General features: G+C 38.1%; 1 long non-coding RNA gene across 1 annotated transcript; it reads right to left on the bottom strand.

The window, feature by feature from the left end:
• Window positions 1-22,061: 22,061 nt before the first annotated feature.
• On the bottom strand, window positions 22,062-60,355 carry LOC118256290 (uncharacterized). The gene is made up of 5 exons (XR_004781185.2): window positions 60,255-60,355; window positions 37,924-38,005; window positions 37,116-37,196; window positions 23,280-23,326; window positions 22,062-22,259 (listed from the first exon to the last, which is right to left on the bottom strand). It is a non-coding gene; the product is annotated as an uncharacterized LOC118256290 (long non-coding RNA).
• Between the last annotated feature and the right edge of the window lie 11,734 nt (window positions 60,356-72,089).

Here is a 72,089-nt window from a genome sequence, read left to right as displayed (position 1 = left end):
TGCTACAAAGCACTGTTTGACATAGTTAGAATCAGAAGTAGACAGAACTGTACTAAAGAGTAACCCAAGTGGATTGTCACAAGTAGCAACAGAGGAGGCATCAGGGACTAATCAGTTCTAACCCGAACAATGATGAGGATATTCAGGGAACATACTACTGGAAGGATGTAGTTTGGCTGACTTAAGTAGGCCTATAAAGATTGTGATATATTGCCATTATGTAAAATGTGTGTTCTTCTTTCTCCTGCTCACTTTTATATACAGTTATCTAACCAGATTAAAGAGATTATTTTTTCTACTTTAGAGTAGAGGGATAAAGTAATACAAAGAATAAGCAGTAATCACACAGGTAGTAATCAGTCTCATGGTTATCCCTGTGTGACTAGTCACCAACTGAGTCTTACAGCCTTGAGGGTTGATGGACCAACACAGTTTTCCTTCCTGCATCAGGAATAAAACAAGGAATAAATTTCAAATAGATCACTTTGTGCTATCTATCACTTGTGCTGCTTGATGCAGGTGGTGGAACTAAGGATGATACAGCAAAGCAAGAAGCTTTTTGTGGCAAGCATAAAGCCATGAGCACCACACATCAGAGCCAGAGACCTTATTCTACACTGCAGCCAAGGTACAGAAATGATCACAGGTATCCTTAGCTGGTGATTGGAAGGGAAATTTTTTGATACCTTGCTTGGAAATGACATTGGAATGTGACTAAGTCTTTCCCACTTTTCTTACAAGAAAAAGGGTTGGAGTGACAGTTCTCTGCACTACAGTGCAAATGAAAAAATGTAAAACATTCAAAACGTAAACAGGATTGTTGTATAAAAAACAAAACAAAACAAAAAAAACAACAAAACAAACACAACAGAACACCACACTGCTCCCACCTAACTTCCCTACCTTCCAGCAACTGTAATACTGTAAACTCAGATTTCTTCCTGTCTCTAAGTGGTCAGAGGAATCTGACAGGAGCTATAAGTTGCCTGAAGCCCAGTTGTGTGCTCAAGGAAGTTAATTTGGCTTCTGTGTGGAGTAAATGCAGAGATTAGAGCTGCTGTGGCCTTAGGGCGTGACGAAGAACAGGATAATAAGGTGGGCTGGAGCACCATCAGATGAAGGGAGATGAATCTTGATAGGCTGTAACAGCCCATAAGATGGAAAGTGGAAATTATGTGAATGTAATTAAATGTAAAAGAATGCCAAAGAAGTTAAAAGTATCTCAGCTTGATCTATCTTCTGGGGTTACCCTACCCCTGGTAAAAGCTATGATATCATCAGAGCTGCTTGGCTTCATGCTTTGTTCCTTGTGATTCCTTTACAAGGAAACTCTGATTGTGGCCATTATGTGCTGCTGTGCCACATGTTGGTTGTCAGGCTGATGGGGTCTCTCTCAGTTCTACCCTAACTGTGAAAGCCTACTGTGTAAGGGAAAATTGAAAATTGTGACGGAAAACTTCCATATGCCTTGAGGCCTAGTTCTCTTGCCAGTTAAGAAGGTTTAATAGTAAGTGAGGAATTTAGGCTTTCATATACATTCTTAATCCTTCTTTTGGGGGTTGAGATTGCATCAATATAAGACACTGTAGGTGAATTTAACAATGTGCTGCTTACACCAGCTGACATACTCTTTCTGAATTTGGCCCCACATGTGATGCCTGTTTTATACTTAATCTCCATGTTATTTACTTCATTCTGGGAAATGATTTGCTGCAGGAGGAGCTCCATTTTGTGGTGCCAGATTACATGGCAACATGCTTGGTTAATTAAATTAAACAACCTAAATAAATATTGGAAAAGTTTCATTTTGCTCCTAACAAAATGATGTTAAAATCCAAATAAACTTGTAAACATAGATAATATTATAGGATTCCTGCTTTGGATGCTTTCCATGGTCTTCTTATGAAACAACAGTTTTTTGTTGTTGTTGACTAATACAAGAGAGTATGTGAGAAACAAGAACTGGAGAAAAGGTATGAGTAAGATTCATGAAATAACTATAGCTCTAGGTTGTAATGATATTCTTGTCTCCATGACTTGAAAGGAAACTTCCATTTACAGTTTTGGCTTGGTCACTGTGTAATTAAGTTGCTTTATATGATGGGCTTGATACCTGAATTATTCTTTCATCTTTTAAATTTAAGGTATCTGTCAGCAAAAATTTCTCCCTGTATCTACCCCAGAAATATTTATCTTCATGAATTCTTCTAAACACCCAAACACTTCATGAGCTCTTCTAAATATCATAACATAAAATTATATTACAAGCATTGTTTACTAAGTAGATTTGTAACTGCTAATACTATTAAGTAAAATGAAATGAAAAACTCTCTGAAAATGATCTGTAAATATTAGTTAAAAAGAATATTACTCTGCTCAGAAGACAAAGTAAATATATTTATTTCCATTTCTCTATAATTGAATAATTTATTTTTGCACACAATGCAAATATTATGTGCTTCTCAGTAATATAGCTATTTACTTACCCCTTTCTTCCAGTACGAACCCATGTACTCTTTGAAGATTTTTCAATGGATCTTTGTGCTTTTTGTTGTTGTTTGTTTGTTTAGTGAGAACAACGGAACAATTTAGTCTGAGAAGTGTCATGCCATGATGCATTTCTGTGAATGAAGAACAATTGTATAACTTAGAGAAAAGACATTGGATGTAATAATTAAATGACTGTAGTCTGAAGTATGATTTTTAATGTAAAACAGTTTTTAAAATAGATGTCAGTTTTGAGTATTTTATTTCCAAATGAATTCAGAGATCTTGTGTGCTGTCTGAATTGTACTGATCAGATTTTTTTTAACCTTATAATTAAAGCCAATAATATGTTTTGTTTAATAAAACAAAACACTGAAGGTAAACATCCAATAACTGCATTGCATATTCACATTCAACATGCTAAGGACAAAATGAATGAAAACTGCAATGTATGAAGTTTACTGAAGTATGAAGAGCTTTTAATAAATCTGTTAAATGACCAGTGTTTGAAATTAAGTTCTCAAAATCCTTCTCCATTTAGGCATATCATAGCAGGTTAAACTTTTGTATTATGTTGTAAGACATTTATTTCTTTACTGATTCTTCTGGCAAATCTGACATGATGAAGACAAGCTATGTGCATTCTGATTTTGCTGAAATCAAGTTACAAAAAGCCCACATCTAAGTAGATACAGATATTTTAATATCTAAGATCTACTAAATAATGGTATTCTTCAACCAATTATGCACACTAGAAATACTTTTCCTGCTCTGCTATCTGGTAAAACGGAGAGCTGAATGACATTTCCCTGTCTGTACTGGAATAAGATAAGGGAATAAATAATCATAAACTGAGATTTAAGTCATTTGCAGATATACCTTCCAAAGCAGTCTCTGTGCTCTCCAGTAACATCTATAGCCCACTGAATATTGGATCAGTATTCTTGTCACGCTCCTTGACAAAAGCAATCTCTAACTGTGATGCTGACATCCAAATAGCAGATCATGTCATATTCATGCATCCCAGTCATATTCATGTGTACTGGAGAAAGGAGCCCTTTGTACATTTCATAATTTATCTCTATAGAAGATTTTGTGTCTAATGTCTCTCTCACATATCTGTAATGTGACTCAAGCTATGGCAATCCCTGCCTTCTTTCCTCGTGTCAAGAACGCTGAAATACATATATTTTGTACCATTTGGGTTATCCAAATGCTCTGAGTGGCAATAAGAAAGGCCTACTAGCCATGCTTGGCTTATTCAGTGTTATTTACCTCCACTAAATCCTCTGCACTGATCACTTCTGAATTGAATTCCTAAGTAGAAAATAGAGAAGAGTTTCCTGGCAATATCGCATATAACAGTAAAGAATGGCTGGAATAGCTCTGTTCCTTAGGTCTGGACTGGTTTTGATTCATAGGTCAGAAGTTCATAGCATGTCTTACATTTTAGATGCTTAGACGCATGTTTTAGTGGCTCAGAGAATCTGCATTTTGGGGCATTTCAGAGCCGTGTGTTCTTGCCCTGTGTGCGTTAGGTGAAATTCAGGTCCCATTTAAGTGACTAAAAGCACATGCAGAAGTAAATAAACTCATAAGAAATTCTAGTTATACTAAACAGAATAAAAATATACTTAAGTTAAATACTTTCTACCTGGACTTCTGGAAGTCTGATACTATGTCCTGAATCAGTAGAATTCTGTGCAGATACTCTTGGTTCCTTAGAATATACAGCAGTAGTTTAAAAGAAAATTTGTCAGCTCATAATGTTTTTAGATCTTAGTATTTTCCTGTTCCTGTAATGCATATTTATCTCTGTACAGTAACAGATCACAACTCACTCGTATATGGTAAATGCTTTAAGTAAAAAAAAAAAAAAAAAAAAAAAAAATTAAAAATTGTACAAAAAAAAACATAAAAATTGTTTTAACAATCACTTTTCATGTTTGACCTTCTAAAATACTTAATCAGATTTAATATATATAATTTGTTCTTAGTGATCCCAAATTGCATTTTACAATCCAATAATAGAAGCCAGCCAAACTTGTCTACATAAATCCTAATGATCTTTTGTCTATTTTCATACTACATACTAAGGAAAAAAGATAAGGCATATTCATCTTTCCACTAGAGTGTGCAGGCAAACCAAGTCAGCTTTTAACTTGTTGAAAGAACAAGTTTTTCATAAATACAGAAAATAGCAGAATCAGTAAAGAGCGGGTTGCTGGAGCTGGTGAGAGGTTGTCAAAAAATTCATGTCCCCATGTTTTTATACTGAATAACTTAGAGTTTTTTGTATCAGAGCTTTCTATTTATTTACTTATTTATTTTATTTTATTTTTTCCTAAGGAATGTAGTGTAGACCACAGGAAATTAAAAAAAATAAAATGTTTATTAAGCTGTCTCCAACAGCAACTAGATGCTTCCAATGAAGATAAAAATTTATGGGGGGAGGAGAAGAAAGGTAATACTTTTCTGTCCTCAGGCAAAGTACAATAACAATGAGAGGAGTCCCTCTTAAGCTATTCCTGATGCAGTGAAGCGATGCAGTACTACCTAGCTAAATTTCACATGCAACCAAGCACATTGGTGAAGAGACACTCATTCAAGCGCAAATGTCAGGGACACACTATGCATCTGGACACAACCCGTGCCCAGTTTCCTCTGTGATAGGCTAGGCTATTTCTTGGTTCAAGTAGGATCTCCACTTCTTTCTATTACATGATGGTCTCCTGTCCATTTGAAGGCCAAGCAGGACACTGTGAAATACTTCAGACAGCTTTTCTACCTAGAAAGAATGTGTTAGAGCTACAATGAATGGCAAAGCCACACAGACAGACTGGGAATCAACAATCTGCATGTAATCGCTGAACTGAACGTTACAGCTTGTAGACCTACAGATTTCCAGTCTGGGTATATGGAAAGAGGAGACAGAGAAGTTGACAGAGGGTAGCCACATTTAGAAGGTGCTACTTTAAGCATGCCATTGCTTGATAAGAAGTTGCTGGGGAGAGACAAAGGAAGAGAAACTTTGCCCAGCCTGAAATGCTCGTTTAGGAAAGACAGAGATTAGGTCAAGCAAGGCTTTGCCTCAGGGCTTGTATGTTTTTCCAAGAGCCCTCTGACTCATTTCTTCTTTTTTCATAGCAAAGTGACTATGGTTAAGAAGATATTTGGCTAAGGTTATATTTGTTACTTTCTTGCCAAATTATGCTTGAAGATGTGAAGCCAGAAGCCAGAGTTTCTAAAACTGGATGGAAATCAGATGAAAATGTCTGAGGCACTACAGGACCTGAGAAACCTAAGGCCCAGGTCTGAGCCCTCTAGAGTCCTGTGTCTCATGGAAAAGACTAAACAATACTGGTCTGTATACACCTTGCACACCTTACTCCATTGGAGTATTAGATGAAGCAATTGGGTATACTTAGAGAACACTGACATCTCTACTCAAAAAAAGTAGTAGGATTGCTACTAAAAGAATGTGGTAGGCTACTATACTTCCTTTTTTACTGAAAGAAAGAGGTATTCTTTGTCTTGGCTGAAGAAATACTTAGCCTTACTACAACCTCTTCTCCAAACATTACAAGAAAGGAAGTGTTATAGCTCTGTGCTACACCCTGTTTCAGTTATTTTCCATCTTCCTACAATGCTTTAGGAGGCCCGGGAAGCACAAACACAAGACAACTTTGTCTTTGGAAACATGTCTTTTGCAGCTACATCTGTACATATGATTTGAGGGGAATCATTCCCCTTTCTGGAGGTCTAGTTGAAAGGCATCATGTAGTTTGTGTTTCCTTCTACAGCAGTTCTGAACTGCAGTACCCTGTTCTTTGACAAAAGCAGACTTGATAGTTCTGAGCTTTGAAAAGGCTCAGACCCTTTTAGCCCCACCTGGAATGAGCAGAGCAGCATCATTCAAAAGCAGCATACAGCCTGCCAGGGACCTTGCCACCTCTGTCTCTTCACCACAAGAAGTGGTATTTACTTGGGTCCAAGTCAAACTCAGGTCCTGAAACCTGCTATGTGTACTGATTCATCACAATATCTCAATTGGTAACCATTCCACACCAGTAATCCCACAATATGTTCTTCCAGCCATTGGCCTACACGACTTTGTCATTTGTAATTGCTGAATTCCTCACATAAATATTAATAAGCTGGCTTGTTGCAAGACATCAAAGTGATATGTGATTCGCTAAATCATTTTCCTATGAAGCACTCTATAAATGATGCATTAATTCTGTCAGGATGCAGGCCTTTAGCATGGCTCATTAAGTCTGACAGTTCCTTACTTTTTTGATATTCTGCATAGGGAAGGGAAATAAAAGCCATTTTTATCTCCTCAAGAGCATCCCCTACCACCTGCCCTGGAAAAGAACAAACAACATTTTCCATTTGAAGGGGACTTTTTTCCCTATCACCTGAAAAGTTCTCACATTGGAGAGTTTAAATAAAGTATGTTCAAAAATTTACAGGCTTTGGCATTGCTTTTTCTCTAAAATAAATTGCGCTCTTGGCTATATCAACACTCTGTGGGCCTGATCAACACTTAAAATAATCCCAAACAGGTAGCTGTGATTTCTTCCAAAAGAGAACCTTGTGGTTAATGTATCACTCTCCAGCCTGATATATCTTTCAGAGCAGATGAGGACCCAAACCATCCGATTAGAACTGCATTTTGCACTCTTGACAGGAAGAGCAAACACTGGTAAGAGGATATGAATGAGTACACTTATTCACAATAGATCAGACGTAAACATTGTTGTACAGCAACTATTGAAAGGTCATTTGCGTTGTACTTTAAATTACTTTCACTTTAAATTTGGTCAGATGCATTTTCCACATAGAACATGTTATGTCTCTAGCTACAGTGCTGATATTTTTCAGCACTGCACTCTGATAAGAGCTTAGCAGTGCTCCAAGTGGTAGCAGCCAAAAGCTGCGCTTTTAGTTACATCTGGTCAGGCTGAGGCCAGTCAAGTGAAGTGCTCCTGCACTGCTGATGGAGCAGGTGCAGGTGTCAGGAGGGCATCAACATCTCAGAACACTTCCCCAGTGAGCTGGTTGGATTTCTTATGATTGTCTCCACATTGTCTCGTCAACCCAACTTTGCAGTGACAGACCATACAACGAGGCTGGAAAATGACTGCAAGTTTTATAAGCATCTCTCTCTTATATGGGTGTAATGCTGCATGGCAGGTTGAGAATCACTCTGAAGGTTCCTCTTTCAATTGCACAGACCTCAGTGTTGGTATGCTTGGCTCTGGTGAATGAGGGCTAGGTAGACTGCATACTACAATGCCATAACTAGCACCTCAAGGATGATGTAGGGAGATAGGTCAAATGTCACGTTATAGACCACAAAAAAAATGTAAAAGGAAGATTGTGACACAATGTGAGCTTCAAAAAAGCCACAGAAAAGGAAAATTCTTGAAAGTAGCTTGCAAATGACCAGGTAATGAACATAAACAATTATGCTTACAGTAATCTAAATAGAGTCAATATTGGATCTGAATTCTCAAAATGTTATATACACTAATCATAGTATACTATTTTTGTAGTATGATAATTGTAAATAATATATTAAGGAGGTATAAAAAGAGCAATATTATTGATAAACACATCAGTCTAAACTACATCGGTTTCATACTAAACAGTATGTTTTTAGTACTAGTGATACTGTTCTAAAATTTTCATGAGATTCTTGTACTAATTTTGGCCATTATATTTAAACTTTTATTATGTATTTAATTATTTTGCATTACTTCTAACATAAAATATATCAATTTCCATAGATAAAGAAGAAAGTTGTAGATTAATCTAAATGAAGAGCTGACTGTAAAACTCAACTAAGAATGCATCCAAATGTTCCTAGAAGTGACAAACTCGCTGAAGAACTTTAAAAATTGGGAATATACAATTTTAGTTATAGTACAAATTATTCTTCTGCTGGACAATTTACAGCAGAATAGTGTTGACTCTGACTCAAAATTCATTACAGAATATGTGATTAGCTACAAGTGCTGAGTTTCAGACACAGGCAGCTGTGGATTATGGACAATGAATAATTAAGACATAATTATCTAATTAAGATGTCAGCAAAAAGTATGCTTAGCTAATTCAATGAGTTATTTAAAAATGTGGTCCTGAGCAGTTGTTTTTTAACAAATATTAGAAGGACATATTTTTAATATTGATCAATCCTAACTCCTACTTTTTGTGCCACATGCCAACAATGGTGCATAGTGAGGTTTTGAGCTGGCTGTTTATTTTATTACTACTAGTTATTGGTTCCACCACCGCACAAGTATAGAAAATTACGATCATTGTATTTGTCTGAAAAAAAATATATTGTGTGTGCAGTTTCTTTGTTCCTGTTTTCTGTTTTTTTCTTTTTTTTTTTTTTAGAATTTTAGATCTCACACCAGCTCTATTTTAGGATGTTTTTAACAGATGTTGTCTATCCTACACTGTGATGAAAAGAGGAGAACATTTTCTAGTCATTATGTGATAAATAACCACACCTAAGAAGCAACACCTATGCTACATATATGCAACTGTGGTACCCAAATATACCTCCAGCACAGTTATCCCCAGTGTTTGATACATTCACACTGGAATGTACTCTCATACTTCATCCACTATTCACACCCCAAGTATTTTCCATCACAGACAACTACAGCTGTTCTTTCATAGGTGAAATGAGATATTGTGTAGCTGTCACTGAAATGCTTTCTTTTTGCAGTATACCAGCACAGGCAATAACCCTGAACTATACTTTAATTTTCCCATTGCATAATAGATAAAAACATTTATTAATACAAGTCATCAGGTAGACTCTGCCATCACTGAATTTTTATAAAATGTATACAACACTGTATTAACTATGGAAAAGCTGTATGTCATTTATAGAATACTACCTTGGGAGAAACTTATAGCTGCATGCTGAAACACACTAACATTTTGCAAAATAACAACTAACTGGGATTAGAACAATATCTCAATGTAGTTGAATGCTTCTATGTTTCTTTTTTTTTTTTTTTTCTTCATTTTGCCAGGGTGAAGAAAAAACACTTTTGCTTGTCGTGAAAAGGACAGATCATGATCAGTCTGTCACATATAACTTGACAATTTGCAATGCTTGAACAACAGGAGGCCAAGGCACATATTTCAAACACTGCTATTGATAGAAGAATTTTACAGTAGCTCCCAATTTCTGTGCTGGATAAATGTCCTGATTAAAGACAGTGGTATAAGAGATAGCCATGAAAGCTTGGCACACTGGAACTGAAAGAGTTGCCTAATTAGTTTTGGTCTTCAAGTTGATAATTTTTTAAACAAGCATGGGAAATCAACTTCTGTGCTCCAAGGATCAAGCAAACAAACAGGTGTACTTCTTGGCAACAGCAAATGATATGACAAAAAAAGGAGAACCTGTCTACACAAATTGCCAGCTATGATTTTAAGTAAAGAGATGGCAATCTGTGTCTGATATTTGAACACTGAAATAAGGATGTTAAGCTTGCATCTTCTTTTGAAATTTCTCAAAAGAACTTTAAAAAGTGTTCTGCCTCCAGTTCTTGGAGATAATGGACATCTTCAAAGTAAAAAATGTCAAATACTGTTGAAACTACATTTATTGGACCTATTGGAAGACGTGTCATAAATAAATATCTTTCCACTGAGTCACCATTTTATACTGCTTCATATACAGAGAAGATGAAAAGAAAAAGAAGATAAAGAAGATCAAAACTATTCATGGTTATGTAATGAAAACCCCTCCCCCCAACAAAGACCCAAAACCCCAACCTCAGTGCATCATAAATCACTCATATACCTCAGAAATGGGGAGGGGGGGGGAAGTAAAATTGTTGCTATTAGAGAGGACAAAGTAAAGTGAGCTTTCTTCTAATTAATTTAAATTGCAGTTTTGTTCTGAAAACCATGGCATGGGATTTCACACTGATTATCTCCCCATAGTTTCCACATAGACTATGCTCAGCGTACCAGTAAACAGTTCATTTTTCTCTCATCCTACAAAGCCTTGGAAGCACAGCTTGCCCTCTGAAATGCAAGCCAAGTCTTCTGTTTCTTGTGAGTAATCACCAGTTAGAGGCTGAACCTGTTCTGTCACACATATACACCAGCATTGCATGTGAGTGGCTGACTGAAACAATTTTATTTGCAATGAAAAAGGAGGATGAATCAAATCTCCTTCATTCTCTTCCAAGTAGATGCAGTGCCGCTCCCTCCTAACTCGGTTTTGTAGGGCTTAAGGGACAGAAAAAGCAAGAATTAGAATTGATTCTGCAGGGAAGGAAGCAGCTGTGACAGTACACTGGTGAACAGATTTGTAAAGGTTTCAGCTTTTATGTAGAATGGCAGCATACTGGAGATCAGAGGAAACCTTGGCTCCAGACCCTGTTGAACTGCAGTGTGATATTCTCTAGACTGATTTCTCAATTTATCAAAATGATTTTGAAAAGAGACTGTATTGCTGGTGTTGTGCTTAATCTTCAGGCAGCTTCAGCTGTTTGTCTGTGACACAGTTAGAAAGGAAATAATCCCTGGTTTTCTTGATGCGTAGTTTGGATTCTGAAGCAGGATTTCGTTGTTCCTTGTGGTCTCTTCCAGTTCTCTGTTTCTAAAAGTTACAATCTTGTCCGTTGGTGAACACAGTGGGCCTCCCAGTTTGATGTCATTTACATAACTAATAAGCACACTTTTTACTCTATCATCCAGGCCAAAAATAAAGATATTAAATGGTATTGGACTCAAGGCTGAGGAATTGCTCTTACTCCACAACATAGGTTGACACTGAACCATTGATAACTATGCTGCGATTAAGATTTCACTTAAGCACCAATTTCATTAAGATAAATGATTTGCCATTTCACTTCCTGCTTCTATGACTTGTAACCTACATAGAGAGGGAAATTTTTCCACTTTCACATATGTCAGTCATACTAAAGTCATGTTATGTTATCGTAGTCACAGTGTGGTGAGGTTACTAGTTCACCTCTTTGCTCAACTATGGCAGGTTTGCTGTAAAGATACTGCAACCTTTGTAAAAGACCTAGGGTAACAGCAGCACGCAAACTTGCTGTGAATCAGACAGGAGTATGTTTCCCCTCCAAGTTCCAAAACTGAACTACCTTTTCTAGCTTTTACCAGAGTTAATACAAGAACAGAAAAAATATCAGGTAAAAACAAAACTCCACCTCACCCTGCTGATGCTGGCAGTATTGAAGACTGGAAAAGTGTAAGATCAGGTCAAGCTTTAATGATGGTTCTCCAGGATACTTGGCTCATCTCTAGCAGCAGACAGCTCAGAGATTTTCTGAGCCAGGCCTGGCAGAGTCCTCAGGCAAAAAGTTACACAGCTTGGCTGCATGCTACTGGTTAACTGCTAGCTTCCTATGTTTGTGTGGAACCTGATACATTCTAGCTTCATTTATTTATTTATTTTTTCTTTTTACTGGAAGAAGCAGTGAACAATTGATCCATACTCACCGTCTCTATACTTGAGATATCCTTCCTCAATCATGTCTTGCCATAATGAATTTTCCTATCCTAATTAATTGTACCTTGCATGGATGCTTTTCCAAATTCCTGAGCATCCTTCCCCAGACATTTACTTGTTACTACATTGTCTTCTTGACAACAGGGACAGTGAGAGAGGATAGCACACAAGTATTCAAAATGTATGCACATCAGGAATTTCTAGAATGGCATAACAAAAGCTCTCTGTTAGTTGTCTATTCTGTGTCATCACAAGGTTTCAGGGGAGAACTGTCTGACTGAAGCCTCTTGTCTTTTCTTAAAGTGTAGAATTGAACAGCTTTTGGGGTGTTATTATAAGCCAGATTTATGATTCTTGGGCCTGTTGCTAGAGTACAGTTATTATTTGTGAAATTAGAATTTTATTAGAAAGGAGGGCTGCAGCCCACAAACTTTGGAAGAAACATCTGAGAAAGAAGTCTAGAAAGCAAAAAGAAGAGTAAAAGGCATTACTTTTTTTAAGTTAAAGAGCTTATCATTTAACCAGTTTCTGAGGAAATACAGTAGTGAGGGACAAATACTGGTTTCCAGCTTCCAGGCAACGCATGCAGACATAATGCATACATAATCACATATTAATCTCCTTAATATATTTACCAAGTTCTATCCTGAAACCACAGAGGTGTTTTTAACAGCCTTTAATAACAGAAGACTGAGCTAGAAATTTTCTGATGATTAAGAAATATATATGTATACGGCTCTGCCCTTTACATGGGCAGATAGTGATAGGACTAGGGAGGCCCTACAGAGGGACCTGGACAGGATGGGTTGATGGGCAGAGGCCAATGGGATGCAATGGGATGATGTTCAACATGGCTAAGTGCTGGGCCCTGCACTTTGGTCACAACAACCCCATGCAGTGCTATAGGCTTGTGGGAGCGTGGTTGGAAAGCTGTGCAGAGGAAAAGGATCGGGAGGTGCTGATTGATGCTCGCCTGAACATGAGCCGGCAGTGTGCCCAGGTGGCCAAGAAGGCCAACGGCATCCTGGCTTGTATCAGGAATTGTGTAGTCAGCAGGACCAGGGAGGTGATTGTTCCCCTATACCATTCCCCTCACCATTCCCCTCTGGTGAGGTGGCACCCCGAGTACTGTGTTCAGATTTGGGCTACTCACCACAAGAAGGACATAGAGGCCCTGGAATGTGTCCAGAGAAGGGCTACGAAGCTGGTGAAGGGCCTGGAACATAAGTCACAGACACAGACACAGATTTCTAGGTTGGAAGAGACCTCAAGATCATCGAGTCCAACCTCTGACCTAACACTAAGTACTCCACTAAACCATATCGCTAAGCTCTACATCTAAACGTCTTTTAAAGACCTCCAGGGATGGTGACTCCACCACCTCCCTGGGCAGCCCGTTCCAATGCTTAATAACCCTTTCGGTAAAGAAGTACTTCCTAACATCCAACCTAAAACTCCCCTGTCGCAACTTTCGCCCATTCCCCCTCGTCCTGTCACCAGGCACGTGGGAGAACAGACCAACCCCCACCTCACTACAGCCTCCTTTAAGGTAACTGTAGAGAGCGATAAGGTCGCCCCTGAGCCTCCTCTTCTCCAGGCTGAACAACCCCAGCTCCCTCAGCCGCTCCTCCTAGCGGCTATGATCAAGTCCTATGAGGAGCGGCTGAAGGAACTGGGGTTGTTTAGTCTGGGGAAAGAGGAGGCTCTGGGGAGACCTTACTGCTCTCTACAGCTACCTGAAAGGAAGGTGTGGGGAGCTGGGGGTCAGCCTCTTCTCACAGTAACTAGTGATAGGACTAGAGGGAATGGCCTCAAGTTGCACCAGGGGAGGTTTAGTTTAGAAATTAGGAGACATTTCTTCTCGGAAAGAGCAGTCAGGCATTGGAACTGGTTGCCCAGGGGGGTGGTGGAGTCACCGTCCTTGGGGGTGTTCAAGGAAAGGTTGGACATGGTTCTTAGGGACATGGTTGAGTGGTAGTACATACATTGGTAGTAGGGTGATGGTTGGACCAGATGATCTTGAAGGTCTTTTCCAGCCTTAATGATTCTATGATTCTATGACAAGGGGGAATGGTTTTAAGCTAAAAGAGAGGAGATTTAGATTAGGAGGAAATTCTTTACTCTGAGGCAGTGGAACAGAGAAGCTGTGGATGCCCTGTCCCTGGAAGTGTTCAAGGCCAGGTTGGATGGGGCTTTGAGCAACCTGGTGTGGTGGGAGGTGTTTCCACCTTGGTGGTGGGAGGTGTCCACCACTTGCCGAGGCGACCGGCTCCGGGGCAGACGCGTGCTGCAGCGGAGCACGGGATCGGGACAGGCAGGGCTATTTTTCGGGCATCGAGCCTACGTGAGGGAGCCGCCAGGCACCGGCAGCCCTCGTGAGGGAGGCTGACGAGGCGTAGGCGGAGCCAGCAGCGTCAGCGACAGCTCCTCCCCCCAGCCGTTCAAAGGCAGCCCTTAGGGAGCGCGAGCGACCAGGAGCGCGGCTAACAGGGCCGGCAAACAGGGAGTGACGCGGCAGTTAGCGCAGGCAGGGCGGGCAGGAAGGGCGCAGCGCTCACACCCGCTCATAGGGACACCTCCTCTAACGGCACTCTCCCGTCAGCTGGGCTGCAATGGTCTCCACCAGGCACGGTGCTTTCTCTAGGAAGTCAGTACACACCCAGACCGACTGCCCGTCCAAACATGCGGCGGTTCAGGTCTCCGGGTGCGGGGAGTGTCTGAGCCTCTTGCTGCCATCGGCGGGAGGCAGAGGGACTGCTTGCGTGAGGTGCGAGCAGGTGGACGACCTGGTCCGCATGGTGGCGGAACTCAAGGAGGAGGTGCAGAGGTTGAGGGATATCAGGGAGTGCGAGCGGGAGATAGACTGGTGGAGTGACTCCCTGCAGGACCGGAGGGAGAGGGACCGGGGTGAGACGCCCCAAAGGGGGGTGGACCCCCTGCCCTGTTGCCATCGGGCAGAGGGAGGGGACCTGCGAGTTGAGGAGGAATGGAGACGGGTCCCCTCTCGACCTCGCAGGAGATGCCCTCCCCTTCCGGCGCTGCCTTCCCAGGTGCCCTTGAACAATAGGTTTGAGGCCCTGGAGCTTGAGAGACCGGTGGGTGAGGACGATGTAGGAAGCCTGCCCAGGAGGATGCCTGAGGTGAGGAAGTTGACTCCATGCCTCAGGACTGCCTCCACCAAGAAAGAAAGAAGGGTGATTGTTGTGGGCGACTCCCTCCTCAGGGGAACGGAGGGCCCTATTTGTCGGCCTGACCCCACGCATAGGGAAGTCTGCTGCCTCCCTGGGGCCAGGGTCAGAGACGTTACCAGGAAGCTTCCAAACCTGGTTCACCCCTCTGACTATTACCCGCTTTTGATAGTCCAGGCTGGCAGTGATGATCTTGAAAAGAGAAGCCTCAAGGCTATCAAACAGGACTATAGGGGGCTGGGACGATTGGTGGAGGGAGCGGGAGTGCAGGTGGTGTTTTCGTCTATCCCTACGGGGGGAGGGAGAGGCACGGAGAGGACATGGAAAGCTCACGTGGTTAATAGGTGGCTCAGAGGCTGGTGCCAGCACAGAAATTTTGGGTTTTTTCACCATGGGGAGCTTTACTCGGCACCCGGCCTGATGGCCTCAGATGGGTCCCTATCTCCAAGGGGAAAACGGATCCTAGGCCAGGAGCTGGCGGGGCTCATAGAGAGAGCTTTAAACTAGGCGAGAAGGGGGACGGGGCTCAAACAAGGCTTGTTGGAGCCGTGCCGGGGGAAACAATGGCTAGGCTGGGGAAGAAGGCGATGGCCCAGCTGAAGTGCATCTACACTAATGCACGCAGCATGGGTAACAAACAGGAGGAGCTGGAAGCCATCGTCCAGCAGGAAGGCTACGACTTGGTTGCCATCACGGAGACGTGGTGGGACCGCTCCCATGACTGGAGTGCTGCAATGCCTGGCTATCGGCTCTTCAGGAGGGACAGGCAGCACAGAGGGGGTGGTGGCGTGGCTCTCTACATTAGAGAATCTTTTGATGTTGTGGAACTCCAGGCTGGGAATGATAAGGTTGAATCCCTGTGGGTTAGGATCCGCGGGAAGGCCGGCAAGGCTAGCGTCCTGGTCGGGGTCTGTTATAGACCGCCGAACCAGGATGAGGAGACGGATGAGGAGTTTTATAGGCAACTGACAGAAGTTGCAAAATCGTCGGCGCTTGTCCTCGTGGGGGACTTCAACTTCCCGGATATATCCTGGAAACACAACACGGCACGGAGAAAGCAGTCTAGGAGGTTTCTGGAGAGCGTGGGAGATAGCTTCCTGACGCAGCTGGTCAGTGAACCCACCAGGGGTGGTGCCCCGCTAGACCTTCTCTTCACAAACAGAGAAGGACTGGTGGGAGATGTGGTGGTCGGAAACTGTCTTGGACAGAGTGACCACGAAATGGTAAAGTTCTCTATTCTTGGCGAGGCCAGGAAGGGGACCAGTAAAACTGCTGTATTGGACTTCCGGAGGGCTGACTTTGAGCTGCTCAGGACGCTGGTTGGCCGAGTCCCTTGGGAGGCGGTTCTGAAGGGCAGAGGAGTCCAGGAAGGCTGGGCGCTCCTCAAGAAGGAAATCTTAACGGCACAGGAGCGGTCCGTCCCCACGTGCCCAAAGACGAGCCGGCGTGGAAGAAGACCGGCCTGGCTGAACAGAGAGTTGCGGCTTGTGCTTAGCAGAAAAAAGAGGGTTTATAATCTTTGGAAAAAAGGGCGGGCCGCTGAGGAGGACTACAAGGATGTAGCGAGGCTGTGCAGGGAGAAAATTAGAAAGGCCAAAGCTCATCTGGAGCTCAACCTGGCTACTGCCGTTAAAGACAACAAAAAATCCTTTTACAAATATATCAATGCGAAACGGAGGACTAAGGAGAATCTCCATCCTTTACTGGATGCGAGGGGAAACCTAGTTACTAAGGATGAAGAAAAGGCTGAGGTGCTTAATGCCGCCTTTGCCTCAGTCTTTAGCGGCAATACCGGTTGTTCTCTGGATACCCAGTGCCCTGAGCTGGCGGAAGGGGATGGGGAGCAGGATGTGGCCTTTGCTATTCATGAGGAAATGGTTGGCGACCTGCTAAGAAGCTTGGATGTGCGCAAGTCGATGGGGCCGGATGGGATGCACCCGAGGGTACTGAAAGAACTGGCGGAGGAGCTGGCCGAGCCGCTTTCCATCATTTATTGGCAGTCCTGGCTATCGGGGGAGGTCCCAGTTGACTGGCGGCTAGCCAATGTGACGCCCATCTATAAGAAGGGCCGGAGGGCAGACCCGGGTAACTATAGGCCTGTCAGTTTGACCTCAGTGCCAGGAAAGCTCATGGAGCAGATTATCTTGAGGGTCATCACGCGGCACTTGCAGGGCGAGCAGGCGATCAGGCCCAGTCAGCATGGGTTTATGAAAGGCAGGTCCTGCTTGACGAACCTGATCTCCTTCTATGACAAAGTGACGCGCTTGGTGGATGAGGGAAGGGCTGTGGATGTGGTTTACCTTGACCTCAGTAAGGCTTTTGACACCGTTCCCCACAACATTCTCCTCAAGAAACTGGCTGCTCGGGCTTGGACTGGCGTACGCTTCGCTGGGTTAGAAACTGGCTGGATAGCCGGGCCCAGAGAGTTGTGGTGAATGGAGTCAAATCTGGTTGGAGGCTGGTCACAAGTGGTGTCCCCCAGGGCTCGGTACTGGGGCCGGTCCTCTTTAATATCTTTATCGATGACCTGGATGAGGGCGTCCAGTGCACCCTCAGTAAGTTTGCAGATGACACCAAGCTAAGTGCGTGTGTCGATCTGCTCGAGGGCAGGAAGGCTCTGCAGGAGGATCTGGATAGGCTGGAGCGATGGGCTGAGGTCAACTGTATGAAGTTCAACAAGGCCAAGTGCCGGGTCCTGCACCTGGGGCGCAACAACCCCAAGCAGAGCTACAGGCTGGGAGATGAGTGGTTGGAAAGCTGCCTGGCCGAGAAGGACCTGGGAGTATTGGTTGATAGTCGGCTGAATATGAGCCAGCAGTGTGCTCAGGTGGCCAAGAAGGCCAACAGCATCCTGGCCTGTATAAGAAGCAGTGTGGCCAGCAGGTCTAGGGAGGTGATTGTCCCCCTGTACTCGGCTCTGGTGAGGCCGCACCTCGAGTACTGTGTTCAGTTTTGGGCCCCTCGCTACAGGAAGGACATGGACGTGCTCGAGCGAGTCCAGAGAAGGGCGACCAAGCTGGTGAGGGGTCTGGAGAACAAGTCTTACGAGGAGCGGCTGAGGGAGCTGGGGTTGTTCAGCCTGGAGAAGAGGAGGCTCAGGGGCGACCTTATCGCTCTCTACAGTTACCTTAAAGGAAGCTGTAGTGAGGTGGGGGTTGGTCTGTTCTCCCACGTGCCTGGTGACAGGACGAGGGGGAATGGGCGAAAGTTGCGACAGGGGAGTTTTAGGTTGGATGTTAGGAAGAACTTCTTTACCGAAAGGGTTATTAAGCATTGGAACGGGCTGCCCAGGGAGGTGGTGGAGTCACCATCCCTGGAGGTCTTTAAAAGACGTTTAGATGTAGAGCTTAGCGCTATGGTTTAGTGGAGTACTTAGTGTTAGGTCGGAGGTTGGACTCGATGATCTTGAGGTCTCTTCCAACCTAGAAATCTGTGTCTGTGTGTCTGTGTCTGTGTCTGTGTTCCTGCCCATGGCAGGGGGGTTGGAACTAGATGGCCTTTCAAGTCCCTTCTGACTCAAACCATTCTGTCATTCTATGATTTTATGATTCTGTGATTCTATGATTCTATGAACTGTCTACATCTTACATGAATTACTGTCCATTTTACACTCAATTAGTTTGATACCAACCACATCCTTCAGTTTACATGGATTTTCTCTCTATTGTTGGAGAAAAATATACTTTCTCATTTCCCTGCACTAAAAAAACAAAACAAAACAAAACAAACAAACAAACAAACAAAAAACACAAGCAAAGCTTTTTTGCCTCCTCTTATATGTTTGATTCTCCATTACTTTGATCTAGCTTTTATTTGCTCCCATTCCAGCTTGAATTAATCTAAAGACAGATAAGCAGAATAGTGCACAGTTATTCCAGACTGGAAGACTCTTCAGAGATTCCTCTTGCTCAAAAAGCTCTCTGACAATGGCCTTGCTATGTTAGATCTACTTCACAAGTATTTCACAAGATGCAGTGTAAGATTACAGCTGTTCTTTTATTGCCTAGCTTCATGATACTGCATGATACAGGCATTTTGTCATTTTATGATAACTAATTCTCTAAGATCACTCACCTTCCTGTTTGGAAGTTTCATCTTATAGCAAAAATTCCACTTAGTTCATCAGTGCATAGTATTTCACTCTTGTACTGTAACATTTACTACATAGACATTTTTTGTATGTTTAGGATTATTCAATCCTTCATAATGCTTTCCTGTCCTTCTCTGTATTAACATTTTCTAACTTTGTTAGCAAAAATCGTTATATACTTATACTATATATATATATATTTGGTCAAAATCACTAGTGGAAACACTCTATGAAGCCTTGAATAAAGACTTTTTGAATAGAAAGCATCAGTAAAGTCTGATAATGCTTAGATAAATTTCAGTTAACTAATCATAATTAATTAATTTCTTCACATGAAATCACATAAAATTCTTTAATGGAGTCCTGAGAAATTGCATTGATTTTGATTGTCTTGTCTTAGAAAATTACTCATCTAAAAAGCCATTGTACTGGTTCAGTAAAATGCAAAATGGGTAAATCCATGGGTAAAATGGGTAAATCCATGCCACATTTCAGCTTCCACTTACTTCCATATTTTTAATCATTCTTAAAGTATTCTAAAGCCTTGTACACTACTACAAGAAACTAACATATTGTGTAGTTGCCCAGATAATTTTTTATTTTCTGTTTCATAAATGTATATCCTGTGTTGACTGTTTTCCTACCTTCCCTGATTTAACAGATTTATTAAAATTTCTGCTGTTGGACCTATATGTGCATGTGTGAGTGCATGCAGTATTGCAAGGAGATTATTTGGTTCCCCCAACCTGAGTACATTAAGTTGTTTGACTTTTGGTTTCCACTTCAGCAATTGCAATTTCCTTTTCCACATTCCCATAGCTATCTTGTCTCTGTTCTACTTTCAGTATCACCATTCTTAATAAAAATTTATCAAAATCTTCTAGGAACACAATAGTGACCCATGCTTGGCCCACTGAAATCATCAAGTCCAGACTTTCATAATCACAGGCAATAGCATAATCTAGAAAAGATTGAAGGATATCTGTGCCAAACTCTGCTTTAAACAACACTGTCCACAGAACTCTTACAAGTATCTGATAACTTAAGACATATAGTATAAAAGATAAAAAATAAAATAAAATACAAAGCTGTAGTATACCATGGGAAAACTGTAGGAGTAAACAAAACCATTTATAAGGTCAAAGGACTCTGCAGTGCGAAAAAATCACTTTGTTTGTGCCATTGAACTCCAGGAGATTTTTGATATTATTAGGGAATGGTCTTGCCCTAGTCAACATGCCCAAAATATTGTGAGTTTTTGACTCTACTAAAAAGGTCATTAGCAGCTGCTGTTTCCATTTGTTTTCCCTCCTATGCAAGAGGATAAATCTTGTTGGTACCTGCTGCAGACCAAGAAAAACTCTGAAGTCTTGGTTTAATAAATACTATGCAGTAAACATAATCAATAGAAAGAAATCACCTGCACTTTTCTTTTTAGAAGGCTTTAAATCTCTGTCCTAGTCACTATGGCCCCTAGTCACAAAAGCCCTCATGTTCTTATCTTGTTTTTTCTTTACTTATGTGCTGAAGACTCTGGCATAATTACGAGATGCCTAAACACAATCCATAATTGCATTCTACTAGCAGAATACCATTACAAAATGTTTACACTGAACAATTTTATCTCAGAAAAGCCCTTTTTCTGAGAAAAGATTTGGGATCTTGACTATGTGACAGGTGATGTCTTCTGCAGAGAAAGTATAAACCTGCATTATATTCATGTCCCTTTAAATTCTTAATAATGTAAACTGAGTGTAGCTGGAGGAAGAAAGCTAGTCCTAAGATACTGCTAAAAGAATATCTGTCCAATATCAGATTTGTTCAATAATGCTTGTGATATGTAATATGCCCAACTTTGGCCTCTTTTTTATTTTTTTCTTTTTCTTTTTTTTTCTTTTTTTCTTTTTTTTTTAAGAAAAAAAAATAAGTTTGAAGCACTTCTTAATTGAGGGATAATTTAAGAGAATTCTAATTTAAATATGTCTTCTTTTTTTTTTTGGTCATGTATCCATATGATTTTCTATGCTCCAATGACTATAAATTCAATATCTTCAAAACATTTTACTGGTCCTGTTACTGATCTTTGATTATATTTACCAGAAACTATTACTACCTCAGAATTAATTCTTACACAATCTGAATACATTGTTAAAATCTGAGGGCATCGTAAATGGAAAACTTGTCAGAAAATTGTCTCCCTGTGAAACAGGAGAAAAAACACAACACATCAACAACACAAAAAAAAAAAAACAAGAAGATTTTTTAAATGTCATTATCCATATATTATACTAGGAGTTTGTCTTACAGCAGCTTTGGTATTTGCTCTCACTCCTTTTTCTTGGTGTTTAGAGCATCACCTTCATCACTGAATTAAGTTGATCTAATTGGAATTTTATCTCACTTACTTTCTCACTCCTGTCGGGAACGCTTGGTGCTGGCACGTATGGCAATGCATGGGAGGAAAGGCTTATTTTAAGAAATTCTTTGACTTTTCAGCCTCACTGTTACAACAGCCATCAAATTCTAATTTGGGGGGGGGGGATTCTAATTTGGGGAGCACCTCTTCTGGGGGCTCTGATCATTCCACAGCCCAAGGTGGACAAAAAGAAAAATAATTTGGTCATTTCACAGGGAGAAAGTCTGTACTCCCAAAACAAAACCAGTCAGATAGCTAGCTCAAAATTAACAGACTGTAGACTGACTCCTTACCTCTCTTTCCCAACTCCACTCTTCCTGCTGCCTCCTTGCCTCCTCTTTCTGCTGTCCTGTCATCGTCCTTCCTCCCGTTACCGTTAAGTCCCGTTACCCCCCAACCCCATGCTACCCTTCTGTGGTGGCTTTTCAATAGTCCAGTGACAGTGTTTTGTGAATACAGATAAACAAGAGGGTCAATCTACCTTTCATTTCTTCTGGAGGATTATTTTGCCAACAGATCAAGAACTAAGGGTGGGAAGTAATATTTGAAATCAACCTGTAAGAAAACAAGAGGAGAAGAGAAATAAAATCTCATTCTCACAATCCCTCCCTTCTAAAAAGTTAACACTCTCCCTCAACCTGCATACTTAGTCTACTGAAAACAAGAAAAGGAAAAGGAAAAGGAAAAGGAAAAGGAAAAGGAAAAGGAAAAGAAAAAGAAAAAGAAAAAGAAAAAGAAAAAGAAAAAGAAAAAGAAAAAGAAAAAGAAAAAGAAAAAGAAAAAAAAAGAAAAATAAAAGAAAAATGAAAAACAAGAAAAAAGAAATGATCTGGCAATCAAAATTACAAATTCAAATGCAAACAGACTGTTAAGTCATAAAGTTGAGAATCCATGATTTACAGGGATTTTAGGTGGATAGTTAATTTTTATAAAGATATTTAAAGGATATGAAAGTACAAACAAAACAACAGCTTTTGCTATGGAACAACAGTTGTTGCTAGGGAATAAATAAATCCACTCTTTAAAAAGATTTGTTTCTGACATGGTCTTTTTCAGCCAAGCTTGGACACTCACAGATAAGTTTGTTCCCTACATTTTTGTATTCATTAACAAGCTTTTATTTTGGTTTTTATTCTCTTTTGCATTTACACATGGGATAGAACACTCAAAATTTTACTTTTTTTTCTGCCATTGGGCATTATTTAGTATTATGTAATTTTTTTTCTTTAACTAACTATAACCAGTACATGGTAGAAAAGTATATTTAAAAATGTATAGTGTTCATGCTTCAACAGACAAATATAAAATTCAGACTTAATTTTGAAACTTTTGTAATCTACATTCTTGTCTTTTAATACTGCATTGGTCTTTGCAGACGTAGGAGATTTAAAACTTTCATGTGTTACAACACCTGGATACAAAACCTAACCAAGAAAGAAATTCAACCTTTATCAATTTTTAAAAAAATTCCAATTTCATCTTTGCAAACCATCCCCATGTAAGCTATCTCTTAACTCTATTTTCACATAACAAAATTGTATTAAAAAAATAAAAAGTAAAAAGTAGTTGACATACCTTATTGACGTTCAATGACTGCTCATCTTCGTATGATGAAAATACACCTTTAAAAACATTTAAAACATATGCACAGTAAATTGGTGAGCTAAAATCTCTCAAAGACATATTTTGGCATCGTATCATCCTGTTGCCTATTAAGCAATTATGGAAAAGAACACTGACTACACCACAGATGTTTTCTAATTAAGTAGATCAAGGAAGACACAAATGCTAATGACTCTTTATTTTTGTTTTATGTGTTATTTATAATCTGTTGTGCTATATATATATATTAAGTCAGTAAAGTACAAATCTATATTCAACTCCTCTAAGAAACAGTTTCTTCAAAAATATTTGCTTGAAACTTTATGTTTCAGAACTATAATTTAATGTAGACCAGTTGTGAGCCTTTTAGAGTCAGCCCATGGTCTTTAGTTCTATGTTCCTTCTCTAATGTTTTAATTTCTTCTAGAATTATCCTTTCTTGCTGTTTTGATTTCAGCACCCTATATTCTTCTTTGTAATGGTGTTTCAACACATGAGTAGTTGTTCACTTTTATCAAACAGGTGAATATTACAAACTTTTGCTTGCTTTCAGCATTGTTTACATTAATCTCCAGACAATATTTGCTAAACATTTGTATAAAATCTCTTAATATATCTTCAGACCTTTTCCTGACCGAGATAACAAAGTTATAGGTGGACTTTAGTTTGAACCAGACTAAACTTTGAAACTGATGTCCCAGTTGTCCCCTCTTACCATCACTGAGTCATCCTGGAGTGCACAAATTGAATTTCTTTGGCTGGAACTAAGGTGGAAGACCAGGAGTACGTTTAATTTGCTTCAGCCTCAAATGGACATTCAATCCACATGACCTGACTAGCACTGGCCCAAAATGAAATCTCCAAAACTTGGAGTTGTGCCTTTAGGTCCTTAGCCTCCTTTCATTCCATTAACCCATTCTTTTGGACCTCCCTGCCTGCCAGCATAAACCCATGCTATGTCACTCAAACCACAAACACTAGGGATGGAGTTGTCTTTCACTGCAGTACCACTTTCTGGTTTTGAGTAATCTGAGTAACTAAACATTCCTGGTAAGTGTTACAAAGAGAAAGTGCTGTTCTTTGGGTGATAATATTATAGCAAAATTCTGAATTGGCTGTAGGTGAACCATTTAACCAGTGAAAAAAGGACAGAAACCCCAGCTGGAATTTTGAAAGCTTCATCTATGAGGCATATGTATGGGTATCAGAAGTAAAACTGAAATCAGATAAGCATGAGATATAAAGAGAAGCTTCTGGCAGAGCAGTATGATGACACAAGCAGAATGAAAGGACTCTTACTGAATAAATGGACTATTCCTTCTATGACCAAGTGACGCGCCTGGTGGATGAGGGGAAGGCTGTGGATGTGATCTACCTTGACTTCAGTAAGGCTTTTGACACCATTTCCCACAACATTCTCCTCAAGAAACTGGCTGCTCGTGGCTTGGACTGGCGTACGCTTTGTTGGGTTAAAAACTGGCTGGATGGCCGGGCCCAAAGAGTTGTGGTGAATGGAGCCAAATCCAGTTGGAGGCCGGTTACTAGTGGAGTCCCCCAGGGCTCAGTGCTGGGGCCAGTCCTCTTTAATATCTTTATCGATGACCTGGATGAAGGGATCGAGTGCACCCTCAGTAAGTTTGCAGATGACACCAAGTTAGGTGCGTGTGTCGATCTGCTCGAGGGAAGGAAGGCTCTGCAACAGGATCTGGATAGGCTGGACCGATGGGCTGAGGTCAACTGTATGAAGTTCAACAAGGCCAAGTGCCGGGTCCTGCACCAAGCAGCGCTACAGGCTGGGAGATGAGTGGTTGGAAAGCTGCCTGGCCGAGAAGGACCTGGGAGTACTGGTTGATAGGCAGCTGAATATGAGCCAGCAGTGTGCTCAGGTGGCCAAGAAGGCCAAAGGCATCCTGGCTTGTATAAGAAGCAGTGTGGCCAGCAGGTCTAGGGAGGTGATTGTCCCCGTGTACTCAGCTCTGGTGAGGCCGCACCTCGAGTACTGTGTTCAGTTTTGGGCCCCTTGCTACAAGAAGGACATGGAGGTGCTCGAGAGAGTCCAGAGAAGCTGGTGTGGGGTCTGGAGAACAAGTCTTATGAGGAGCGGCTGAGGGAACTGGGGTTGTTTAGCCTGGAGAAGAGGAGGCTCAGGGGAGACCTCATCGTTCTCTATAGGTACCTTAAAGGAGGCTGTAGAGAGGTGGGGGTTGGTCTATTCTCCCACGTGCCTGGTGACAGGACGAGGGGGAATGGGCTAAAGTTGCGCCAAGGGAGGTTTAGGTTGGATGTTAGGAAGAACTTCTTTACTGAAAGGGTGGTTAGGCATTGGAATGGACTGCCCAGGGAAGTGGTTGAGTCGCCATCCCTGGAGGTCTTTAAAAGATGTTTAGATGTAGCACTTAGTGATATGGTTTAGTGGAGGTCTTGTTAGTGTTAAGACAGAGGTTGGACTAGATGATCTTGGAGGTCTCTTCCAACCTAGACGATTCTGTGATTCTGTGATTCTGTGATTCTGTGATTCTAAAAATGACCAGGGATGTCCTTGAGGACAAAGAAGGATGAACATGTCACAGAAGAGTAACATATTTAAATCTGAGGTTCTGCTTTCTTCAGATACAGTCAGTAGAAAGACTCCTTATTAGTTTAATTAGGTTTGAACTAAACCCTGTTAGTCATTTTAACAAGCAAATGGCAGCAAAGCATTTTGTAGTAGAGGCTGATCTGTACTTAGGATTTGTCGTCCCAGCCCTGCTGAATTCTGTTGAGTTTATGCTGTTGGTTCCAATGTATCCATAAACTTCAGCCATGTTGACATCTAAACAAGGAAATTAAGCATTGTCAGGGTGCTGATAGTCTAAATGATTAAATTCTTATGGCAGTCATTGTTATTCTTTTTGCCTTGATCAGCTGTTACTAACCCAAATATTTCCCATGTAGAGTTTGGGCATAAGGCCAGCTCTGGAAGTGTCAGCTGGCAGTTGTATACTGCTCTGGGTACCAGAATATCATTATGTAGCATGATCATGACCAGAATGTGTCAACGGCCCAGACTGAGAAAATGGAACCTGGCAATATTTAATTTCCTAATATAGATTAGCTGTTGAGTTGAAGAATGTACTTTGTGCTTCATCTGGCTCATTTTAATGAAATAGTCTGAGAGGGATAGGATATAAGAATCAACCCTTCCTTTTTTTTACTTATTATCACTCAAATTGGGATATCTGTAATATCTACGTTAATATAGACTAGTGCAGCATACAAAAGGTCAATATGATTTCACTGAAAATTAATATTAAAAAAAGAACAAACAAACAAACAAGCAAACTAGGCTTTATTTATTTATTTATTTTGCAATGAAGTTCCTATGTTTAGAGACTTTGAAATCTGAAAGGAGCTCTATTCAGAACAATGGCACTTGATTCCAGAGTGATGAACTCAGAACAATTAATTCAGCAATGAAAGTGATGTGCTGTCAAAGCGCCATTCACTAAGGGGTATTCTGTCTAGGGAGAGGGATACTAGTTACATGACACTGTACATACACTTTCATATTTAAAAGAACTTCAGATATATTTACAATCAGGAGCACAGTGAATGCTGCTTCTTTGTAATAGTTTTTCTGGCTTTCATCATTTTGGATATTGTGTTTTCAGACTTGTGCTGATGAGTACTATAAGAAACTCTTGATATTTATGAGCAGTAGTGAATTCTTGATGCCTGTAAAATAGCAATTAAAAAGTCCAAAATGATATACATCCTCATCAGTGCACCCACCTGAATTAGTAGATAACAATGGAGGTAAATTGTCTGGACTGCCATGGCGCAAACTCCATTCCTTTCAAATTATATTAAATTAAATGACATTTTTAAGGATGCAAATGGTTAATGAACAAATCTCTTTGAATTAAAAATTTAACAAAAGCTTTGTGAACACATAAAAGTGATCTGTTGATAGGTAACTTCCTGCTCCAACACCTTTACAGTCCAGCTGTGTCTAAACAAAGAAACATGTCAGTAGAATGGCCTCTATCATATGCTAATGACAGAAAGCAGCAGGAATTACAGAATAATGTGGATTTTAGAGAAGAGGCTGGAGTTAAGAGATCTGGAGATCATAGAGAAACTATGAATGTACTTGAAGGTGTAACATTAGTGCAAAAATCGAAGATCATGCATGCAGGAATTTCAGCAGGGAGTTCATGGAGACCCAAAAGTCCTAGGTTCTCTCATATTATTTTGCCTGGGGAAAAAAAGAAAAAAAAAAAGACAGGTTGATGCTGAAAGAATCATCTGTAGGCAATCCTCCAAGTAAGTCTTTGGTGCTCAGTGATGGGTTGGCCAAGGAATTCCTGGAAAATTACAGCTAGGTGGGGAGGTGTAGTTTGGATTGTTCATCCTTGAGTCGTGGATCCTGTGTGCCCAAGTGATTTGCATGTCTAGCATGTCAGATCCATGAATTATGTAAAGATTTAAAGGTAAAATGCTACATTTATTAAAGCTGCAGATGGATGTTAGAATAACATTATAAAAGGAAAACACATTTTTAAGGTTACACTTAACAGTATGAATCCTCACTAGCAGATATACTTTCTCAGTCTCTGAGGCTGGTTAACAAGACTCTACAATCATTTCCAGAGCATGCTTTCAAGAATTCTAAAACTTCATCTTTCTTGCTTCTATTTTGACAAATACTAGAATTCTTCACTACGAGGGTGGTAACTGGAATAGGTTATCTAGAGAAGTTTATGCCCCATCCCTGGAAGTGTTGAAGATCAGGTTGGACAGGGCTTTGAGCAACCTGGTCTGGTGGGAGGTGTGCCTGCCCATGGCAGGAGAGTTGGAACTAGGGGATCTTTAAGGCCCCTTCCAAACCAAACCATTCTGTGATTCTATGAACTGTCTTCAGTGTCTTGATTTTTATAGTACAGCCTAGTTACCATGTTCTCACCTCCTGCCTTGCTTACAAGTTTCTTCAGTATAGTGGCATGTTTTTATAAGTGCAGTACCATGAGAAGCATCAATTGTACAAGCTCCTTTTAATTTATATTTAGCTTGCTATGTGCTTTGCAGAGAAGCTATATGTGGCATAGCATAAGATTGATCTGAGAAAGGATGTGACCTTTCCTTTCCCCCAGCCACTCCACATATTTTGTTAGATTTACAGAAATCATGCAGAGCCTTGTCACAGGGACTAACAAGGGATGTCCACTAGAAATCTACTTGTAGACAGCTTCCAGAGACGGGAAGGAATAAGACCTTAATGTGTTATTTAATTAGAGAAAAACTGTAAGCCACCTTTCTGGTGCATCAAAATGCAATCCTAGGATTCAGTAGAAGATATATTCCTGGTAACACTAATGTCACACTAATTGACAGCTATTCATTGATGGATATTTGCAGCAGTGTTAATGGGTAAAGCAGAAGTGATGCCACTGTACAAGACAGAAGGCAGTAATTAGGATCATAAAGAAAATTAATTTAACTTCAGTAGGACTGAGAAGAATTTCTAAAAAGAGATGGGGAACACAGAACACAGAATTTATTTCTTGATCAAAGGCAGTGGTGGCCTGGCTTATTTAACTGAGTTTAATATTCCTCAAACTCTGATAATGAAATATTTCAAAAGGGGTCACAGAACATTAGAAGTAGTCAGCAGCAGCAGCTCAGTCCACAGCAGTAATTACTGGCTGAAAATACTTTTGCTATGTTAAGAACTGATCATTTAATTGTTGGCAGCACCAAATATGCATTGCACACAGAGAAATATGGTTATGAAACAGTCTTGCAACAGTGAAGATAGAACAAAAGAAAAATAACCCCAGGTGTCCATCATCAAGACATTTGTAAATACTTTGCCTGCATCATGTGAGAGTCATGTGACAAGGAGACTGCTCCAATGACCCAGGAAGTCTCACACTCTAATATATCAATAACAAGCCATTTGTCTTCTCCTTCAGTGCGTAGAATAGCTCTGGCATAGCTACTTTTTTATTTGTAATTTTAGCTGTTTATTTTGGATTTTTCTTGGTTATGAACCAGCTTTCACTCGTTATCATATAAAAGGTCCTTTCAACATGTTTGCCCTTTGATCTATGCCCCATCTTCTGACTAGGATGAACTCCCAGTATAAAATCTGTCTTTAACGTTTACCACTGCCGTAAGTCCTGCAAACAATTCTTGACAACTAGTATCTTGTGCCTCTCCTTTCTTATTTTATAATGGTCTTACTACAGATGTTACCTTAGTCTGTTGTTTTTCTGGAGCTCTGGCCCCCTTAATCTATGTTTAGGTATCAGTAGGGCAAAGTACAATGTAAATCTTAACAACTCGGGTTGTTGCCATAGTACTCAGAAATAACAGCTTCAGCAAAAAACATTGCACATTTGCAAAGCTAAGCACTTAAGTGTTAAGAAATGCCAGAATCGGTATATCTCTACATCCTTAATTAGACTTTTCTTATAAAACATTTGTCACATGTATGATCACATACTTTTTTTTTTTTTTTAGTTTTACACACTCGTCTACACTTTTCAGTGAAAATTATGCAGTTCTGCTGTGACTGCCTCAGAGTTGTGCTGCTAAAGAATATTCTTACCTTAGGTTCTCTGCCTTGTTGCAGATTTGAAAGCAAGTTTGGAATTAGAAGATTGGTAAGTAGTAGAAAGCTGGATACGGAGGTGTACCTTTGCTAAAAGATAGGATGAAGTGAGAAATAGGGAATACAACACTCTCTTGATTTATAAAGCAATTCAAGCAGGAGAAAATCCTGTGTTTCCTTGCAAAATTTACTAGAGCTCCTTGTTTCAAATATTGTAGCTTGGCTGGCAGAAGCAGCTGAATGAGCCTCCACTCACTCTCATTACATGTGCAGAGAAAAAATGTAGCAGCCTGGTCTAAGTGCTAGAGTTTGGGATCAAGCATGAGTGCTAGCACATGCTGCCTCTGTGTTGTGACATAATAATACTCCCAGACTTTGGCCATACATAACAAATTGCGGGGTGTTTCTAAACTCTTGAGTCGCAGGGGTGGGGTGGAACAGAGTTCCTTGGGTTCCCCAGGAAATGGGTGGTGCAGACCAAGCTGGAGCATGCTCTGGCAAGGACCCCAGCGTGCACCATTTTGAAACTAGCAGGTAATTGCAGCTGTAGTCTTAGTCACCCACCCAAGATACACTGATAGTCAGTAGCAGGACAAAGAAATATGTGAAGATATTTTAAGCCCTAGCTTGAGATTCTTACTGCTAACCCATCCTAGAAAAGATTGCATGTGTCTATCACCTTTTCACAATAAAGGAATGCTTTAAATGAATACTTTTGTTCATGCAAACTACACTGCGTATGCTGTCTACATAATCAGAAACTATGGGATAGTTTATGCATCCTCCATAGTACTTACCCTTGTCAAGAAAACATTGATATAATCTGGGTCATCTCAAACTAGCTTTGGGGGTCTGTGTTTATGAGCACTAGGATTATTACATTTTACATGCAGATTATTGTATAGTATTCTAAAGCAGGAATTACTCCCTTTCAGTCATGAAAATCATTCAACTGCATGATCATAGCATTAGCAAAACTGCAAGATAGATGCCTGTCACTTCTCTCCAGAATTTCAATGGCAAAAAATAAGTGTAACTGGTGAGGGGAAAAAAATATTCCACATCTTGATACTTGGGAGAAATCTAGTGTGATCAATACCATCAACAAAATTATGCTGGTTTTAAGCCACTGGAAGCAGAGGACAATCAGGCACAGAGGCTGTATCGCAGGTGGAGCAAATGCAACAAGACAACACCATATATATATCCTTTTTTCAATATTCTTCACTTCACTGAAATTGAAACAGAAGCCATATATATATATATGTGCATATATATATATGAGATTAATATAAATAGACCCTTACTTTACTGTATTCCTATGTTTGATGACCATTACATATTTTTTAATGAAGAATGATTTCATTCTGCTCTGTTGTGGGAATGTGCAATGCCTTCATCTTCTGCGTAGAATATTCTTTCTGATGCTCAAGGATCAAGCATTTAATGAGCCTTTCAATATTATCTATTCACTGTAAGTGGTAGAGTAAAAGCTTCATGGAAAAGAGTCTATTTGATCTAATATATATATTTTTATATGCTATTATGAATTCCATATTATGCCTTTTGATGTCAATTCCCATATGTGGTCCTTATGGAGCACTTTTTAATTATTTCATTATGGTGCTAAATCATTCCCAATCAACAAATAGTATTATGATTTTAAAAATATGATTTGGGCATTTCAGAATGCATGGAAGAAAAACACAAAAACCAAAGAGTTATGTTTATTTCGATGCACAAAGAATTTGAAAGATTTTCAAAAATGACATTACTAACATTAAATAAAAGAGGGAAAAATCTAGATTCTGAACCACTTGGAAAGTTCATGCAAATCAGCTATGATCAAATGCATTGTTAGTGCAGAACTGAAAGTATCTAGCTTTGTACTATAATCTTAAAGTAATCCAAACTGGTAGAAGTAATCCATTCAAACATGATTTGAAAATTACAGTTATAGTACTCTAGCTATTTTTTTTTCTTCCCTTTCATTGAAAAAATATATAATTAAAATTATTATTTTAACATATATATGTTTATTTACACACACATTCAAAGATTATATCTTCTAGGGATCAGTTCTGCTCCTAGTGCAGGTCACTTTATACTTGTGGTTTGAAAGATATAATTAAGCACTTGTCTATAAAATTTTCGTTTTCTTTACCAAAGAAGTAGTCTGATTCCTTGACCAATTATATTTTAATCTTTCAGCCTATCCCAGTCATTTGGTGAGAACAATAACTTTATCTCTCTGAATGATAACAGGTAACACGAGATTTCCTTCCTTCCTTCCTTCCTTCCTTCTTTCCTTCCTTCCTTCCTTCCTTCCTTCCTTCCTTCCTTCCTTCCTTCCTTCCTTAAGGTATAATGTTGCATATAGGTCTAGCACTTGGAATATAGATATAAACATGAGAAATGTTACAGATTTGACAGTATCCTTAAGTTTCCTGTACTTGGATAAATAACTGAATAAATGCTTCATGCTTCCATGCCAGCCAGGTCTTGAAAGCATCCAATCTGTTTCAAACCCTAGGCTTTGTACAGATCCCTTCTGGCTCATTGTCTTAGGCTTTGAAACTCTGAATTTAAATTGCCTTAACTCCTGAAACTAGCACTCTGGCTAGCTGACTCTTCCTTGATGCCCGTGAGATCAGAATTTCATCTCTAGGAACAATTTGCATTTCTGTCTAGATCTTTGAGGCCACGAGATAGGCTTCAAAGGAGACATTTTTCTTTTCAACAAGAATTTTTAGGATTTTATTTGGAATGGATTTTAGAACCACAGCCATTTTTAGTGGCTAGGTACAGAAGAGTCACAGACCTCTACAAGCTATGATCAACCTTTCTCTTGTGAGTAATTAGGCCCAACCTACCTGTCAATGTGAACAAGTGTCTCTGATTCATTATTTTGCATCTTCTTTCTGATCACATGGCATGTTTTTGCAATAAGAAAGTGCAGCTAACTGAGCATATGGTAAGCATTTGGCAATTGTGTTTGTGACCCACTGATCAACTTCACATCTTAGAGGGTCACACTAAGACAAACTCTGAAGACAAACTTTACTTAGATTTGCTATTCACTTTGGAAACTAGGCTTCTGATCAGCCTAAAAAAGCCCCTGCATCGCACTACCTAGTTCCTGTGGTAGTGCAGTTAGATCGGCCTGAGATACCTCTGCCCTGAAATGCTGCTTTTATAAGTGAGAGAACTTTCTGGCGTTAGAATAAGGTAGCTTTCCTGGTATTCACAGCCCTAGAAAATCACACTAAGAAACCAAAGCTGTTTTTTGACCACATGTAGTTCACTCTACCTATCTGCATTTCACATTGTTAATAGTGGTTCTTAAGCTATCTGGGGAAAGCTCCTTTTTAATCCAATTCTATATGGATATAGTCCTCCCTGGACTAATAGATCTGTCAGTAAGTGCTGAAATTCTCTCTATTGACATCTTAATTAGGATACAGAATCTTAGGAGGAGCTAGAAATGACTTGACAAGCTTGTTTTCTGGGTTGCTTTGATCAGGCTTCTAAGACTTCAGACTTGAGGCTACAAATTGCTAAATTTGACATGCATACATGTGTGTTGTCTCTTACCTTGGCACTATTTTATCTGGGTATGTCCAGTATTATTACGTATTTATGGAGACAGGAAACTTTTGTATGTCATCAGAAGAAAAGTTTTTCTTGGGGGAAGAAAACTCGTTTTCACTTTAAAGTAAAAGGAATGTTTTCATCTATGCTGGAACCTGTGACAGTAGTGATAGCAAATAAGATTGTCTGCAGGATCTAGATTGTGAAGTGTGTGACTTAAGTTCCCCAGTGTCCAAGCTAATGCCTTTTCTTTGTCAGAAACGTAAGCTCTTCAATTCACCTAATTCTACATAATTGAGCAAAATGATATTGAAATAATTCTAAAAAGTTTTTCTAATGTATATCACTTAACTGTTGCACTCCCCACACCCCCCAAAAAAAAAAAAAAAAAGGGGGACATTTTAATTACACAACATATAACTCCATAACAAACGAGACTGTGCAGAAAGTGGTTGCAAAGCTGTTGAAATTATATTCAGCACATGATTCCAGCCTGGAAAAAAAAATTAATGCTAATAGTTTCTTTCAAATCTAATAAGTGGAACAATCGGAGTTCTGAATGATGGATGGATTCTTCTGTTAATCATAAAAGACTTCCCAGAAATTACTTGTTTAGTTTAAAGTCGTTAGTTTTAGCTAGCTATAAAAAGACAAAGTAGTTGATTTATAATTTCTTTTGTAGTACAATAGCTTTAGAATGGGGACAACTTGCTCTGGATTTTTTTTTCAAACTCTAATTATCCTTGAGAGTAAGTGCATGTTATTTTTTTTGGTACATACCAATAACTAAAATTTTCATTTATTGATGGTTTCACTTAAGAAATACCATACAGTTTTATGGCAAAATTAAGGTAAACATTTGTCAATTTTTAAGTGTGAAAACAAACAATCAGAGATGCAAGAAATGCTTCTTATTCAAATAATATATCTGAGTTTAACAGGTTAATATGTTGATTTTGCATTTGCTTTATGTGTGAAAGAAGAATATATTAAAAAATGTTTCAATGGTTTTCCAATGATATTTTAAATTACTCTAGAGCCCTTAAGCTGATTAGACCCCTATTTTTGGAGTAAATTTATTTGAGAACTTTACAAAACCTAAAAAAGTCAAAAAGTTTTTAAATTATTATTCCACTTTATAAAGAACATGACAGTTTTTCCTCTTAATTAGTAGGGTTTTAAAATCAAAATAATTAATAAATGTCACAAATTATACTGTGTAATTTGATTTTAGTTTTCAAAAGCTACTTAAGCTTCAAAATCAAATCAGATAATTTTTCTAGTTCCCCTAAGAATGATACCTGTGCTCTTCACAGAGAGTTGTGAATTTTCTTTCTTACTTTGCTGCTTTTTCTATCCTGCTCTCACAAAAGTGAGTATCAGAAATGCATTCAATGACTCTATGTTAATCTCTGTAGAGGACTGAATAACCAAGTCTCTTCTTTAGTCAACAAGAGTTTTTACCTGAATGCAAACATAACATCCATGAAAACTTGGTGTGGATTTGAGATATTCACTGGGCATTGGCATGTTTGTGTATATGAACACAGCTGAATAGAAGTTGTGCTTGCCAAACATAAGGGAGGTTTCCAGCATTTTGCTGCACACCTTTGAGCATTTATGTCTCTATGTAGCCACAACATGCTTTTCTTATCACTTACCCACAAGCTGTGTGAACCCCTATGCAGTTTCTTTTGGTACTTAACCCACTGGTGACTGACTGTTTGAAGTGAAACACAGAAACTGCAAATTCTGGGGGTTTTGCTACACAACGTCTAGGATTCTTAAAATATGTGGCAGTACACCAGAAAAAAAAAAAAAAAAAGGATTCTAATCTTTGAGAGGTAAGAGAGGTAGACAAGGGCAAAGAAGATGTGACACAACAATTCTGGACTAGAAAAAAGTGGAAGAACAGTATATGGACAAAAAGCACAGAGAATGAAGTGTGACTCAATACTAATTCCTTCTGATCTGAATTACAACTACAACATAACACTGTGTATTAAAATTGACAGACCCTGAAATTTACCTGAAAAGGACAATCATTTACTATATTCAGTCATTTTATAAGAGACTGAGGCAGGCAGTGTGCTAGTATAAAAGGAACATTCACAAGCAAGGAAGCAAACTAACCAACATAAAGCTGACAGCTGTGGTTGCATATACCAGAATAAACAAGACAAAGCAGAAGAAGTAATGGGGATGATGGGACAGGTTTTAAACCTCTTTGAAAAAAATAAAATGAGGCTTATATCACGGTTAAAGAAGAGCCATAAGAACCTGTAAGATTAATAGTTTACAGTTTCCATGGTAAACTATCAAACAGGCCTGCTTAAGCCCAGCTTTAAGACCATTGTCTTCCCAACAATTTTCATATAACATAAACTTAAGTTTTACATTTCGTTTCTGAGACAGAATTAGGAGCCTTCATTAGTTTTTGTGCCACATTAATCTTTCACCAAGCATTCTGAAGATATCACAGAGACATGAAAAACTGCTGTTGTAGAGATTACCCCATTTAGTGCAGTCAACCTCTACAGAAACAGTTCATTGACCTACTACCGTAATATAAATCAGAGGTTATAAATTCTAATACTTCAGTTTGCAGACAAGAAGAAGCAATATCATTTTATCTCTTACACTTTCATATACAATCTGAAAGAACAATTACCTTGTTCTGTCAACCATGAGCAAAAGAGTCTGGTGCCCCCCCAATGCACACTTGCTGGGCTATAAAACACACACACTGCAACATCCTGCCTATTGTTATTACAATTCAGTAACAGACAATATTGGGTAAAGTAGAAAAGTTCTAACAAGTTCCTTGAAGTTTAACTAAAACAATCCTAATATGCCATTAGACTCATAACGGTATCTTCAATAGATCTAGGCTGCCATGTGTTCCACCTCCACTCCATGTGTGGAGTTCATTATAGGGTTGGAGCTTACATCTGTTGCCTCATAACAGATCAATTATTGATTCATCCATGGTGAAATGCACTTTAGCTCTCTTGTCTCCTCAGTCAATATAAAGAGACACAGACACTTCCACAGGGCAATTTATTCCATCTTAAGAAAGTTCTCTAAAATAAGCAGGATTTCAATGTCTACATGAAGAGATTAAATGTTAAATACACCCTTAATGTTTACAAAAGCTTGTAGAGTAATCCCTGATATTTATCTTATTTTACACAAACTGAAAGAAAGGAAGAAAGGAAGGAAGGAAGGAAGGAAGGAAGGAAGGAAGGAAGGAAGAAAGAAAAGAAAGAAAGAAAGAAAGAAAGAAAAGAAAGAGAAAGAAAGGAAGGAAAGAAAATGTGAACAAGAAAGTAGACATTAAATATCATGAGTAATTCCTATATAATTGTTATGGAATGCTTATAGCTTCACTACTAAAATTATTGTGAACAAACGCCACAGTAAGGTTCCTTTCCATAAATGCACTTTTAAATTAACCTGAAATAATTGTTTAAAATATAGAATGTCTGTTTTCCTCAAGATATTTAATTTACTACCATAGTGTTTTTAATATTGGTAACTTGTGCTCAATTTCAGTTCACAGTTTGACCCCATGTCTTCTTAGGTATTTTTGCATAAAGGTCAACCACAGTATATCTACTTACCTGTTCTACTCTGAATTCAGTTAGCCAGTTGACAGCACAAGCTTCCAGACAGGATGCCAGTATGCAAATCTACCTCCAGTCCTGTAATAACAAAAACATTTCTCTCAGCCTGTATCACCATTAACATCCTTTCCTTGTTGTTTTTGCTTCTGTTTTTTGTATTATATCAAATAAAAGGATTTTGTGGTGTGGTAGGTGACTAACCCAAAGCACTTATTTAAAACATTCACTGCTGTACTGTGAATACCTGTGGTTTTGATTCAGAACTCCCTGAAAACACTTTTTCCTCGCAACAGTCCTAGATAGTAGGTACTCAAAGCCCTGTAACTCAATCTTCAGAATGAATGAATAAATAAATAAATAAATAACAATTTGAAGTAATCTGAGCTGCTTCTTCTCATTTGCTCTTATAAGGAGACCATTCTAAAAAAGCAAATTTGCCACAAACCACTCAAACACAAGGCTCATGTGTATTTGGAAAGCTGGGAACACCTTGAGAGCAGTGGTGCAAGCTTCAGAAATTTGGGAATAACAACAGAACACTATTATGAGTTACACATACTAATAAATGTTACACACTGAGAAGTAATAATTTTCCTCTCCCTAACTTTCATGTTCCCCTCTCACCCATTCTTCTCATCATCTCAACCAACTGTTCATTCAGGTACATAACAGCTGAAAAGGATGAAGGAACCGAAGGAGAAAGAGAGAAAACATGAGGGGCATGAGAAAACATGAGAAAACATGAGGGTGGATATAGGAATTATGGAGAGAACAAAGGGCTGGGGAAGAGCTGAGCAGTACACACCTGCACCATGGATTGTGTAGAACTGCATAGATGCCATCCCACTCCAGATCTCCGCTCACTGCAACCTGGGGCAATCCTGTGCCTACAAGGTAAGGAGAGGGCCATGGGATCAATGGATTCCAAACACCAATATTTATTGCCCATTACTGATTTGTAGAGATTGTAAAGACATTACAGTAACAATAAAAATGTAACTTCATTTGGAGTATACCTAGTAGGAATCTTATCCATTGGGTACTTGAAATCTCCAGCAACTTAAATTCAGGGTTTTCAGAAGGAAATGTGTTTAAAAAAACAAAAACAAACAAAAAAAAACACACAACAACACATAGATAAATCTATAAGAGGCACCATTGTAGCTTTGTGCCACTCTGTCCACTTTTTTCCATCACAGCTTTTTGGACAGAAAGAAATCAAATAGAAGAACTCCTCTCAGCCTCATTCCCCTATCACATGTATCTTTCTGTCACCATAAACTATTGTGTAACCCAGGCCATTTCAAATTTGATGGCTTCACTAAGTTCTGAGCTTGTTTATTGTACGGAGTGTAAGAGATACATAATCATTGTTTCTGAAACTTTTTTTTTGAAAAATTGTGAATTTCTGCATATGCTCATGGCCCCAGCAGCTGTGTGTGAAACATTTCATGAACATCACTGTGGCTAATTTATTTGGTCATCTTCTCTCTGGAATTTCCAAACCCTGCAAGAAGTTGTAGCTTATTAGAAGCATTTGCTTATGTAGGAAGGTTTTGGTAGTAGGAAGGGGGCTGCAAGGGTGGCCTCAGTGAATTGTCCAGCAGCTGCCCCATGTTAGGTAAGAGCCAGTTCCAGACAGCTCCAAAAGGGTGCTACCATTGGCCAGAGCTGAGCCAGCAAGGGACCCTGGTGCACCTCTGTGAACGCAGAGTTAAGAAAGGGTAAAAAGCACTGCACAGCAGCTGAGAGAAGTGAGAAAATGAGAGAAACAGCCTTGCAGCCCCCAAGGTGAGTGCAGCAGGAGGGCAGGAGGTGCTCCAGGCACGCAGCAGCAGTTCCCCTGCGGCCTGTGGAGAGGCCCCTGGTGGAGCAGGCTGTCCCCCTGCAGCCCATGGGTCCCACATGGAGCAGATCTCCACGCTGCAGCCCCTGGAGGAGCCCCCGGTGGAGCAGGTGGATGTGGCCTGGAGGAGGCTGCGGCCCATGGAGAGCCCCCGCAGGAGCAGGCCCCGGGCCGGAGCTGCAGCCCATGGAGAGGAGCCCACGCAGGAGCAGGGGGTCTGGGGGGAGCTGCTGCCCATGGGAGACCCGTGCTGGAGCAGTTTGGATCATGTGAGCAGATGGACCATGTGGGAGCAGTTCTTGAAGAACTGCAGGCTAAGACCCATGTTGCATCAGTTCATCCCATTGGGGGTACCCCATGCTGGAGCAGGGGAACAGTATCAGGAAGAAGGAGTGGCACATATGAAGCATTATGGACTGACTGCAACTTCCATTCCCCATTTCCCTGCACTGCTCAGGGTGAAGAGGTAGAAGAATTGGGAGTTAAGTTGAACCTGGAAAGAAGGGAGGTGGGAGAAGATGTGTTATTGGTTGTTTTTTCATAGAATCACAGAATATCCAGAGTTGGAAGGGACCCACAAGGAGCACTGAGTGCAACTCTTGGCTCCACATAGGACTACCTAAAAATTAAACCATAAGTCTGAGCATGTAGTCTAAACAGTTCTTGGACTCCAGCAGTCTTGGTGCTATGACCATTTCCTCCTCTACAAACAAGATTGCTATAGAACCAGTGCCAGAGATGTATGTAGAAGGTATATAAAACTGGTGAATTTTCATGATTTTCTCAATTCCACCAGTTAGACAGCTGATGAAGTACTGTTATTGCTGCACTGAAAATTTAGTTGAAACATGAAGAACTTCACATGTTCTTGTGTGGAAAAGAAAGGAAACTCAGTAAAAGTGAAGGGTTACCTAAAAACAGGATATCTCACTGTTGCAAAAGAGGACTTGCTAGACATATTTAAATCCTTTCCTACACAGTATTTTATTTTCTAGTATTTTTCCTTTCTATACTTCACTCCTTTTCACACATTTTCCTGCCATATCTTTTAATGCACTTTTTTTTTTTCTGTCCATTTTTGTAAGTAGACATCATGACTGAGCAAGTGATCTGCTGAAAATGTTTCAGATCCATTCAAGTTCAGAGCAGATCAAAGATCTCAGCTAGAATAGTTTAAATTGCTTAGTCCTGCCTCAGCTTTGAATTCAGCTGAGGGAAAGCAAGCAAAGTTTTATAACCCATTCTGCTCACTTGAAGCAACAACGCCAGGCTAAAAATAAGAACATATTTATTAAAAATTCTATAAACTAATTTTTTTTCACCTGGACGTTCTGTGTTAAGGTTTTGATAAGTATAATCATAAAATTTTAATATTTATATCAGAGTATGACCCTTTTTCCATATTTTTCTTTATAGTGGCATACTACGGTGCTATATGATCCAGTGTTCTACACATATGCAAACAGCGGTCTGTGTTCATTATCTTAGGTTTGGAAGCTTTTTCAAAAGAAAAAAAAGTTGAATATGCAAAATTTCACATTTTCCTGTATCACATTATTTCCCATAAGTACATTCCATCTCTTGTTAAAGACCACACATGAAAAATGTCATAGTCAATACTTTTGTTTCTCAAAACTGAGATACAGAAGGTTTGGGGTTTTAAAAATCAAATGTGAAAGCAGATTATAGCTATAACTATGGAATTGCTACCGCAGCATCATAAAACAGTATAAAGACTGTGAAACTTTCAGCACTTGAAAAGAAAGCCTTATTTAAAAAATATTTCCATATGTTAATCAGATGTTCATGCTACTTTACACATTTTGATGTTAAATCCACCCAGAGACAGATATTATTATACTCAACCACCAATAAGTGGCATCAACTTTCTGGAAAAAACTGAAAGGATACAAATGTGCCTTCATTGTGTATGTGCTAAATGAAGCTTAGCTTTGTTAAACAGCATTGGAACAGTTACAGTGCTAAGTGAGAGACATAAAGAAAGATTCATATGAGCAAAAGTAAATGGAAATGAGCTAAATTTAGTTCATCAACCTTCTGATTTTTTCTAAATCTTGCAGGATGCCATCTAGTAGATGCTCAGGAAAATAGCTAAGAGAGATTAACTAATTGATTAAGAGAATGTCAGTGAGGGAGAAGGACAAGAAGAATATAAAATAAAATAAAATAAAATAAAATAATGAAATAAAAATAAAATAAATAAAATAAAATAAAATAAAGAACAGTAAAATAATTTCTCGTGTTATTACACTTTAAACTTTGTATTCTTTCATATGTATCTTTCTGGAAGTCTATGTCTATGCATTTTAGAATTTTCACAGCATGGTGAAAATCAGACACCACACAGCCAAACAGCAACATCTATAAAATGACTGCAACTTCCATGTATCATGGATTACTTAAGATCATTTGGTCAAGCACTTTTTCTTGGATATAATGCAATTCATTCTAGTGAATGACCCTACTTCTGAACCTCTTTTTTTTTTTTCTTTTATGAAGATTTTTATGCTAGAATTCTGTGTTGAAGCTGCCCACCAGTTTAAGGTTATCCTTTTTGTAGCTCATACCTGGTTGGTACTTTAATTCAAAATTCAATTTTCCATAGGCATGTAGTCAAGGCCTACAGATAGACAATTTGTAACTGTAAAACATCACTTCAAGCAGAATAAGTTATTCACAGATGTGTGCGGAAGGAAAATGAAAAGGCATCAAACTCAAACCAAACAAGAGAATGAAATACTTGCATCTTTACCTCATCATCCTTTCCTGACCACTTTTGAGCAATACATGGGTTAGGATCTTTTCAGTGTCCATTTTCTGGGCTCAGTTTCTCCACAACATGAAGTCTCTCTCTCGTGTTGGTTTCATCTCCAGTTTTGTTTTGCTCTAAAGTTGGTGGAGTCCCTTTGATTTATACTTATAACTGCTTTTCTTCTTCTTTCTGACTCCAAAGACCTTTTACGTGTGCCTAACTTGGTCAATATGTCTTTAAAATGTTTCACTTGCCTCGAAGAAGAAAGTAATTGGGACAACCCCATCCCTCCTGAAGACAACTTACAGAAATATTAGCTTCTTGAGGTACTCCTTTGCTTGACATGGGCCCAATGTACAGATATCTACTAATATCTGTTAATCATGAATACACAGTCATGGAAGGCACTCTTCACTCGTTGTAACACAAGGAGTTTAGGAAAAAATGTACAGCAGTTACTGTAGTAATCACTAAGGATTCACTAAGGTCTCAACTACAATTCATAAGTTGTACATTCATGGATTACCTAGGCTGAATCACCATGGGCCATAAGTATGAACCTTCCACTGTAGTCATTGAATATTCTTTTGTTCATTGTTTGGATAAGGTAAATTATAACATTGTTCCGTGGTCTTTCTGATTCAAAATTACATACTTAAAAATTGATTCCAGGAAGTAGTTTCTCCAGGTTTTCCTCATAGGCGTCAGACATGAATCATGCCATAGAGACAAACTTGATGAAGGAGAGGGAGATAATACTGTATCAGGGTACCACTTCATTTGGAAGTGAATATCACGGAGAAATTGAAAACTGAACATCTTTAAGGTAATGGAATTAGTTTGGTTAAGAATAAAATGAATTAGTATCAAAAAGATCATGCAAGATCTTTCCAGTTACTGCTAGGAATTGCCTGATTTTAGGAAAGTGATGTATGCTATCTTGGACCTATTGGGAGGTGCAGTAGGCAAGTTCATGGGACAGTTTTAGCTTAATTGGCTTGCTGGGAATTTCACCTCTCTAAAGTCTGGCTGGAATGGCTCTTTGTGGCTATGGGGTGATATCAGTGTGAAATTAGCTGTGAAATGAAAAAGACCAATAAACAAGCATTAACAGGCAGCTTGCCTAGTCTAAAGCAAGAGGTAGTGATTAAAAAAGTTGCTATGAACAGCAAGAATACCACACCCCAAACTATTTGTTTGCACTTTGAACCAGAGCATTACAGAACATGACTTATGTTGTAAGCATGACTTATGTTGTAGCTTCATGTTGTCTCTAGGAAACCTTTCATAATGTTAATGGATAGAGCTGTCACCTTTCAAGACAAAATGATTTCCTGAGTTTAGCAGGAAGGCTATGGCTATTCGATTCAGTTAGTGTTCAGATTTTTAAAACAATTTAAGCATCTTGTTCCAAAAACAGTTTTACTGGACAGTAACATAATCAGAAAGTGAGAAACTGCTTCTGGAGCTGATGTCTAAATATGCACTGTAATACTGTTAAAAACAGAAAGAAATATAGGTGCCAAAACCTAATATGTCAGGGGTGAGCCAGGATGATCTGTGCTATGTATAGGTAGGTGTTTTTGCTTATGAAGTGTGAGCTAGAAATTCTAGTTCTGAGTGCAGGTATATTTATCATAAGCAATAAAACCAACACTTTGAATGAATCCTGTCCATTATAAATTCCATTTATAAAATGGACAAAAAGAGAAAGATTTACCCCATAACCATCCCCATCCCCAACATACATCACCAATTATATATGTGCTGAACGGAGCAATAAAACTCATTGCCATTAAAGATCCAGTGGAATATATACATCACCTTGTCCCACAAATCAATATAAGCCATGTATTTTTCTCATTGATGAAACCCCAAAGGTCCTCATTTAAAGCCAACTAATTGAGCTCTCATTTATAAGTTAGCACTTAATGTTGAAAGTAATTTAATATTATTCACTCAAAGTGGATCAGAGAAATAAAATGAAGAAGCAGAGGGAAAAGGGTTAGGGGAAATGCCATTCACTGGACTGAGCCTTGGTGGTGAAAGGAATAGGGTGATAAGTGCAGTAGCTGAAGTGACAGCTAAATGATATTGATGTATAATGTAAACTGAAATCCCTCCCTCTAACACGTTTTAATATTGTGTTCAGTTTTACAAATAAAACAGGATTGTGAAGTTAGAGACTTCCTTTCAGATCATATACACCTATAAGCAAAGTAACACCAAACCGAGCAAGTCAACAGCTACCATTCTGGTTGCTGAAACTTTTGTGAGGTAAGTCACACACAAAAAAAGGAATCAAGTATAAGTTGATTGTCACAATAAATGTTCTGAGTTCTGAGGAAAGGTGAGAGTACAATTTTTTTTTTTTAATACGTATTTGTGGTCTGATAATCAGCTATGTCACTACTGTTTTATCTGTAATAATTCAGAACATTTTCTGAAATAGAATAAGCATTTAAATAGATCTATGTCAGTAGTGGATTGTAACATAGTGGCTGAATTCAAGGAGATCATCCTGCTGAATACAATTCCATGCAATGGGTCCCACCGTGGACTTAAAAGGCATCTCTGATGTAACCTTTTCTAAGACTTCTTTGTATCTGCAGTCTTCTCTTATAGAATTTATATTTTCTCTTCCTTTTTTTTTTTAATTTAGTTTTTAAATTTCTTTTGGCTTTGGTTTCTTCTCCTTTGGGATTCTGTCCCTCCTTCAGCAAATAAAATCTAAGGACACTCAGTATTCTTCCCTAAAGCCAGCAACAGATGAAGGCAGCTGCAGATAAAATGACTTACTGAAACATCAGCTGTAGCCAGCAGTTCCAGCTTGTTGGAACGACACCATCTATATGCTTGAGAGACTTTTTGGAGCTATATAGCACTATAGATGACTGCTAGGGGAGTCATAACATAAGACATGCAGATGTTCCTGCTCACTCCACCCAGTCTAAGTTTACTTAATACACAGCATTTTCTTAGCTTCTTAAGGAAACAAGAAATTATAATAAGCACTAAAATGTCATGCACCACTGGTTCATGGCATATACTTCTCCATTAGACCAAAGAGTCTTGATGCCAGAAGAGCAAAAGAACCACTCAGGTCCTACTTCAATGCATCATCAAAGAGAAGGAATAAACCTGTGACTTCCTGTCGTGTAGAAAAGGTTTTATATAACAGGAGAGTTAAAACAAACAAACAAACAAACAAAAAACAAGAACAATGATCACAAGTAATAAAATGTTCACTGATGGTGTACCAGACCTGAAAGGCCTATGGAAAATTCCACTGAATTACAAAAACTTCACCACCACCACCCTTTTTTTTCTTTTTTTTTTTTTGTTAATCTACTAATGAAGTTGAACTGGAACATCCTGGGGTAAAATCTGTAAGGTGAATGCATAGTGATGCTAGATTTTAAATATTAAAATAGGAATGCTGGAGCCCTCTTCTCCCTCTCTCCTGCTGTCACACTCTGAATGCTTATATTCTCTGAGCTGCAGCCTGGGAAGAACAGATATGAGCCAAACAAGAAAAATATGGAAAAAATTATCTCCTGTGTGCTTTATATACAGGATGTACTGTTTGAATGCACAATACAGGAAATCCCATATTATAAGGGAGGTCTGGGAAGCCTGCATCTGTGTGGTTTGCCTTTTTGCAGTTCCCTAAATTAGATGGATGATGAACAAAACTCTAGACCAGCAGTTCCCACCTTCAGCAAAAGTGGGTGGAATGTAAAGCTGTTTGGCACTGCCAGACTCCTAGACCTGGCCTTACACATTGGTCTTCAGGAGGGGTGAAAATGGTATATTGTAGCATCAAAGTAGCATGATGTCCCAAACCTTTCTCTTTAACATTGTTAAATCTCTTGGGTAGAGTCACACCAGCAGAATCTCAGGAGTACACAAGCAAAACACAAAGGATCTGAGACATCCATGATAGTCCTAATTTCAGCACAAGACTGAAACCCACACCTCTGGGCATTAACATACATCCACTTCCCCTGTTAACATTTCCTGCTTCAGATGGCAATTAGTACAGGGGGCTAGATGCAAAAAAGTTGCAAACGTCTGAAATACAGGGAATATAGTACCAACTATAACTGCATCTTGAACTTATTTAATCAAGTGTTACTTCATCTACCTTAAATTCAATGGATACCATGCTGTGACCTTAAAGTATCTGAGAAGCCCAGAGTGACCGACACCACTACGCAGCCTGAGGGGACTCAGTGGCTGGAACTCCTTCTTTCCAGTGCCTCAGCCACGGTCCCCTGAAAGCTGTACAGGAGACACTCTCAGAACCTCTATAGCTGTGGCTGTCTTTCTAAAAGGGCCCATGGGGATTTCTTCTCCTCCCTTTTTCACACAAAAGATGAGCAGCAATTAGGAAGACAAAGTGCAATACACTCCTGTCATGCAGGCAAGCGAAACCACATCTCCCAGGAAACACTTTAACCGCAAGACTATAAACAATCAGGTTATAAACAATGCAGGGGGGTGGAGTGGGAGGGTGAACTTCTCCACTTTGAAGATAAGCCATTGTTCAGGCATCGGTTCTGCATTCATCATGCTAGAGAGAGAGAGGGTGGCAGGGAGAAAGACTGGGTGTCAGTGGTCAGCAGCAGCTGCTGTCAGTTAAGGAGCTTACCTGGGGACAGCCCAGATCTCATGCTTCATAGAGGGAACTGTGGATGCCAGGTTAGAGCCAGAGTAGTTTTACATGACAAAAAGAGACAGATAGTCCAGATATCTTATAGAAGAACTCTGCTTGATCCTTTCAGAAAGAGGTTATAAATACTTATGCTTAGGACAAGAGGTCAGCAGAGGTTATTAAGTGTCTACAAGTACTGCTTTACAGCATGGAGGCACATAAAAGGGCAAGGTCCTAGGCAAACGTGGCTAGCCTTAGACAACTACATTATACACTAGTAGCACACAGGATCCTTCTTTGTACCAGGGCTACCTCCTACATTAAATCTACTCTGATGTTTACTGTGTTCATAAGGTCAAGTGTCCATAAGCAGGCGTAGTATAAAATGCTGAATACCTTACAACTAACAACTTAGCTGTCTAACCCACTGTCCTCCATATCACAACATTACTGAAATTCACCTAGATACTTTTTAGCTGTCATGTAAGTATAACATTATCTGGTATGAAGAATGTGAGAACATTAGCAGCCAAGACTTCTGGTCTGAAAGTATTAAATTGTCTGCATTCTTCTGCATAAAGTGAGCCTGCTTGTGTGCCTGCTCCCACCAAAAGAAAAAAAAAAAAAAAAAAAAAGAGGGTCATGCCATTGACTTCAAAGTGAGGAGATTCATGCTTAGATGTTTAGTGTAAGAACTGAATCAATTGCTTGACTTCCCAAAGACCAGAGAGGACAAGAGTATTTGACAGACATACTCGGTTAAAAAAGACTAGCCTTAATCAAAATATTTAGATTGACAGGGCCAATGTCTGCCCACAAAATCACTTATTCAACTTCATTACATTCAGAGAAACAAAACATGGGAAAATGAAACTAGCAACAAAGTTTACCCCATTACGTACTATTCTAGATAAATAAATAAAAAAAAAAGTCAAAGCTAAAAAAAAAAAAAAAGACTAGAGAAGTCTGAACTGGCCATTCAGTTGTACACAATAGCCAAATGAAATAAAATACAGCAATAGCAAGCTTCCGGGGGGGTTATAGTAATTAGAACAAATGATATTTTAGATTGTTGATACACATATTGTCTTTACACAACACAGGCAGTAAATGAATAGTTCAGAAGTGTACAATGTTGGGAAAATTGATCCAAGCACAAGAGTGTGGATGTAAATGTGTAGAGTGCAGTTGACAGCCTTTCTAGCATCAGTGCCAGCACACGTGGCTGAGTGGTGTTCCCTCATGACCTACGGAATCCAGATGTGCAATAGATGTCTTGTGATAACCTTGTATCTCTGCCTTTCAAACTGTGAGAAGTTTATTTTGAAAAAGTAGCAAATGGTATGGGAAACAGACTGATTTCTCTTTCAGGAACAGCTAATACAGGTGTCTGTCGTGTCTTGTCCCTTTCCCCCAAAAAGTACATCTTATCCATTTCTAGCATAGGAATGTTTTCATGTTTTCTGGTTTCAATCAGATTTTCCATTTTATTATTTTCTTGTTATTTTTCCCCCACTACTATCATCTACAATGGTTTCTTCCCTCTCTGACCTTTCCAATCTGACCCTAACCACCTCCATTCCAGCCCAGGTGGAATAAAAATATCTCTTAGGCAAAGTCGCTTTTTTCACACAGACATCAAAGTTCATCACATCTATTTTCAAGCACTATGAAAATGTCTCTCAGGTACTGACTTAGCCTTCAGTTCAGTCAACAGCTTGACAGACCTGAATGTAACTTACTGCTCTGTTCAGGTTTTGGTAACAGTGTACCAAAACCTAAAAGACTTGAGTTTCTTTTCTTGAGTTCAGCATAAAGTTGACCTCAGTCACAAATAGGAACCAGATGACCTTCCTTTTCACCGTTCTCTTATTGGGTTACTCTTTTTCAGTATGGTCTCCATGAAACTCTGGAAAGACTATCCAAAAAATCCATCTAATATGTAATGCGTAGCCCATAGATGCAGGATACTGTAGTACTGGGTGGCGTTGCAGGCTCTGATCTGACAAAACTCACATTATTTTGCAAGACTCATTCAGCTTGAATAAACTTTCCTTGGTAGGTGGATTTTTTTTTTTCTTGTGGTTTGGAATGAAAGACATTCAGTCCCATCTGGCTATGGTCATTCTTTTCATCTCATCTGGATATTTTTTACAGTCCAGGACAACGTGGTAGTTACTTTTTACATTTTAGTACTATAAATGCACAAGTGCCTGAGGTTCTTGCTCTTGCAACTTTTTTCCTTCCCTGAACATATGTACCTGTATACTCAGTAATGACACTGTGTTTCCACAGCCAGAATGCAAACACATTCCAAAAAGTATAACTGAAAACACTGAGAAAAGCTGTAATTTATGTAAATGAAATTTAAAAAGTAATTTTCCTTTTCCCTACTGATTAGTGTTTTTCTCTTGAAGCCTGTTAGCTTTGGGACTTATATTCTGCTGTCAACATTTTGGGCTCTAAAAACAGATGAATAGTTTTAGAGCTTCAGTCAAAGAAAAAAAAAAAAAGAAAGAAAAAGAAAGAAAAAGCCCAAATGTCAACCCTATGCTTATTAAAACAATAAGGGCAATGATAATGCAGAAATAAAGTGTTTACAGATTGTTTTCTGTATTGTATTAGTAGTGTTAAACATAAGCCTTTAATGCAGAAATGCCACATTAATGGGGCATCAGGAACCACTGAGGGATCAAAATGATGCACACAATACTAACATGGTCAAATCTTCCTTTTGAAAAGCAGTCAGTTTTCCCCAAGAGCTTAAATCATTAAACCCTTCCCTTAACTAGCCATCATATGTTCAATAATGAGTATATGCAATGAGCCACTCATTGAGTCACTGCACTGGAGAGAAAGCTAATAGAATCCAGTCTGTGTGGTGGGTTAGGTAGATGTCATGAAAGCCTCACCCAAAACTTACGGTTTTATATGCCATTAATGATTTCTTCTATGAGCAACAAATTAGCAAATACATAAAAGGATAAGCAATTCTTCAGTTCATACTAACATATATGTGACTTGATCTAACATGTAATTACTAAACTACTCTGGAAAATTTATTAATGGAAAATGATAAGAAGCAGCCAAAAAGTATGAGACATATGACAGTAGAAGCTTTGAACAAACACATTCTATCAATCCAAATGACCTTGGAAGGAATGATATAACAATATCATGGTTAAACATCAGAGTAAATGAGTCTAACAAAAGAGCCATCCCACAGAAATGAAAGCCATGTCCAATTACAATAAAAAGAAATTGCCCTAAACTCTGGCAAGCTAGGTCAAAAAGTGTAACAGTGCAAAAAATATTTTTTTTAAAAAGCATGGATACTAGAAACAAAATTTTCTATCTTCATTCTTCTTTGATCTACATCATTTACAGCGAGTATTCATTTTCCAGTAGATTTTAAGGTGCCTTAAAAACAGATAACAGCATAACACAAAACTTAAATATATAATTTGCTTAGTTGTTCACTCTGTAATGAAGCTTTCTGATGATACAGAAATAATCAGAGCAGTTCAAAGCTATACTGAGTAAAGGAATTTAGGAGGAGAATATGGACATTAAATGACAGATAAGAAACAGGGTCAATACATGCAAAGAAATACACACAGGTAAATCCAGATTTAATCAAAACTACCAATTAATAGGGTCTAAATTTGCTGTAAGTGTTTGACAGGTCTTCATTTACTCACAGCTTTTGGATTATTTTATATATCCTCTGCATTTATTCAGCTGTATCTTGGAAAACCTCCAAGGATGGAAACTGCACAGCCTCACTGGCAGCCTCTTCTACTGTTCTCATGGTGTAAAAGCTTTTCATTATGTCCCATATAACATTTTTTTGTTTGTTTGTTTCAGTCCATCATCTTTTGCCCTCCCACTGTGAAGAGCCTGACTCTGTCTTCTCAATGACCTCCTCTTAGGTATTGGATGGTTATCACTTAGATCTACCCAAAACCTTCTCTTCAGCATTGAGGCAGTAAAATGATGAAGTTCATGGAGAAGACAGATAACGAGTGATCAGTGATAAATCATAGCACAAAATGCATAAAAAAAATAAGCAAAAAAAAAAAAGACTACTTTTTTCAGAAAAGTACATAGTTGTAGAAGACGTTTAATTATAGATGACTTCAGACTTTGCAGAATTCATTGCTGTATGATTTTTTCTCTTAGGAATAGGCTTTTGAACCCACAATTTGTAAAGAAAGTCTATAAGAGCTTTTAACATGGGAACATCTATACAACATTTTGGTCAGGAAACATCTTTTATCAAAGTCTATCAGAATCTGGCAGGGTTTGCAAGAGGAAGTATCACCCTGCACTTTCCCAGTCCTCATATACTTTCCTGAAGCATCTGCTATTTGTCATTATTAAAAACAGTCTAACTCTGGACAAAATGTCTCATGATATTATGCCATCATACCTAGCAGACAGAGCTGACAGTCTTAAGAAAAATTGGCATAGGCTCATGTGCTGGGTACTTGCTCTGCTCCACAATGAGTCCCTGTCAATGCCTGTGGGTTACTCACTCTTCCTTCTACTTACAGCAATTTCTGGCTACTGCTGGATTTTCCCTCAAATATACACCCGTGACCAGTTTAATGGAAAAAATGGTAAACAACAACAGCTTGTCTGTATAAATAGAAAAATAAATGTTTAAGGAACATATCACTGCATCAGATCACCCACAGTGAAAATGAAGGGGTAAGTAGAAAATCAACCTATTTTATGAGCTTTTGTTGTTGTTGTTGTTATGGATGCAGGGAAATACTCAAGTGCGCAGAGAGAGAGTGCTTCTCTGAAGAAGGTTGTATTTCCATATATAGTTGTATTTATTCGTTTGTCCTTAATCCACCCGCAGTAGCTTTCCAAAACAGAGATCTGTTTCCATTCATGTTTTAGCATTGTCTGCAGACAGCAGTGAAATTACACTTCATGATAGACAAACTTCAAAAGAATTGGAGGTTCAAAGCTTGTATGGGCTTATCTGAATTTCTCAGGTCTGCAGATCTCTTGGTATCAGCCTACAGCTTGGTAGTTCAAGCACTTCCTGGTTAAATTCCAGAAGGAAACAGAGACAGGTTGACTTCAGAGGGCCCAGACCAAGATATGCATTCAAGCTCCTGATAGGCTTAAAAGGGAGCTGGAGTAAGAGCACATGTTAGCAAAACCCCTAACCAGACAAGCAGAGATTTTTAATTCTTCATGAGGATCCTACAGCAGAAAAACACTGGAACTGTTGTTTTCCACACATCAAAAGAGAAAGATTTTGTTTTATGTGATTTTAATTCACTCCAAAATACAGGTTTCCACAAATAGTATTTGTAGTAAGTTTGTTTGTTTTGCTTCGTTTTGTTTCATTTGGTTTTGTTTTTAAACACAAAAAGCAAAAGGAATCTCACAAAATTGAATGCACTGTATCTCTCCAATCTTTGAGTGAGTATTTCTTCTGGTCGTTCCATATGTCATGAGCTGGATTTTGCCAAAGATACCTCTGTCTGCTTATATCATGCACATATATTCTGTGGTTGATCTCCTATCTACAATATGCACATATCTGCAATCTCCTAAACAATATATTAGTACAGTAATGACCTGTTGAAATGCCACTACTTTAGCTTCCTCTCAAGAGCAGTAGGAAATTTGCAGAAAATAAAACCAGTGATGATGATTATTTTGTTAAACGTAATCATTTCCATACTGAGAGCTCAGCAATGAATTGTGCCTATCATACTAAATTATTTTACTTGAAACTCTTTCTTTGCTGAATAGCAAAGTTACTAGTTCATGGAAGTTTCTGGCTTTTCTGTTTTATAATTTTAGCTTTCATTAATAGTTTTGTATTGCAACCGAGAAGCTCATTTATACATTAAACAGTACTAATCAAAAATTAATTGCAAGATGTCATCCAATTATAAGATGTTACCATAGCCTTTAAGTGGATCCAATATTGTAAATTACATATAGCATTTAGATGGAGCTGGTCTCAGACTTCAGGATCCTTCCTTTTAAGTCAGTTTTTTACAGTGGTGGAGCCATTTCTAGTGGCTTGGCTAGTCTTGGCAAGTTCACCAAGAGAATGTGTATGTCAGTGTCTATAACTCTCACATTGTGGCAGTTTTGTGTCTATTTCATGTCACTTTGACTATGTTAGAGATTATTAGTGATTAAAATAATTTTGATGTGATGTAGATGAAACAGATGCTTTTCTACTTATTAATAATTCTTCCTATTTTTTTTTCTGTAGATACAATTCTGTTATCACTAATCATTTTTTCTCATGAAATCTATATTAACTTTCATGCAACAAGTACAACTGGAATTTCTCTCTAGTATCACATATCTACCCATTAACCGAGCATCTGGTGGCAAAAGATGAATTAAGCATACCATAAGTATACTTCTGTGAAGGCAATGTAAAGAGGTAATTTGTCTGAAACAGGGAACTAGCATTTGTTTACATGGAGAAAAACATTTTTAGAATACCTAGCTACAAACAATATAATAAGGCAACTTTAGCAAGACATTCTTGAAAGAAAATGTACGTGTACAGTAGCAATAAAAATGATGTTAGCTCTTCTGTAATTAATACAAATAAAATTAACAATAAATAGAAAAATAAGAACTTTGAAGAAGCACATCATTAGTGTCATAGACATATAGTACCTAAATGAGGCCTATGAGAAAGCTGGAGGGGGACTTTTTACAAGTGCATGTAATGATAGGGCAAGGGGTAATGGTTTTAAACTGAAAGAGGATAGATTTAGGTTAGATATAAGGAAGAAATTCTTCACTGATGAGGCACTGGAACAGGTTGTCCAGAGAAGCTGTGGATGCCCCATTCCTGGAAGCATTCAAGGCCAGGTTGGCTGGGGCTCTGAGCAACCTGGTCTAATGGGAGGTGTCCCTGTCAATGTCAGGGGGTTGGAACTAGATGATCTGTAAGGTCCCTTCCAACTCAAACCATTCTATGATTCTATGGTTATATGATTGTGTGACTCTATGATTCTATGATTGAGCCAGACTATTTTAACAATCCAAGCATGCTCAGGTTGGTCAGTATGCTCTTCATACTTCCAGAAATATGGCTTTTAGTAGTCATTATAGTCATTTTAGTAGTCATTTAGTAGTTTTTTTTGTAGTCATCTTACGCTATGACTGCTTACCAGCAAATAAAACAACAGAAAGTACAGCATATTCAGTACACATTTCCTCTTAAACTCATGGACCCCAGCAGAGAATGCATTAACCTAGCTTGTTTTCCAAAGACTGTATATAATATGCAGTTCATCTGAACCTCAGTAAAACATGATTTTGAGAGTTTGCCAGCTTCATAACGTTCCTGGGAATAGTTTATCACTTGTGTTCTCCATTTCCTTTCTTGATCCTCTCCCTGAGAGTCAGCCAAGCAAATGTTGGGTAAATATATCTGATAGTTTTTAAAATGTCTCAGCAACTAATCAGAAATAACTAGACCAGCCCTTGAAGAAATAAAACCCAATGTCTGGCTCTTAACTTGTGGTTCTTAAACATATAATTTTATGTTTAATAAACAGGCCAAAGGAATGTTTTTATAGTTCATTTAGAGTACTTCTGTTGTTTTTTTATAAATATGCATGTAATTAAGATGCATTATATTAGTAGCCTTTTTTTTTTTTTTATCTCCTGTGTTAAATACTAATATCCTTATTCCTTATAGGAGAAACACCCTATAATTTGTATTTTTTCAAATTTTGGACAGCCTTAGAATGCCTTTTATTTTGAAGAATAATGGCAATAGTAAGAAAAATGCTAAACAAACAAAAAAGAACCAGTTCATATTTAGTGCCTTAATAAATCCCAGATTTTGACTGTGCAGAAGATGAATCAGAAAAAATTCTTTCTTTCCATTATAAATTGCATTTAAATCCAAATCCAAGTTGTATTTTATTTCTGTTTGTTTGTTGGTTTGGTTTGGTTGGTGGGTTGGTTGGTTTTTGTTTTCTTTTTAGTTTGACTATCATTGTTAGTAATGTGAGTAGCATTCCATAAGTCTCAAGACCTTGGAAACACAAATGGACTCTTGTGAGCTGCACTGGCTATCTTGGAAAGTGAAGTGTGTTATTTCCCCTGTAAACAGTTACAACAGCATAGTAAGCATCTACACGCTGCCACAGTCAGCGTTCTACTCTCAAGACCACAAAGAACAGAGGAAGAAATAAAAGATGTTTTCTGAAGACATAATCTGTCTAGTAAGCTGTTACAGAGGACTGAACTTTCTGACTTCTTCCAAAGTGAATGTCTTGCACTAAAGTCTACTCTAGTTAAAATCCCTGACATAATATTAAAACATATCTACTTCAGATGTCAGTTCTGGATTGGGGATTATACAATTCAGTTACTAACATCTTTCTTCCTTGGATAAAACAACATGCTCTCCAGTATTCTCTCAGGGATGCTCCCGTTCTGGCACTTGACTTCTAGAGATAAGAAGGAGAAAAAACAGTCTTCCTTGTGTTCCTATTTAAAACAAAATGAACAAACAAAACAACAACAACAACAAAAAACAACACCTGAATGAGCTCCATCTTTTTTTCCCCTATTTATATGTGAATAACATAAAAGTGTACACATTAATTGTCTCTTTATTCTTCTCTCTAGAAGTCAACTCACAGAACTGTATTACCAGTTAAGTTATCTTCTTCCTAGCATTAGTGAAAGCCTGTGTTTTGGTACCAGCATTTTCAACACCTTGGAATAAAGGAATCCTATAAAAACTGCAAATTTGCATTTCTATGGCTTTTAGCTGGATGAGGAACATTCTGCCTGTCAGTCAATCTCTACCAATGTGAGAGGTGATCAGGTGTGCAGTCACTGATCCTTTAGGGTGTTGAGGAGAGTGCTTGTGGCTAATATAGTTGGTGGTAAAAACATGCAATGTTCTTGGCCTTTCCTTGTTCTTCTCCACTGCTAAAGGCTCCTGATCCACCCCAACTTCCCCTCCACCACTCCCCACGTTACATAATTTTTTCCTTCTTGCACTGAAATTTGTCCACTAAAACACACAATGAACTCAATGTGCTTCTCAAATTTATATAAATAAATAAATAAATCTCAACACACACACGCACACACACTAAAAATACACCAAAAAAACCCAAACCTCACTGCATGCCTCTGTGGATTTTCTTGTGGTTACATTACACTCAAAGCCCTAGTAGAATTGTGGGCACTGTGATAAGATGGAAATTTACTGAAAATGATGACTAAATGTTGGGTGCATCTCACCCTCTTGGCAACTTCTGTAATGTGATTTCTAAACATTTCATTACTCAGAGTCACTTGAAGACCTATCCTTGGGATCTAGCATAGGCCAGAGCAGAAGACCTTGTAAAATCCGTAATATTTATGTTGAATGTCTAGTTTTCCTTTTAGTATATGTTTTCAGTATACACATTAATTAGATTAAGTTTCTTTTGTTTGGGCTTGACTAGAACAAGTGACATAAAAAAGTGAAGTTGCAGAAGTTTAATTTGATCAGACAGTAAAATAAAAGGAAAATAGAGCTAATTCCAGGCATAACAATGTATCAAATTACATATTGCTTTGACCATCCAGTCAAACCATGAAGCATGAAAAAGATTCCACAGAGTTCCATTGCCCAGACTAATTTTATCCTCAGCTGTATTCAGAGGTTATTCAACTTTTCTATACAGCATGTCCCTGCTTGCAGGGCCTATACCACCAGCCCTAAAGGTGGGATTATCATCCTTAAGAAAGTTTAATGCATATGTGAAAAACAACGTCTCTTACAAGTGCTGTTGAACTTCATGGGAAGTTTCATAATATTTGACTGTTTGCCTGAAGTTCTTGCTCTGAGAGTCTTGGGATTGTAAAAGAATCTTGCCTTTTTTTTTTTTTTTTAATGAAGTTTTCAGTCTCTAATGGTTCCACAGAAAATCTTCAAAATGTGGCCTGCTCTTTCTAAAGATAAAAACTCATAAATAAAACAACTCCCTACCAAAAGAAAAAAAATAAATATTTTAAAAAATACAGCACTTATTTCTTAAAAAAGATTAAATCAAAATCAAAACAGTCATTCTGAGCACTTGACTGTGGCAATCCTGAAAATATCTTGTCAATATTTTTATCTAAACTTAATCTTTTATTACACCATTCGATTGGCTTTATGATATATATTATACTGGTCCCATGCAGTGTCAGTAATTTTGTATCAGTTAATATATGTGTTTATTACATATGCATTACCATGACATCATTTTGAATACCAATACACCAAGTTAAGGTTGCCATACTTCTGACATTCTTGCTTAGTTTTTCTAGTCACCATACATTTCACTTCATAAAAACATTTTAATGACCAAATTAAGATCTGTCTTAAAAGAAAATTAAAATCATTCTAGGATCAACAGAGCAGTGGAGTGGGACTCAGTTGGGCTGACCCAATTTGTTCTAATGGGATTATTCTACAGTGAAAGCAATATTACTGATGCTAACAAGGAGCACCAAAACCTTTGTCTTTCAAACTGATGTAGTAGCACTAACAACAGGAATTAAAAGTTAAATGAATACAATTTGGGATACATTATCTGCAACTGAAAATACTATTTCTTCATTTCTAAGTACATTCCACCACATAATGTCTCTTGGAATGGATAATTTGAAATGTTAAGCCTTATTTTTTTTTTCTGTAATAAAGGTCACTGTAGTGGAGATATGATCTTCATTATGATCATTGTTGCAGGAATTCCTAGGACACCTCAAAAATGATTCATATGAAGAAAAAAAAAAAAGGTAAACAAATAATGTTATGATAAATATTGCAGATTACCTCAGACCAAAACAACTCAAATCCTCTAAAGACAAAGTCAGAATACACTGCTATTTAAAGTAAATAATATTAACTTTAAAATACACATTTAGACTTGTCAAAATAGCCACAAAAGTCTGGAGGCTAATACTATTGCTTAGTGTAGACAAGATATTCAGTACCTTAAAAAATTATCCTCTTTGCAAACAAAGTAAATATCACAAATAGTCTCCTCTAATTTACTGGATTTTATCTCTTACTCTCAATGGGTGGTTAAAGCTGATCTCCTTTCATGACTTTTGAGAATCTTTATTTGTTTTAATGCAATAGAATCATTCCAGATGACGTTCAGAGATTATCCCCCTCTTCTCTTGTCAACTCTTCATCAAAACTGTCTTGATCCTTCATCATAATTTCAGCTACCACATTTGCTGCTACATTACGAGTTACGTTCTGCTCTGTGCTTAATCCCATGTTATCAGTTGTCTTGCAGACATACCATGGTCACATCAGATAGCTGCTTGTTTTACTCCTGTTCTCAGTCTACCACTTCCCATATCCATACCAAATACTGATGTTATTACCCATCTTGTTTTCAAAACTACGCCCCTCATTATCATTTTTTTGTTTTCTCACTTCTGTCCTTCACACTCTCAACCTTTTCCAGGGCTCCCAATTCCACATTGTGCCAAAATGTTTACTACTATGCCCAACTCACCTATCTCCTAATGCATCTTTTTAGATGGTTGTCAAAGATTATTAATCTGCCTTCCACCTTCATCGCTATCTCCCTTGATCCTCTGCTGCTTTGAGGCCTGTTTCTCTGTCTTTCTTTCATTCCCCTTTACTCATCAAACATTCCTAAATGGAAAGGGGTTTTTACAAACACTTTACATCTCCCAGAGTTGACTCACATTTCCTTAATCACTGTGCTACATAAAACTTGCTGCTCTCACTGTAGCTTTGAACCTACTCCAGGTTTACTTTTCTCATAAATTTCATTTTCTCACCTTACAGTTGCTGTTAGTCAATATATTTCAGCCAGTATATTCTAACAATTTATTCTCTGAGCTGATTAGAAATATCTTCATTCCAACTTGTGTTGACAAAAAAAAAAAAAAAAAAAGCAAGAATTTGGTTTTATCTGTATATGTCTAATAACGCTATGACAACACAAAATGCATATGTTAAATAATTATCTCATTTTTTAAGTGAAAATACTGCCATACTACATCTGAAATACAAAATGTCATATTAATACAGAGAATGTTGAACAGATGTGAACAATTGCTCAATGTAGCTTTTAATTTCTCACAAAGGAATTGACTGTTGCTAATATTTGGCAATATTATCCTTCCTCACAGTGTTCTGTCACAATGCAACATAAACCACAATTTGGCACTATGTTCCAGTGGTTTGCAGTTCTACATTTATCATGAAAGTTGTGTTTTGTTGTTGCTTCAGGTTTGCCTTTCTCATTCCATACTGCTCCATGTCTGTGAGGAGCAATCATAAATGAATAGGTTCGTCTCTGCTGTCCATCGAGAACTTAGTTTTAATGACATACCGTCATGCTCCAACTTGGCTTTGTCTGAGAATGTTTGAGACTTCCAGGTGCACGTTAAAATGACACATGCAGTATCATTTCAGTTGCAAACCAACAGCAAAACACAAGAAAGGTTATCTGTTGTTCAGAAATTAGAGAAAGTAATTTGTTGATGGGGAATATCTATAATAGAACTACTCAAATTTGAGTGACTTAATCCTATTTCATAGACATAGACAAACTATAGTGTCCAACAATGCACCACCTGTAGTGAAGTCATTGTTTTTTTAAATCACCACCATTCTTCAAAAGTATTTTGGGGTCATAATTAAGCAAGGGATAGGCCATGACAGATATTTTATTACAGGAACAATCTGTCTTCAGAAAAGAAAAATAGCATTGCAAAAGGGACACAAAGAAGATGGTGCTTAAGTTGCAAGAAACTGCTTGGGTGCAATGAATCACTGTCATGCTACAGAATTCAAGTATATTGTTAATACTCCTTCAATTTGGCTAAGCCTGTGTAACCAAGCCAGTTAATTTATTCGATCCCTTTCTCACTGAAGTATCAGTCACTTCAAATAGCTCTCATCTTTCTTTGTAAATAAAATATAAATAACAAATCTTTGAGACACTTATCAGCTAGAGAAGTGGGAAGGTCGTTCACTTCATCTGACTTTGAAGAATTTGAACTGGCTGCTGAAAGAGAATCCCAGAATCCATAAAAACTACATGGCCTACCATTTTTTGTAAGGTTCCTTCTGCTCCTTAAAACTAATGGAGTCAAGAAAAGAATACCTGGATGATTGACATTTAGCAATGCTTCCTTCAAAATCAGACCAATCAGCCTGTCAGAAGCATTCCACACTGACATCTGTCCACTTTCACAACCATCACATAGCTTTTAGCCTTCCTTTACTATTGAAGGAGAAATGCTAAAAGATACTTTTTCGGCTTCAATAGCTTGGATCTCTCACAGTCAGGCTCCAGACAAGATACAGTCCCTCTGGAACATACAGACAACTTTCTTCTTGGCTTTGATCAAAAATCAGTTTGTAGTCTGATACTCTAAGATATCTTTGCAGTCTTTTTTTCCAGCAAGTTCGCCATGCTGTTGTCACACGTTAAATCTTATCAGCAAAATGGATTTTCACTCATCTGGATCAGCTCACTTAGTAGCAATCAAAGCCTGTATCCCATCAACTTACCCAGCATTTCTTGTTCCCCAAACAGTCTGGCAGCCCAGCTGACTCCCTAGGATTACATACTCAAACATGCCTCCTTTCCATAGCACATTTTGATTTTCACAGTGTTCTTCGATAGCCTGCTCTGCTTACTGCTTCCCCCATACCATCAAGTGCTGGGTTCTGTTAGCATGTTTTTAATAACAGAACAGTATTCCATATACTGGAACAGAAATACCACAACAGTGTAATACAAGTCAAAATCAAATGGTTTGTCAAGAGGTAGTTTTGAGTTAAAAGGAGAATCTTACTGGCTTTTTCCTCTCAGCCTACTTGGGTGGCATCATCCACAGCCGTTGAGGCAGCCTGCTTTCCATTCAGGTAAAGCAATTCTCCTGCCTGCTTAAAAATTGAGATTCTTTGCAGTCTGGGCACCCAAGTGCATGACAGGATTACAACATACCCAACCACCCACAGTGTCACAGAGTGGTTTTGTTTTTAAAAAGGCAAAACCACTAGGATCAATTTTAAGGTGGAGACTGCTCTTGAAGCTTTATGCTTAAGTGAAAATGCATAAAGGGTACTTCATACACAGATACATATTACACCAAAAAAAAAAAAAAAGGCAACAAAATAACACCAGATGTGGAGGTTTTGGTCCTGGATAGTACAAATACTTCCAAAACAAATAACCAATAATTAGTGCTCTACACTTAGCATCTGAACATGCTCTCCAGCATGGATATGAATGTAGTTAGAATCTCATAGTCAGAAAAAAATTAACCAGGGTGGGGAGCGGGGCCTTAAGCTGGCAAGGTTTCTTCTCGTGGTTATTTGACAAACTGACCTCTTAGAGCTCCTCATCTTCATTTAAACACTGGTGACAAATTGTGATGAAGTTGCGCTCACATTTCAATTTACAGATTTCTCTCTGCTGCTTAAAATGTTTAAAGGTTTGTCCTTATTGAGACCTGGGCCTCCACAACTCTTGGGAGGAGAGCAGAAATTCACTTGGAAACCTTATTAGCCTTGCTCCAAAACTTAAGTTTTTTGCTGCTCCCAGGAACATGAGGTTGCCCAGTGGTCTTGGTGATGCTATTTCTCAACTATCCGTATTTTTAAATGAAAATATAGTTGAGCATGGACTGCTGCATGTCCCGTGGTGTCATGCAGTCAAGCAGACGGAAGATGCTAGAGTAAGCCAAACTCTCCCTTCTCCTCCTTTTGTTCGCCCTGCTTCTGTTTACACTACCTCTTCTCAAAGGATGGTGGAGCTTGCTGAAGATAGGAAAGCAGAAAAAAACTACTTTCAGTCTGGTAAAGAAACAGAAGAGATGTTCTGGTCCTGGAGTAACACACCTACTGAGGTCCTGTTATTCAAATCCAACTTAAGGAACAGGTTCTATGAAGGTACCATTTCAAGCTGCTTTCAGAATTACTGGAACAATTCTCTTATTGAAATAATTAAATTGCAACCAAATATATCACCTTTCTGAAAAGTTCTGTAAAGTTAGTTATTTCTTTGCCCAAGTTATTTACTTTGACAGCTTTAAAATCAAGTTAAAAATAGAGAGATCAGTAATATTTGAATCGTGACTTTGTATAATGGAAATATATACATATATATGTATATATATAAATAAGTTTTATTGTTTTATGTTAGTCCAAAGCATTAACACAAGTTCTTGGAACATCAAAGTCAAATTTTAAGAAGCAATTAATGTTGAAGCTCATTACTTAGAGAACAATTAATAGTTTCCTTGCATCAAATGAAATATTTAAATAAATGATTATGAGAAATCTTCTTTTGGCTAAACTGAAATGTTACCATCTGGCTTTCATTCTGCCTGTGCTGTTCGTCAGTAAAATAAATAAAATAAAATAAAATAAAATTAAAATAAAATAAAATAAAATAAAATAAAACGATAAGCTGATAGTGTTTCTGCTTATCCACTCTCATTCAGGAATGCACTAACTCAGAAAACAACATCTTCTCATAAATGTTCAAATATCTATTGTAAGCCTGGCACTTAAGAAAGAATTTACTGTAATAGAACTGAAAGAAAGTATTTTTGTCATTTCAAAAGGAAAACAGTTCTCATCATTGGCTCTATAAAAGAAACAGAAGTGTTTTTACCATTGAATTGTACCACATCTTGGAATTTGCATACACAGAGAAAGAAGGGATTTTAGACAAGAGGATGTCTCTGAGAAGTTGTCAGAGATCCCATGATTTGTACAAAGATAAAGCAGTTTTGCCATTCTTGGGATCATATGCACAGGACATGCACTCCCTCAATAAAGTACAGTGGTAAATACATCCATAATTACCACAGTCATTATCTGTATTTAACCCATCTGTTTACATGTTGTCTTAATACAGAGGACAAGGCACAAAGTTATATTTTACTTCAACTTTTTCCTTGTTTCATAGAACTCTGTTTCAAATCTGAAGAAGCTGAACTTGGGCAGCAGTCCTGCTGTATTAACAATGATTATCAAGTGAGATCAGCAGCTCATTTCAGCAGCGAGACAACTGCAATGCAGTGAAGTAGACATCACCATGGCTAATTACATCTAAGGAATGATAATTGTGTTTTGGAACACTGTCTGAAATGTACTCTGGGAGGAGTATTGTCCAGAAAATCAGTCCTGAGTAAGGGAATCGGACATGTAAATCCTCAAAGGCTACTACTGGACCTGTAGCTTCTCTGAGGAAACTGCACTTTGTTTTCTCTGGATAGTAATTTTCTGTAAGATTTTCTCAGAGAGTAAGACTTTCTCAGAGAGTAAGCTCTTCCTTTCACCTCCAGACTCCACAGACGATGCTGTTGATTCATCCCAGAATATTGATCTGTGTGGCTGCAGGGCTCTCTGATTGCTACCACTTCCTGTGTCTTGGCAGTCTCTCACAGCTACCAGCACCAAAAATGTTGTATGCTATGGCCAAAGTATGGTCTTAAACCATACATACATGTTCTCACTCTCTCAGCTGCAAACAAAACTTTGTTGTGGCCTCTTTTCATCTCCCAGGCACAACAGACATGCTGACTCTATTTACCTGACACAGTCAGGTCTTGGAGAAGAAGTGGGACTACAGCACTGTGCAGCATCAAAGGACACTGTGCATACCCCACCAGCTCTTGTGCCCTGGCACTTCTCCAGCTCACAGATCCATGATGTGAGCCACCTCAGATGACACAAGGAAACATTTCAATCACCGAGATGTAGGTAGGCAGCATCACTATAGCACATAAATCAGTGCAGGGAACCTCATGCATTCAGTACCTCCTTCAGTGGAAAAAAAAAAAAGAAAAAGGAAATTGAGATGTGTTATAGGCTGTCAGGTCAGCCACTGCACCAGAAAACAATGTAGAGGTAAAATATGGTTTGTTTTACTGACTGCAGATCCATGGAGATATCGACTTCATTGGGAACAGACAATCTTGACTTTGGAAGTGCTATCAAACTTGCTGTCAAAGCTGTAATAATTTCTGGGTTCCACAGAAGACACCGAAGAAAAAACTTCTGGAGAGAAGCTGGTACAGCTTGAGGTAAAGTGTGAGGAATCTACAATTAGGATCTATAATAACTAAAATCCTCTGAGGATCAGGAAAACAGGAAACCTTACCACACACACACACATACAGGTCCAAATTCAGGCATTAAATCTATCTGGTAACCTCAAAAAAAAAAAAAAAAAAGGCTCATTCATGGATTAAGGTAACTGCAGTTTCATATAGAGGTGCTTGTCATCTGTGACATAATCTGTGACATAAGCACAAAGGGGAGTTGTAATAAAGTCAAGTGTATCAGACTTCTCACCTTTGGACTCACTATTCTGTGTTGTGACTTCTCTGTCTTCCTTGTTTTACAGTACATAGAATGGCCATACATGTTTGTGTGTGTGTGTTTGTAGACTAAATGTGCTTCATTAAATTTATAGGCATAGTTTGCTTTTCAGTTTTTGTTCTTTATGCAGTCTGGTCATTAGAGGTAATAATAGTAAACCACTGCCTCCAAAATGATGTTATAGGGCATTATTACAAAACCTGTAACAGTTCTGCTATTTATAGTCTCTAATTTACTGCTTTTTCTAAGCAGCCATCAACTAACTGTACTCTTAAATCTTGCTCTTTTCCTGAGACACTTGGACTTCTATTTTTATTGTTACGTGCTTTTATTCTTCAGTTCATACTACATTGACTATTTAGGTGATTTGTTTCCTGTCTATGCACACCACCAGCCCAGACACTGAGAGCTTGATTAATAGGAAATAACTCATGAATCGGTTTTAGGACTGAGAATCTCATAAGTGGGAGTTTCATAACACATATAATTATTGCTTCCACAGACAGAAGCAGCTCTACCTGTGATCTGAGACCCAGAATTAAATGTTCATACTCTTTGCCTAACTTGTCACAAAAATTTTTACTTCCAGATTCTTCTTACACTGCCATTTGACAAGATTGCTGAATCTGGGAAATCCTTACATAACTCTAGAAGAGACCATTTCCCAAAAGAAAATGAGCAAATACAACTGGAAGGCACAAAACTAAGCCACAAACTCTCCTGTCATCTTCAAATAGACACGCACAGGGATGAAGCAATTCTGAGGCTACAAAAAACAAAACAAAACAAAACAAAAAAAAGTAGATCACAGCTATCATATCATTCTCCAAGTGACTCTTTGAAATTTTGTAAACGATTATATCTTTTTCAAAATGATACAAACAGTTTTCACTTCCAGTGAAGAGGAACCCTTAGTAATTTTCCATGCCAATACTGGTTGATTAAAAACAGACACAAATTATTCCTCCTATAGTCTGCAACAAAAGAAAAACAAACTTAGTAATAAAATATGAGGAAACCCTCCTATTTCACCTTAAATGTCAGCCAAAATTTGCTTTGTTCCCCTGTCATGATTTTAAAGGTCAATTATGGAAAAAATGTTTTGGGGAAATTGTAAGCACTGAGGTTTTTCTAACAAGAATATGATACCTGGAACTTGTGGCATTCATGTTTACAAATTTCTGCTGCATTGCTCATTGACTAGTTAACTTCCAGAGTCAGCAGTGGGAACCTCATTTAAGTGTAACCTAAAACCCATTTGCGGACTTCAAAATGTCAACGCAAAGGTTAATTCTTTACAGAAGCTACTTTTAGAAGTGGAAATAAAAGTATTATAGCCTATAATCTGAAATGAAGCCTTTCTCTTATTTATTATTTCTATGCACCGTTTTCTCACTAATTAATCCTTCAGATCACTTAGGAATGTCAATAATAGTTTTTTTGTTCAAATTCTATTCAACAGGATTCTCAATATAATTTCTCCCTTTTTGCACAGAATGAATCAAACTGTGGCATTGTTCTCGCTTATTGGTGCAGGAATAAACTCAGCAAGCAGCTGTACCATAAAAGGCAAATTAGTAGAGTTAGTAAATGACATACTTCAGAGGCAGTTTTTCAAAAACACTTCAGAAGAACATAAACAGTTGTGAGATGGATTGTCAGACTAGAAATGGTAGCTTGGATGGAGTGTCACTGAATACCTAAAAAGAGTGAGGCTTGTAAGGAAAGGATTGCCTCTTCCCTTCTTCATAGTTTCTTGTGTCTGATTCTTTCCCTACATATCTCCTTGTGAGTCTGAAAGGATATCTAACTAAAGTTAGTTGGCGTTTGCTTGGTTAAGATAGTCATAATCCAAGAACGGTTAAGCAAAATATAAGGTAGTTCAACATAGCACTTATATTAGTAATTTTCCAAAACACCATTGACTGCCAAACAATAAATGTGAAACAAAGTTATGACACTGCGAATGAAATTAAGGGTGACTTTTGTTGAGAAACACAGACAGGAGTTTGAGGAACAGAACGATTCAGATGATTGATTGCCATACAGGGGAATTCACCTCAACATTAGAAAGATTGATCAGAAACAAGGACAGAGGGCAACAAGGTGTTAGACAGGGGAAGTAATTATGGTAAAACTGGACCATTCTAGAATACACATCCCTGTATGTCCTATATATTCTTGTATTTCCTATATATTCTTCATATATCCTAAGTACAAAATAAAAGCACTGAATAAATTTATTTATTTCAGGAAACATCCACATTGATGTCACTGATGATAGAAACAAATAAAGATATATGCAACTATATATGAAAAAGCCCAAATCTGGCATAACCTTTCACTAGCTGGAATAATTTTAAATATCCATTTTCAAATACTTACAAACTATATTATAATGATAGTCCTTATAATATTAGAATTTCCTAAAGAAAAATTGTGGAAGAAACTTACCACTGAAAGAGGTTAGATTGCATGAATGGGGCCTTGGCAGATTAAAATAGGTCTACATGCAAATGTACTCCATTTCTGCAATAGTTATGAAGTAACTTGCCTATAAGATTTTTTTTTCTTTTTTTCTTTTTTTTTTCCTAAATGTTACGAACTAGAGGCTGGGTAATGCCTTGAGAGATAAGATTTCATATCCCTTCCAAAAACCTTAACATTAAAAAACAAAAACAACAAAAAACCCTGTATCATAACTATAGATAACATATTTAAATATAAAAACTACAGTTCTCTATAATTTTTTTGAACCTGCTAATGTAACGGTCTTTTTTGTTTTCATAATGTACACAGAGCTCTTTTAACCATTAATTATTTTATATGACTTTATTGTGCCATTTTTCAATTATATAGCCCCAATCAGAGTACAAAGTTAGTATACACAAAAGTGTACATTGCCTTAGAATATGAAAATCTTTCATCTTTTTGCTTGAAAAACTAAACAAAACAAAACTGATCCATGATAGAGACTTAGTTAAGTGTTAAAAGTACTACTTCTCATTATAATTAACAAAGAACATTCAAAGCCCACCCCTAAGGACATTCTCATCTAGCACTAAACCAAAAATCTGAAGACTAGAATATCACTGTCAGGAACTTTTTCTCAGCAGCTAAACTGATCTGCCATTGCTATGCCATTCACCTCTTTTAGACACAAAATTAAAATGAGTTGATTTTGGATGGATATATAATTTATTACTGATAAAAACATACTTGGAAGATATATTTTCCATGTATTTATTATCTTGTCATTCATTATGTACTTTTTGATAAGTCTGTGTTTCTGATTATGAAAGAAAAAATGTATTTTTTTCTTATTATCCAACATAAAATAACATGATCTCATGCCAAAGAAAAGCAATCTAAATGGTTGGAGTTATCATTATCTTTCTGCTGTGTTCTATGAATCAAATAGAGGGGAAAAAAAAAAAAAGTTGTACATGAATTTATATCCACATATACCTTTATTCAGTATTCTGTGACTAATTCAGGCAACTGGAAATTCACAGAAAACTCCAAGTATCTCACAGGGGAAGCTCTTATAGGAAAAAGAAACCTAGTTTCTTTACAGAGAAACACCTCAGTGTAAGAACTAAGAACTATAGGTTATATCATACTAACTTCTTCAAGTCAATACAATCTAAAATATTTTATGTAGTGAGCCTGAATTCTCCCTTAATTTTTCTTGAAACTAGTAATTCACACAAAGCTTAATCACCTTCCTTTTTCAGTCATAAGCAGTAGAACAATGAAATATGACTTGACTTCATATATATATACATGTATATAAGTATTTCAAACAAAAATTGATTGATTACAGATAGATTACCACCATGGATGAATTCAGGTTTATGTTGGGAGCCAACATAATCAAAATGTCATTGTATTTTCATCTTGTAAAATAAACCCAACATTACCAACAAGCTTAACAAAGTGGGCAATTGCCAAGCCACTTGGAGTACTTAATGATGTATGGGAGCTCCAATATATTCTGGTCAACTCATGTTTCTGGGTGTTCTATATTCTGTAGTAAGCCTGGTATATGTTTCAGCATTATGGTTCTTCTCATCTGATGAAGAACATATGATTTCAAGCGTAAAACCAAAGACTGCTTGAAGGAGCATTCTGGTTGTTTTACAAGTTAAGCCACCCTTGGAAAGAGTCTAACTGTGAGGACCATGGACAGATCTTACTCTTTTCACATAGAACTGTGAGCTCTGCATTAAAAAGCTGTTTACAGTTAAGATGAGATGTGAAGTCCTTCTGTATTACAAGGACATACCTGGGAACAAGAATGAGATAATGATGTTACCTAACAGAGTTCAGCATGTATGCAACATTTTAAAAAATGTATCAGAGGTCTTATCACTCTGTGTTTCCCTTGACTCAGTCAATAGGAAAGGATGAAATGGTCCAAAAATACACTACCTTTGCTCAGACCTTATCTGCACAATAAGGAAGTTGGCCGTGACAAATGTTGCCAGTGATTCTGCTTGCTGTATATCTCCCCAAATCTTCAATGGTGATTTTCAACAGTGCTAGAAAAGCCCATGTAGCACTAGAACAAGAGAGAGTAGTGTGTCCTAGCTGGCATCCACTTCAGAAAAAAGAATAGTTTTTGTTTGTTTGTTTGTTTGTTTGTTTTTTCCAGGAAGGAAAATTCAAAGACTTCTTGAGGAAATTAAACAAGTTTTCCAAAAACTACAGCTACTAATTTCTCTCAGGATTCCCTCTAACTCTCCAAATGATATCTAAATTACCTCAGAATAACCTCAGAAAAATCTCTCAGAAAGCATTGCTGCAAAGGGTTGCAGTATGAACTATAGAGGAAATATTTAAAAGGCAGACATCAAAAGATGGAAAAATATAAAAGAGATAAACCAGCAGCAACTTATACTGCAAAAAGTGCATTAATTCTTGTTGCTTTCACTAAAGCAACTCCTGAGCCTCAGTAAAAGCAGACCTCTGTTCTAGAAGAAACATAATTATAACATAAACAAATGACTGCAGTCCCCTATTCAGCTGTCTTCATATGCCGCAAAATTTTGTTGTTTCTTCTTTAACCATATTGAAATACACCTTCAGTATGTCTACATGCCTAATGCACCACATTCCCTTATGGTCCCAGATATCTCAAACTATGCTACTCTATTTATTATGGAGCACTCATTTTACATGCAAATCCTGCACTAAAAGGGCTGTAAAGAGAACTGGCAGAACTATCCTACTACAGTCTCCTTTTCTATAAAATTACATCATCCAACCGGACTGCTCTGGCTCCCACATAATTACAATTTTCACAACTCAAGCCAAGAGAGCAAGGTGATGGCATTTTTAATGCTTGTATTTTGCTGGTTTATGACTTAAGGTAGGTGGCCAGGTGCTATTTCGTAGGCTCATCTGTCAGTCTAGTGCTGTATTTGCAGTACAGTGAGACTAAATGAAAATGTTGTGAGCACTTCTTTATGCTGGAATTATGAATGTTTTCTTTTCTGGAAAAGGCTGCTGCCTAGTGTAACAGGAAGTGATCTAATATTTCATGTAATAGCCTTATTATTTCTAAAAGGTCTGAATTTAACTTAGGTAGTCAGCATCTCATGACATTCACTCCTTCATTCGTAGTATTTGACGGTGTGGTAAAAAAAGAAGAGGAAGGGAATAATAACTCACTTCAATCACATTTCATTATGTTAAAGGACAAGTTGGCAATGGAACAGCAAAGCTCTTTGAATGATGGGGTAAGGACTAGGGAGATATTTGGCATCAAGATCTTCTATTTTGAAGATCTGGGATCAAATGCCATTTTATTGCCACATAATCCTTGATTATATGATGACAGACAGCAAGATGGAGAGCTAAACCACAAGCACCACACAGTGGAGATGTTAGAATCATATTCTTAACACTTGAACTTTCAAAAAAATTTGCAAAACAGAAACAAAAATCTAATCTTTGTTACTTAGAATAGTCTTACTTTCCAGTTGCATGCAAGAGCTAAGTGCTAGCCTCAGCACTTAGGAGGTTGTTCAGGTAAGATGAAGGTTGCCAATTTTACAAAAACAATCTGGAAAAAGTAACTCCAATAAGAAAAAAAAATGCTATTAAACACTTCTCTTTTGTCTTGAAAGTTGTCCTATTTGAAGTGTTTGAATTCAGGCTCCCACAAAAGCAGTGATGATTTATTTGTTTGTTTGCTTGTTTTCTTTTTTCATTTATTTCCCTCCACATTCAACTGGAATGTGTCTCTTCACAGTTGAGCTTCCCTGTAGTCCAAGGAGGCAGCTTCATTTGTAGGGTCTCATCTATGTTCCCTAACTTCCAGGTACTCAGCCAGGTGTCATTTTCTGTTTTCCCTTTGAGTAGTCTCACCACTAAGCTATTAGACAAACTGTGTAGAAGTTGAAGGCTGTTTTTTCTTTCTCCTCTCCCAGTTGTGTTTTAAAGACTTAGCTAGCGGCCACCCTACCAGGTGGCCCAAGAGACATTGACTGGATAGAATCATATGACATGCAAGACTTAATGACATGGAAATTTAACCATATCCTTATGTTCCCAGAAGAACTTCATGCAGGTTAGCTCAAGCAGCTCCGCAATAAGGCATCACATTCTCTGTTGTGCTGTGTTTTTTGAAAGTAATTCATTTTGCTTTGTGAAGATGCATGCTGTCTAGGTACATAACACAAACTCAGAATCACCACTTTGGGACCTGCTGCACTTTTTTTGGTGTTGCTATTTTTATGTTTGGGGCACCAGCGCAATTTGTCCAGATTTTGCCCCAAAATGTAGTTGGTTGTGGTACAAATGAGATTATGGAGACCTGGTAAAATTGTGGGTTAAATAACCAGGTTTTGGATAAATATCTCTGCATAAGAAGAAAATACACTACTAATTATAATGTTCACCTCCCTAAAGATAGAATAATACTTCTTTTTAGAACAATTAAAGTATAGACCGTAAATCTCCTAAATTTCAGATTAGATGCATGCAATTCATTAAAATATATATGGACATCTCATAAAAATTCCTAACACAGTTCCGGTTGAAAATAGCAGTGATATTTATATAAAAAGTTCCTTCAGAAGCTGGCTAAGTGAAACACTGACAGAAATAAAAGGTTTTAAAGAAAAACAGTAATAGACAAAAGGGTCTTAATAGACAGAGAGGAAACACTGAAATAGAACAGAAACCTCATAAAATGTGACTGTGGCATTCCACAGAAAAGAAAGTAAAATTACCAGCCAACATATGTGTTTGAAAATCAACTACTTTCAAATCAAAGGAAGAAAGAAATCTGTCTCCCAGAATTGCATCTTTTAATCATCTCTGTTTTTGAATGAAGAAGAGAGATACTACATTTTTGAAAAGGTGCACAGAACTTGCACCAAAAGTAGTTTAGGTAGAAAGTAAGAAGTAAGTTGAGACAACTGTTTAGACAGAATGCAAAGATTCATTGCCTCCTTTCTAAGACCCTTAGTTCTGCAAATCATAGCCCCCTGTTTCCTTCCAGTTTTTGTGAGTGTGAGAAAAATAATTGCATTTATCACTAGGTAGCAGTTGTGTCTACCTAAAATACAACTAAATGATATTTTTTTCAACAACTCTGATGTAAACAAAATTGATACAAATGTGGACTCAGATTTCCACCTTAAGAGTATCTCACTTAAACTCTTCTGCACAGGAGAACCCCTATCTTTTAACTTGCTGTATAATGCACACTTTAGGGAAATGTCTAGACTTATACACAGGCTCAAACCTTTCAAATCACAGCTCCTTGGATATTATAGAGAAATAGAACAGAACAAGATATCCCTTTTGGCTTTTGTTGTCAACCAACTGCACTTTCAACTTTCACACACAAAGCTTTGCATTATGAGCAATTCACAGAATGTCTGGATGGTTTAAAGAATTTCACAAATTTTCTCCAAATTAGATATCAGCAAAAATAATCATGCACAGTCCAGTCAGCTTCATAAATCAGCCTGAAATGGAGGTGTGGTCATCACATCTGAGGATATGATTAACTCCTACAACAAAAAAATTGCAAAATTTTGTCCTTAATGTGTTGTCCACCCCCCCCACACACACACCCTCCCCTTCTTTATTTTGAACTTATTTTTTTGTTCAATATGTACATTTCCCTCTATCCTGAAGGAAAAAAAAAAAAAAAAAAAAAAAGAGAGATCAGCATGGGAAAGAGTATTAAGTTAGTATACAGTACAGAGTTCTAAATCCTTCCAGTGATATTGCAGTACCTAGTCATAACTGAACTAAAACTGCAGTATTTGTTG

Source organism: Cygnus atratus, chromosome 2, assembly GCF_013377495.2.
Source record: "Cygnus atratus isolate AKBS03 ecotype Queensland, Australia chromosome 2, CAtr_DNAZoo_HiC_assembly, whole genome shotgun sequence".
NCBI classification, from domain to species: domain Eukaryota; kingdom Metazoa; phylum Chordata; class Aves; order Anseriformes; family Anatidae; genus Cygnus; species Cygnus atratus.
Note: the sequence above shows the minus strand (reverse complement) of the source record. Positions and strands in the feature narration are given on the sequence as shown.